Source organism: Sardina pilchardus, chromosome 18 (genome assembly GCF_963854185.1).
Source record: "Sardina pilchardus chromosome 18, fSarPil1.1, whole genome shotgun sequence".
Taxonomy (NCBI): Eukaryota; Metazoa; Chordata; class Actinopteri; order Clupeiformes; family Clupeidae; genus Sardina; species Sardina pilchardus.
In genome coordinates, this window is record NC_085011.1 from 5535749 (window position 1) to 5607837 (window position 72089).

At 40.3% G+C, this 72089-nt stretch overlaps 5 protein-coding genes across 5 annotated transcripts in view; 1 reads left to right on the forward strand and 4 right to left on the reverse strand.

Moving 5' to 3' along the window:
- Nucleotides 1–11976, reverse strand: part of LOC134064409 (interferon-induced protein with tetratricopeptide repeats 5-like) — a 12135-nt gene extending 159 nt beyond the window's left edge. The window contains exons 1-3 of the mRNA XM_062520326.1: nt 11927–11976; nt 10581–11274; nt 7418–7547 (exon numbers count right to left, since the gene is read on the reverse strand). Of these exons, the coding sequence (XP_062376310.1) occupies nt 7418–7547; nt 10581–11274; nt 11927–11931 (829 nt within the window). The 5' untranslated portion in view covers nt 11932–11976. The remainder of the gene's footprint in view (nt 1–7417; nt 7548–10580; nt 11275–11926) is intronic.
- Nucleotides 11977–20310: 8334 nt separating this feature from the next.
- On the reverse strand, nt 20311–23635 carry LOC134063998 (interferon-induced protein with tetratricopeptide repeats 2-like). Its single transcript, XM_062519771.1, has 3 exons — nt 23567–23635; nt 22319–22366; nt 20311–22030 (listed from the first exon to the last, which is right to left on the reverse strand). Exons 1-3 carry the CDS (start codon nt 23569–23571, stop codon nt 20719–20721), a joined length of 1365 nt encoding a protein of 454 aa, XP_062375755.1. The 5' UTR covers nt 23572–23635; the 3' UTR covers nt 20311–20718.
- Nucleotides 23636–33400: 9765 nt separating this feature from the next.
- LOC134064062 (uncharacterized) lies at nt 33401–34734 on the forward strand. The gene is made up of 2 exons (XM_062519859.1): nt 33401–33531; nt 33657–34734. The coding sequence occupies exons 1-2, from the start codon at nt 33508–33510 to the stop codon at nt 34620–34622; spliced, it is 990 nt and encodes a 329-aa protein (XP_062375843.1). The 5' UTR covers nt 33401–33507; the 3' UTR covers nt 34623–34734.
- Nucleotides 34735–44914: 10180 nt separating this feature from the next.
- On the reverse strand, nt 44915–47323 carry LOC134064410 (interferon-induced protein with tetratricopeptide repeats 1-like). Its single transcript, XM_062520327.1, has 4 exons — nt 47277–47323; nt 46495–46967; nt 45847–46077; nt 44915–44922 (listed from the first exon to the last, which is right to left on the reverse strand). The coding sequence occupies exons 1-4, from the start codon at nt 47279–47281 to the stop codon at nt 44915–44917; spliced, it is 717 nt and encodes a 238-aa protein (XP_062376311.1). The 5' UTR covers nt 47282–47323.
- A 6503-nt stretch (nt 47324–53826) lies between these two features.
- On the reverse strand, nt 53827–55608 carry LOC134064411 (interferon-induced protein with tetratricopeptide repeats 2-like). Its single transcript, XM_062520328.1, has 2 exons — nt 55604–55608; nt 53827–55123 (listed from the first exon to the last, which is right to left on the reverse strand). The coding sequence occupies exons 1-2, from the start codon at nt 55606–55608 to the stop codon at nt 53827–53829; spliced, it is 1302 nt and encodes a 433-aa protein (XP_062376312.1).
- Nucleotides 55609–72089: the final 16481 nt, after the last annotated feature.

A 72089-nucleotide genomic window follows, 5' to 3' on the forward strand; every position in this document is an offset into this window, starting at 1 on the left:
GAATTAGCTGAAGACCACCCCCTCGAAAAACTCACAAGACCAAGGCCAGTCTCAGCGCAATTAAACAGACGGCCGTAATGCAAACAATATCGACTACCCACCCACTACTTAGGATCAACTTGTAACTATGACAACTACATAAACAATTCCCTTAACAACACGAAGCTCTCATGCAACTACTCAGATATAAACTTACAGTACGTAGTGCAGACGCAGCTCCAGAAAAACCACGAGTAGAGATTAGTAAAGCAAGGTCACGAGTCTACTTCGTCCAGCTACACTTAAAAATACCACCCCCGCGAAAAACTCACAAGACCAAGGCCAGTCTCAGCGCAATTAAACAGACGGCCGTAATGCAAACAATATCGACTACCCACCCACTACTTAGGATCAACTTGTAACTATGACAACTACATAAACAATTCCCTTAACAACACGAAGCTCTCATGCAACTACTCAGATATAAACTTACAGTACGTAGTGCAGACGCAGCTCCAGAAAAACCACGAGTAGAGATTAGTAAAGCAAGGTCACGAGTCTACTTCGTCCAGCTACACTTAAAAATACCACCCCCGCGAAAAACTCACAAGACCAAGGCCAGTCTCAGCGCAATTAAACAGACGGCCGTAATGCAAACAATATCGACTACCCACCCACTACTTAGGATCAACTTGTAACTATGACAACTACATAAACAATTCCCTTAACAACACGAAGCTCTCATGCAACTACTCAGATATAAACTTACAGTACGTAGTGCAGACGCAGCTCCAGAAAAACCACGAGTAGAGATTAGTAAAGCAAGGTCACGAGTCTACTTCGTCCAGCTACACTTAAAAATACCACCCCCGCGAAAAACTCACAAGACCAAGGCCAGTCTCAGCGCAATTAAACAGACGGCCGTAATGCAAACAATATCGACTACCCACCCACTACTTAGGATCAACTTGTAACTATGACAACTACATAAACAATTCCCTTAACAACACGAAGCTCTCATGCAACTACTCAGATATAAACTTACAGTACGTAGTGCAGACGCAGCTCCAGAAAAACCACGAGTAGAGATTAGTAAAGCAAGGTCACGAGTCTACTTCGTCCAGCTACACTTAAAAATACCACCCCCGCGAAAAACTCACAAGACCAAGGCCAGTCTCAGCGCAATTAAACAGACGGCCGTAATGCAAACAATATCGACTACCCACCCACTACTTAGGATCAACTTGTAACTATGACAACTACATAAACAATTCCCTTAACAACACGAAGCTCTCATGCAACTACTCAGATATAAACTTACAGTACGTAGTGCAGACGCAGCTCCAGAAAAACCACGAGTAGAGATTAGTAAAGCAAGGTCACGAGTCTACTTCGTCCAGCTACACTTAAAAATACCACCCCCGCGAAAAACTCACAAGACCAAGGCCAGTCTCAGCGCAATTAAACAGACGGCCGTAATGCAAACAATATCGACTACCCACCCACTACTTAGGATCAACTTGTAACTATGACAACTACATAAACAATTCCCTTAACAACACGAAGCTCTCATGCAACTACTCAGATATAAACTTACAGTACGTAGTGCAGACGCAGCTCCAGAAAAACCACGAGTAGAGATTAGTAAAGCAAGGTCACGAGTCTACTTCGTCCAGCTACACTTAAAAATACCACCCCCGCGAAAAACTCACAAGACCAAGGCCAGTCTCAGCGCAATTAAACAGACGGCCGTAATGCAAACAATATCGACTACCCACCCACTACTTAGGATCAACTTGTAACTATGACAACTACATAAACAATTCCCTTAACAACACGAAGCTCTCATGCAACTACTCAGATATAAACTTACAGTACGTAGTGCAGACGCAGCTCCAGAAAAACCACGAGTAGAGATTAGTAAAGCAAGGTCACGAGTCTACTTCGTCCAGCTACACTTAAAAATACCACCCCCGCGAAAAACTCACAAGACCAAGGCCAGTCTCAGCGCAATTAAACAGACGGCCGTAATGCAAACAATATCGACTACCCACCCACTACTTAGGATCAACTTGTAACTATGACAACTACATAAACAATTCCCTTAACAACACGAAGCTCTCATGCAACTACTCAGATATAAACTTACAGTACGTAGTGCAGACGCAGCTCCAGAAAAACCACGAGTAGAGATTAGTAAAGCAAGGTCACGAGTCTACTTCGTCCAGCTACACTTAAAAATACCACCCCCGCGAAAAACTCACAAGACCAAGGCCAGTCTCAGCGCAATTAAACAGACGGCCGTAATGCAAACAATATCGACTACCCACCCACTACTTAGGATCAACTTGTAACTATGACAACTACATAAACAATTCCCTTAACAACACGAAGCTCTCATGCAACTACTCAGATATAAACTTACAGTACGTAGTGCAGACGCAGCTCCAGAAAAACCACGAGTAGAGATTAGTAAAGCAAGGTCACGAGTCTACTTCGTCCAGCTACACTTAAAAATACCACCCCCGCGAAAAACTCACAAGACCAAGGCCAGTCTCAGCGCAATTAAACAGACGGCCGTAATGCAAACAATATCGACTACCCACCCACTACTTAGGATCAACTTGTAACTATGACAACTACATAAACAATTCCCTTAACAACACGAAGCTCTCATGCAACTACTCAGATATAAACTTACAGTACGTAGTGCAGTCGCAGCTCCAGAAAAACCACGAGTAGAGATTAGTAAAGCAAGGTCACGAGTCTACTTCGTCCAGCTACACTTAAAAAAAAAATATATAGAATAATAATAATAAAATATATATATATTAATACATACATTTTATAGATAGGTATATTATTTTATTCCAAAAAAGTAAAGACTACTGTCACTACTCTGTGAACACCCCTTTAACCCTTAGATGCATAAGTGGGGTCAAAAATGACCCCAGAGGTTGTTTTCTTGCAGTAGGGTCATTCCACCTCAATTCAACAAATGCCTTCTGCTTGACCATCTCAGATTTCCTTCAAAATTTTACCACCTGAAGAGTAACCATTTAAACTGACTTAGCCAAAATATTAGATTGGTATACCTAATACATCCAGAGAAAAACGTTTTTGAACATGGTACCCCCCTTCTGATTTTTGGCACATTGGCGCCCTCATCTAAATCTGCAGCAACGTTCAGATGTCATTATCTCAAAAAGTGTTCAAGCTAAAGACTTCAAATTTTCTGGGAATAATGATTGCTACCTATAGATTCCACATATTCATTTGTAGGCCGTATGTATTGATACTGACTGTGTTTCAATCTTGTGAAATCAGAAGAAAAATGGCAGATTTTTTTTCAACCCCCACATTGGGTGCTCCATTACACAATTTGTAAACAAAATGTTTGACAAATGGTTATGTCTCTCTACAGAAGTGTTTAAGCTGTCTTTGAAAAAGTAATTAAGAGGTGTCTATATTGCTTTTTTGTTGGAAGTATTGTAACACAAAACTGAAAAATAATCAATTTGGATGATATTGTATCTCCCCATTACAGAGGTATGACACGCTATACCAATGAATTGAACACATCTCCAGAAAGAGTATGAAATGGGCTTTCAGACTGTGAAATTTCAAGATGGTATTATGGCTGCAGTTATTAAAAAACATTTTTTTAAATATTGGTCTATTACAACAATTAGCGTTGCTTTTTTGTGCTATTATTTAATGATTTCATATCCTTGTCTTATTCCTGAGTATCAGATGTTTATGTCTCATACTGTTAAACATTTATATTTTCATTTACTTGCTGAGTGATGAACTAATAAAATATTTCCTGTATTTCCGAAATAAACTGCTGCTGTCACTATTTAATGCCACTAGATGTCACTGTTCATGGATATCAGCAATGTGTTGTTATAGTAGACCAATATTTCAAAAATAACATTTCAATAACCATAGCCATAATACCATCTTGAAATTTCACAGTCTGAAAGCCCATTCCATACTCTTTCTGGAGATGTGTTCAATTCATTGGTATAGCTTGTCATACCTCTGTAATGGGGAGATACAATATTATCCAAATTGATTGTTTTTCAGTTTTGTGTTACAATACTTCCAACAAAAAGCAATATAGACACCTCTTCATTACTTTTTCAAAGACAGCTTAAACACTTCTGTAGAGAGACATAACCATTTGCCAAACATTTTGTTTACAAATGGTGTAATGGGGCACCCAATGTGGGGGTGTGAAAGAAATCTGCCATTTTTCTTCTGATTTCACAAGATTGAAACACAGTCAGTGTCAACACATACGACTTACGAATGAATATGTGGAATCTATAGGTAGCAATAATTATTCACAGAAAATTTGAAGTCTTTAGCTTGAACGCTGTTTGAGATAATGACATCTGAACTTTGCTGCAGATTTAGATGAGGGCGCCAATGTGCCAAAAATCAGAAGGGGGGTACCATGTTCAAAAATGTTTTTCTCTGGATGTATTAGGTATACCGATCTAATATTTTGGCTAAGTTAGTTTAAATGGTTACTCTTTAGATGGTAAAAGTTTGAAGCAAATCTGAGATGGTCAAGCAGAAATTTTCTCTAAAATCCGTTGAATTGAGGTGGAATGACCCAGTATCTTCTTCATTTTAATTTTTTTTCATTTAACCTTCTATGTATTCCTCAAATAGGTTGTCTTTGACATGAGGCCATTTGGATTTGTGTCTAACTGTTATATTTTTAAAGTAATTTAATGTTTTGTATCAGTACCACCGATCCGCATAGGTGGGGTCAAAAATGACCCCAAGCATTTTCTATGGAATTTCAAAAGTTAACCCTAGGATCTTTTGATTTTTATCAACTGTGGCAGTCAGGTATACATTTACTGTTGATTATCACATCTCATGTCAGCAGTTTCACCATCCTGAAGGCTATTTTTACACAACAACATAAATCTAAGTATCATCATATAATGTGGCGGCCAAGCATTCATAGCGACGTCGCTTTTTGATCCTTCGATGTCCGCTCTTCCTATAATTGTGAAGCAGAATTCACCAAGCGATATTTACAGAGGGATTTGTTGATATAGCGTTCTTGGCCTGATTTGTATGACTTTTTATGCCTAAAAATAGGGCAAAAATCAATTTTTTTTAAGCCAATTGGCAGTACCTTCTGATTTACTGGATAACAAAAGAAGATATTCATAATCACCTCTGTAAATGTTTTTTTATTTGATGTATTAACACTACAAAAAAAATATTTTCAACCTGGCTTTTTCCAATGGTCAGATTCTTTGCATCAAAACATATATGCAAATTAGCGCATATTTAATTAGGCATTACCTAATTAGCATATTTAAACATAAATACAGAAAACTTGCAATACGTTTTTTTCTCCTATTTATGTGAGTATTCAACTGGTAAAGTTTCATGAAGATATCTCTAAGTTAAACATTTTACCCTATTCACCTATGTTGAGATAATTTTAGGATGTTTACCTTTTTTGCCTATCTAAAAGCTGTTTTGTAATAAAATGTTAATAAAAAGTGATGCATCAATATGTCCAACATGAAATAAAAACATTTTAGACAAATATATAATAAAAATCATCATCTTTAACCAAAATGAGAGACATTATTTGAGTTTACAGCAAAAAACGCATGCATTCTAATTGGGGTCATTTTTGACCCCACTCATGGAAGAGTGTAGGTATTGGTAGCCTATGCATATAAAGGTTAAGAAAAGAGCAAAATGGTTCAGTCCACACAAAGTTTGCAATCTGCTTGCTGCTTGCGGTGACTTGGTGATGTTTTTTACCTCGATGGTGCGGTGGCCGAGAAGGGCCAAACGCCCTCAGTTAGAGAAAGCAGAAAGCAAAGACATTACTTTTCTTTGTTTATGTATGTTTATGTCTTTGTCTAACGACGGTGTTGTTTATCTCTCGTCATCCTCCTGTGTGCCTGCCTCTCCATGGCGCTGTCACGGTGAGGGTGTGTCCAGAAACCACTGTTAAGACATTTGTGGAGAAAGAGAACCCCTGTGTCATTTGAATATTACGCACTATAATCACATCCCAATGGAGCAGTAGCACTCCTACAAGAATGACGACGTCAGGTTAAGAATGCTGTTTATTGACTTTATTTACAGTAAGCATTCAACACCATCATCCCCTCCAAACAGATCACCGGTTATTGCTCTGTCAATCTTGTACAACAGACATGATGGCAAAATTGTAATGTCTACCTTTTTAGCAACAACGTTTTTGTTAGGAATGAACCGGGAACAATAAAACCCCTTTTTTTTTTTATTTAAATGTCAGAAAAAAATCACATCGATCCATACTGAAAGCTAATATTTGACTCTGAACAGCTCTGGTTCGAGCATATTTGCTGCACAACAAGTCCACACCAAGCTTCCCGACCAAAAATGTTAAATGTTGTTCTCCATTATTCGTGCAGCCAATGGTAGATCAAGCAGGACACAGATTTCATCACATCTTCATCATGTCTCCCAGATTTGACAATTGACTCAAGTCTTTGAAAAGACTTCTCTTTGTTGTCAGAGCTTACAGGGACCTGCACTGCTTTTATGTACATGTCTATTGCCTTAGAGGTCATTTTTCTCTCCCAGTTAAGATAGCCACCATATTCAAAGTACAGGAGTTGCTTCTCCACATCACTGAGATGTTCTTGATCTAAAAGGCTTTGGAAGATGTGATCTGCAGCTTTAGTATTGCCTACTTTTGCATGCATTACTGCAAGTCTGCAACTGCCCTTAACAGAATGCGGAGTGTTCACCTCCTCATAAAGGGCTATGGCCCTCATTGCCAAAGCTGTTCTCTCCTCAGTTTTCTTCCAAACCAAAAAGACCTTCCGTCTCAAGCTGTTAGCGAGGTGCCTCTTTGCTCTGGTTGAATCTGGAAATAATTCCAACATTTTCTCCGCAACCCTTATGGCTTTGCCATATTCATTGAAGTGAATCATGAGTAGATACAGGACATTGTTGAGACCATCAAGACACTTAGAGGCAATGAGTCTTTCCACCAGTTTGTTTGCTTCTACTCGAGCCCCCTCTTTCTCCCCACTGTTGGGAAGTGAATTAATCATATACATTGCTGCTATACATATGTCCTTTCCATACATCTGTTTTGCAACCCTGAGCTTTGTTACGATTTTACTTTGCAATTCTGGGGTGACTTCTGATCTTGTGTAACCCTTTTCCATGGCAAGAGCAAGGCCTTTGTGGAAGAGTCTTTTCTGGGGATTACCTACCAAGGCCATTTTGAAGCACTCTATTGCTTGTTTTTTGTGGCTTCTCTCAAACTTCAACAGACTCCAACCTTTCTGTGCACTAAACTCTGGATGAACTAGGGAACCAGATGGGACAGGTAGCGCTTCCTGAAGTCGAGTCACTTCTTCCAGATAAGATTGGCTCTCTGCTAGCTCACCCCTCAAGTAGTGCACCCAGGCGAGGTTTGCCTGGTTCACCAGCAGGAGGCAGTCTTTCTCTTCTTCCCCCTGCTCTCTGATCATCTTCTCTGCTTTCCTCAGGCAGGTCAAGGCCTCGTCACTGGAGCCCTGAACATGAAGGACGTATCCAAGAAGGTTGCGCAACTGGCCCATCCAGGTGCATCCAGTGTGAAGGCGATCCTGGAGATCTTGGTGGAGTTTCTCAAGCCTAGATCGGCTACAGTCTAACTGCCAGTTGAAATGGCACGCCAAGTTTTCCAAATGACCTTGCAGATCAAAGGCACTGAGGGAAGATAAAGAACTTAATTTTCAGCAAATGTGATATTATGAATGTTTGGAGTAAAATTTGCAAATTATCTACATAAAAGGTAAGCAAAACCTGACAGAAAAAAAAAAAAAAAAAACGATACACAACAGTTGTAACTAAAGTGTGATTTCATAATATGAAAGCATTTATTACTTCTCAAGATTTTAACCACATAATGCATTGCCTAGATTTTAACTACATAATGCCAATTTGGACAGCGATGGCTCCCCATGTTTTCCAAATTACCTTGCTGATGAAAGAGAAGAGGAGGTACAGAAGTTCCTTTTTGAATAAGTGTAGATTATTAATGTTATCATGGTCTTTTTCATGGTTGGAATTAATGAAGGATTTTGAAGCATATGCATCGATAGGCCTACCTGCTGATATTGTTTGTGATTTCATATTGTGAAAGATTTCTTACATTTTCAGATTGCCTGTTAAGTTTATCTATACCATATTATGTGCTAATACACATGCAGTTAGCACATACGAAGGGTGTATTCCCGCTCACTGTTGCAAGTGATTGATCTTGAGTGCAACCACAAGGCATGGTAGTGCAAATGTACTTTTCTGGTAGAATGTCCCATTTGCGGGGTAAACAAGCTAACTGATCCACACACACACACACACACACACACACACACACACACACACACACACACACACACACACACACACACACACAATGACCCTTATGTTTAAGTTCAAAGACCCGGGGGGTACCCCTTAAGGCATTATTTACAAAGATCATAGAACTTATGCCATGTTGACAAAGGTAGGAGAGTTTCTGTCCGTGGTGGCTCCAGATGTCTCTTCTAAGGGCCAATCCTATTACCGTAATTTCCCACCTATTAGCCGCGGCTTATACATTGATTTTGCAAAATTTCTTCAACTATGAGGTCAATACAGGGGGGCAGTTAATATGGTGTTAATATGGTTTTGTTTCTTTTAACTTGCATAAAACACTGTCCTGCGGTTTATACACAATGCGGCTTATATGCGGGAAATTACTGTATGGGAATTCAGACTTTATGCCATGCTGACAAAGGTAGAAAAGTTTCTGCCCATTGTAGCTCCTGCCATGTCTCTTTCTATTTCTATACAAGGTATGTATCATGTTTTAGGGCCACACCCATACAAGGACATCACAATGGAATAAAGTAATAGGTCAATAGAATGTTTGCCCTGATGATAAGATAAAGAAATGTATGTTCTTATTTAATGGTTATTGGATTTGGCAGATGCCTTCGTCTCAGTTTGTTCTCAGTGGCTCTTCTACCTGGTGCCACTTCTTGGTAAAACGAAACTGAACAAACACAAAGCTATGATGGGCATGTACACTATGCATCTAAAATATGTTTGTGTCGTGCATTCTAGGTATCCACCCCATGACTCAAAATAGAAACTAAATGACAATTCCTGACATAATCCATTAAAATATACAGGGCTGTGTGATTATGTATGTTCAATACATGCAGTTATATAAATCCACACTCAGATAGATAAATAGTTTATTTCTTCAATTATGAGTTTGGGCAGTAAGTTATATAAAATGTAAGAAATAAAATATAATAAATATAAATGTAATTTGACAGTTATATTGCAACTGTCTGGTGAAATGTTTTCTATGTATTAAGCAGAAATTACATTTTTATAAAATATTTCACCACCTTTTAACATCTTTGGCTTTACTGATGACCACTCTGGCAGCTTACTATATATGCTCTTTGATTAATTAGATGTACCCAAATGGGGAAAGTGGAACAGGGGACAGGTGTCCTGGACTTGTCTCCTAGGACCAGCCAGAGAGACAGTACTATGAGAGAGACAGTGCTTGGGAAAACTTGGATTTAATGGTCTACTGGCCTATAGATGTGGTGGGCCACTGGGATTTGTTGGCCATGTAATTCCTGATTGCCAATACGAGTGGAGAGGAGCAGAGTACACCGTCAGATATCATCAACTCACTCCAGTAGATGTACAGACACAAGGCATACAGACTACAACACAGGATGTAATGTTACAGTGACAAAACAGCAGGTCACTGGATTATAAATCTAATGATTTTTCTGTATGAATTTTAAGCATATTTTCAGTGTATAAGGATAGTAATGATGGTATTTTCAGTCAGGTTTGCATATTTTTTTATCCATATTTATTTATAGTCTCAAGAGGAGATATCTAAATATTAAATCATTACAACTATGGGAGAAGATCAGGAGCAATCAGGTCAATTCAATCTTTGACAGAAAGTCTCGGATTTCATTGCATCTTTGATGGGTGCAACGATTAACAATTGTCCTGAGAATTTGAATGCTCTTCTCCCTCTCCCGAGATTGTTTAGGGATTTCTGCAGCCTTTTTGTGGTAATCAATGGATTCAGAGAATGATATTTTACAACATTTAAGATGTTGTCCATACCTGTTGTATAACAACTGTCGAGCTCCAAGCTCCATTTTGTCTGTCTTACTGAGAAGATCCATATAGATTTCATCTGCTCTCTTCACATTTCCAGATTTGGCATATATTCCTGCAAGGTCTATTTTCCCTCTAAGATAGTGTGGGTAAAGCCTGGTGACCTCTTCATAGATATCTATGCCTCTTCTCATCAGCGCACTTAGATCCGAGCTGTTTTGCATATCAAAAATCTTCCATTTATAACAAAGAGCAAGCTGCTTTTTGGCCTCTCTTTCAAAGGGATGTTTCTGCACTATCTCCTCACCAACTTGTAAGGCTGAATCCAGTGAATCGTGGAGTCGTAAGAAGTGAAGAATGACTCCAAGGCCATCAAGATCTGGATTCAGCTGCTGAGCTAGCTCATGAACCTCTCTCACAGTCTCCTCTGTCTTTTTCCCAACATCCGCCAATGCATTCCAGTACATAGCTAACATACGCAGGTTATCTGGATCTTTAGTCTTTGCAATTTTAATTTGCTCAATGATTTCTCCTCTCAACTCTTCATTCCCTTCATTAAAATAAACTTTATACTTGGCTAAAGCAAGGCCTACGTGCCACTCTTTCCTATCTGTCTCTCCTCTCAGAGCCATTTCAAAGTTAGCTACAGCTAGTTTCTGAAAATCATGCTCAAACTTCACCAGAGTCCAGCCTTTCTCCCCATAAACCTCTGGATGCAGTTCACATCCTGGAGGAGCAGGGAATTCCTCCTGGAGCCGGGTCACTTCCTCCAGATAAGACTGGCACTCTGGCAGCTCCCCCAAGTGGTAGTGCACCCAGGCCAGGTTAGCCTGGTTGACCAGCAGACGTGGTCCTCTCCCCTCCGGTTCTTGCTCTTTGAGCACCACCTCAGCCTGTCGCAGGTGTAGCAGTGCCTCCTCTGCAGAGTCTTGGATGTGGTAGACGACGTAACCCAGCAGGTTATACAGATGGCCCTCCCAAGTACAGCCATGTCGACTGCGGTCCTCCAGACGCTCCTGCTGCCGGTGAAGAATGCTAACGTTGCAACTAAGGTTCCAGGTGAAGTGGCACTCAACACTGTCCAGCTGTCTCTGCAGATCAGTCTGTATTGAGCTACAGAGTGAGAAAGAAAAGGAGTGAGTGAGAGAGAGAGAGAGAGAGAGAGAAAGAGATAGGGCAAGAGATGATAGATAGACAGAGAGAGAAGGAGGGGCGGGGGACAGTGGAAAGACAGTGGAAGTATGTAGATAGAGAGAGAGGGGGGTGAGAGATAGAGTGACAGGTAGAGGGACAGATCAGCATTTATTATATAGAGAAAGGGTGGGGGGTTGCATATGAATAAAATGTCTAGGTATATGAAACTGATTCATTCTGTGAAAACCCAATTTGATCAAGTTATTTCAATGAAATTGATCACATTTTTAAAGCATTTATGTAGTTTCAGCGTAATTGTGTTATACAGGCGGTACAGAAAGTAGGCATTCAGATCTACTTAGTATAGGAACATCAATGTTAAAGCACAACTTTGAATATTTTGTGCCACAGTATTAAGAAGCATTCATTGAAGTTGGAAACATGTGCTATGGAATCACTGATACTTTGTGCATACATTCAAATGTGCTATCAAAATATACTGTTTGCAAGATTGTAAAAAAAACGTTTGCATTTAATACAGCTGAAAATGCTCCCTTTTGTATAAAGATGATTAAAGTTAAGACAAAGCATTACTCTAGAGATCATAAAAACTTAAAGATCATATACTTACGCCATGTTGAGAAAGTAGGAGAGTTTCTGGTCTGTAGTAGTTCTCTCTGGTGTCTCTTCCAAGCTGTGCCAGGTGTATAGAATATGGGACCTTTATAATGTAGGGTGTTTTTGTCATTGCAAGGGAAACACCCAGTGCTTAATTTGAGCCGGAACAAGCCGGAACAAGATCCGGAACCTCCGACGTTGGATCCGGCAGCTATTCAAGGCTTAATTTGAGATCCGGGACCTGGCCTTACTTTCCTTCTCAAACTATGTTGAAATCGCATCTTTCACAGCCCAATTTTAAAATTTTCCCGGGGGAAAAACCCCCGGACCCCCGAGAAATGGAAGGGTCAGCCGAGGTATAGCCCCTTACCTTTAGAACACCTATAGCGACGCGCCTGGTGCTGTCGCATTTGTAGAACATTAGAATTTGTGGTTGCAAAGGACAGGCTATGAAACGTCTTGCCCTCAACCGTACACCGCGCTAATGACGTAGGCTATTTAGCAGTCAAAATCCAAAACATGTATAGCAGGGAGAAATCGTTGGACATTCTTCATTATTTTGTTATTCAGCACCCTTGGTCAAAAAGAGGTTTCCGCGCGCCTGGTTCGTTCGGACCTTTCGGCCGCGGTCAACACTGTCCCCATCTCAAGTGCATGAGCGGGGTTTTTCGCAGATTAACTTGATTTGCGCAGCAAATAGAGCATCTCTTTCCCCCTCTACCATCTCCTCAAAACTCTCTATTGGCCTTGTCGGCCCACTGCTTAAGCTACCCGGTTCAATCCCATTCCCTACGTGAAATCATGGATTGCCAAAGGACATATCTGCACGGGATCTGAGGAGTGGGGAAATAGAGGCAGGCAGGCAGGTGTCTATCTATGGATACTGTATGGGCTGTTTTGGACAAATAAGATATATGTGTAAGTAAAATGAAGTCTTAATTATTCTCTGCTGGTACTCTCAATATATTGTGTTGCGTTAACGTGTGTTTGGAGAGTTAATGGGCGAACTTTGAGTGAGTAGGCCTATTGTGTGCTTGTTTGGAGTTCATCCTTTTACTCTGAGCGTTGTCCGTTGTGGTTAAAATAACCTTGGCTAGCTTACTTTCTTGCAGTGTTGGCGAAATAAAGCCTTAAATATGCGAATCTGCACTCTGTCTCCGCACTCGGTAACTGGTTTAATTGTAGGCTAGTGCACACAGAATCCTTGTGCGTCGTCGTCCCGCGTAGGCTACCCTTTATTTATTTAGTTATTTATTTATTAATTTATTAATTTATTTATTTTTGAGTCGCCGGATCCACCCATCATCTGCGTTCCGGCACCTCCCACTTTACAAATTAAGCACTGGAAACACCCATAAAGGGAAATCTGAATTCGTGCCATGATGCCGAAGGAAGGAGAGTTTCTGTTTGTGATTGTTTTACCCAATCTCTCTTTCAGATTATTTTTGGCTCTAGGGGTACGTGTAATTCAAGATAAATATAACGTAAGGTGTTAAACTCAAATTTTCATTTTATAAAAGCATCAAACCAACAACTAATACAGACACATATTTTATCATAAATCAATCAATTTATAAAGAATAAAAATAAAAAAAAACCTCAAATGAAACAGACATTGATGTTGAATTGTATATTCGTGGAGGGTGCTGTGGCACAGCTGGCTATACCACTGAAGTTCGGCCACAAAAAAAGCTACCATCTTTGCCCAAATTAGGAGATCTAGTATTTTGACATTTTTTTTATGTGAAAGTAATTTTGAATTGTTAAACTCTTGTGGGGACGAAGAAATTGGAAATGCTGACATTTGGCTCTACACAATTTTGTCCTCTACCTTCAAATGGATACTGTGATCCTCAGTATGTGAACACAGTTCAATGCACATGCATCATGAAAATATATCACTTGTTTTTGTGTACAGATCTCGCAGTCTAGGCTGCCTACAGTGACATGTCGTTTTGATGGCCCGCTTATGTTCATATTGCTTTATCAAATCTCTCTTTCCAAATCGTTAAGGCTCTAGGTGTATCTAATACAAGATAATCATACCCACATTCATTTGCTAATTCATACATACATGTGCTTATATTTGCAATACTTTTGGAGTTTATATATTTCATCATTCAGTAGTCCAGGTATAAATTGAATATCTTGTTTCTGATTATTGAAAATCATGTTTTTTTTTTTTATCTTTTCCGCATTAACTTGACCGTATTCATTTATTATGCTTTTTCATACATGGCTGTGTATTTCTTTACTATAGCTATTGAAAATAATGTATAATTGAATATTACAGTTATTCAGTAAATATCTTTTTGATTATACTTCAAATACAAACATAATTTTTCTTATTAAACCAAGTGTACAGACATACTGTATGTCAAATGTGACTCCCTCTTCTGATTAGAAAAAAACAACATAGTTGAAATACGTGAAATACAGATATTTAATCTATCAGTATGTCACTTTGTCACACACAGCATCACTGATAACCAATCACAGTATTGAACTATAGACCTTTTCAAATACAACACTCACTGTTTTTGTTTTTCTTGTTGAAAGGGTCTTTCTCTGTAGTATAGTGAACTGAATGTGTCCTAATAGATTACAGCTAATAAAGTAGAAACACATAGGTACAATATAAAGGGCCATTTCAGTACTACGTGACATGCAAAATACCATTGTTTTCCATTGTACACAATTAGGCCTTTGGTAACACAGCTTCCAAATTTTAGTTGCGGTGAAACTCGACTTCACTTGTCCTTCCTCTCCGATGCCCTTTTGTGGCTTTGTTTGGTTTCCTTTTTCCACATAATTCAATTGTAAGTAATGAGTAAATATCAACATCCCCCTTCAGCCCTGAACTTTCAAAGACTGAACTGCCATCAGGCCAAACATGAAGTTGATTCATTCTGTTTTTCAGGTTTCATAGCTTAGAGGGTATTGGGATTCAGCCAGTATGTGTTTGGAATAAGGAAGTGACCTCCACACTGCTCTTCCTGTGTGGCATGACAAGCGTCTTGTCCAGCTTATTATCACGGTACTGTGCAGTGTTAATATGGGCACGAAAGGTTGTAACATCGTCCCCTTAGAATTATAAGGGGACAGTGTCTAGTATTGGACAAGAGCACTAACACATAGGCCATCTCTATCTCTGCTTTGCAGTGTTAGTATTGGCACGAAAGGTTGTAACATCGTCCCCTTAGAATTATAAGGGGACAGTGTCTAGTATTGGACAAGAGCACTAACACATAGGCCATCTCTATCTCTGCTTTGCAGTGTTAGTATTGGCACGAAAGGTTGTAACATCGTCCCCTTAGAATTATAAGGGGACAGCGTCTAGTATTGGACAAGAGCACTAAGACATGGGCCATCTCTATCTCTGCTTTCATTCGTATAGGTGCTATGCAGAGAGCATGAAGATGGTTCATAGTTCCCTGGTCCAGAGTGCTGCATGTTGCCACCCATAATGCAACACCCTTTTAACTGATCAACATCTTGATTTTATGGGTGGATTAATGGTAGATGTTCAAAATGGAGCTACTGTAGGCAAAGTGAATATAACACATATGAAGAAGTGCATGCATGAAGGGCATGTCTGACCTCCAGAGCCATATGGACATGAACAGATGTGGGACGAAGAAACCATAGTCACAAGATGATATCAGACAGGATGGCCAAACGAAAAGGAAGCGATCTGACCAGCTACCAATGACACCAAAAGAAAGCAATGGTTGCAAGCAGTGCATTTGTGTGTGGCATATAAGACATGAAATATCAAGTGATGTGGTACCCTTGTGATTTGTAATGATTACCTATTCCCACTTTTAGTTATTTGTGATTTTAATGTGTGACAAATTGAGACTTATTACTGTAACACAGGCTTACCATTATAATATGGTGAACACAAGTGCTTAATAAAACTGGCGGTTTTGTGACCTTTGACTGGTCTTGTCTGGCAAGTAAAACAAGTTGTGTGATACATCACTGACTTGTCTTTTTGTTTCTAGAGAAACAGAAACAGAACTAGAAGAGCTGTAGAAACAGAAACAAATATTTATCTTGAAATAGAGAGAGACATCAACAGTATAATGTCATAACATGATGATGCAAGGGTTTATTTAAGTACTTGTATGACTACAATACCATAAGTGCTCTCTGATTGCATTGTCCATGTTACAGGCCCATCTGCTAAGAGGAGATGGAGTCCAGTTGATTATAATGCAATCAAGTACAATTGCTGACTGCACCTTTAAAGGAACCGTATGTAAGAAATGTATTTCAATTAATCATAAAATGGCCCTGATATGTCTCTAGACATTAAGAAATCATGCTCATTTCAAATACTGATATCACTGACAACACAGTCTGGCCAGGATATTGTCATTTAAAAAGTGGAGTTGCAGCCCTCAACTGATGTTGATGTTTACATATTGTGTGTTTTGGTCTGATGCGCCACCCTCCACCTATCTACTGATCACAAAGTCAGTAGTGTTTCAGCATCCGGGTTGCCAACTTCAACTCAGGGGGGAGGGGGAGGGGATACACCCCTCTACAGTATTTTGAAAGTGATTGCAGTATCAGTTTTGGCCAGAATCCTACATACGGTTCCTTTAATATGTTTCCACCATGATGGCGGTGGCTAAAACTAGGCTTGGTTACTTGTTTTAGGAGTTGTTTCTCAGCAGCAGTGTGATATTGATAAGACTTTACTATAATTGTGATCCACAGTGGCAACAACTCAACACTGTCTGCTGCATCATCACTCAAAAGTGTTTGTATACTTTAAAAGTGCTAACCCTGAGAGGGAGATCCAGTATTGTATAATGATAATGTCATCAGGATTGTTTTGTTTTCAATTGAAGTAGCCTCCTGGACATATTTGGCTATCACCGTTTGCATTGTAGTCTATCAATGCATGTTGTAGATTAATACATATTTCCAATGCAAATCTCAGGATGAACTGAAGAAACAGGTGGGACTGTTTTGGGTGCCCGGAATGAGTTCTGGAGCCAAGAAATAAGTCAGGCTAATTTTGTCTGTTTCACCAGCAGGTGGCGCTTTTGCTCTTTTTCCTGCTCTTTGATGACCTATTGAGCACACGTTGATGAGGGCAGCACAGTTACTGTCTGTGGTGGGTCGATCTGGTTTCTTCCATATCATGACAATTTTCCATCTGTCTATCATATGAAATGAGAAGTATCAATTACCCTTGTGAGCATTACAGAGGCTCACTCTTTGCTTGACAGGTGCTTCATTCCAACTCATCACAACAAATAGATCTGTACAAAATAAAGGTTACCACCCCCGCAAGCCTACTTCAGTCCATCAGCTCGACCATCACACCAGCTATCCCACATGTGATCAATGCTTCACTAACCTCAGTCTGGAACATTTCCAACAATGTTCAAAACGGTCCAGATGCGATTCCTACAAGAATTGAGTATAACGACGTCAGGTTAAGAATGCTGTTCATTGACTTTATTTAAGCATTCAACACCATCATCCCCTCCAAACAGATCACCGGTTATTGCTCTGTCAATCTTGTACAACAGACATGATGGCAAAGTTGTAATGTCTACCTTTTAGCAACAGCATTTGTTAGGAATAAACCGGGAAGAATAAAAAACGTTTTATTTAAATGTCAGAAAATAAACAAGCCACAACAAGTCCACACCAAGCTTCCCGACCAAAAATGTTAAATGTTGTTCTCCGTTATTCTTGCAGCCAATGGTAGATCAAGCAGGACACAGATCTCATCACATCTGCCATGTCTCCCAGATTTGACAATTGACTCAAGTCTTTGAAAAGACTTCTCTTTGTTGTCAGAGCTTACAGGGATTTGCACTGCTTTTATGTACATGTCTATTGCCTTAGAGGTCATTTTTCTCTCCCAGTTAAGATACTCACCATATTCAAAGTACAGGAGTTGCTTCTCCACATCACTGAGATGTTCTTGATCTAAACGGCTTTGGAAGATGTGATCTGCAGCATCAGTATTGCCTACTTTTGCCTGCATTACTGCAAGTCTGCAACTGCTCTTAATAGAATGCTGAGTGTCCACCTCCTCATAAAGGACAATGGCCCTCATTGCCAAAGCTGTTCTCTCCTCAGTTTCCTCACAAATCAAAAAGACCTTCCGTCTCAAGCTGTTAGCGAGGTGTCTCTTTGCTCTGGTTGAATCTGGAAATAATTCCAACATTTTCTCCGCAACTCTTATGGCTTTGGTATATTCAATGAAGCGATATATAAGTAGATACAGGACATTGTTGAGACCATCAAGACACTTAGAGGCAATGAGTCTTTTCACCAGTTTGTTTGCTTCTACTCGAGCCCCCTCATTCTCCCCACTGTTGGAAAGTGAATTAATCATATACAATGCTGCTATACATATGTCCTTTCCATACATCTGTTTTGCAACCCTGAGGTTTTTTACGATTATACTTTGCACTTCTGGGGTGACTTCTGATCTTGTGTAACCCTTTTCCATGGCAAGAGCAAGGCCTTTGTGGAAGAGTCTATTCCGGGGATTACCTATCAAGGCCATTTTGAAGCACTCTATTGCTTGTTTTTTGTGGCTTCTCTCAAACTTCAACAGACTCCAACCTTTTTGTGCACTAAACTCTGGATGAACTAGGGAACCAGATGGGACAGGGGGCGCTTCCTGAAGTCGAGTCACTTCTTCCAGATAAGCTTGGCTCTCTGCTGGCTCACCCCTCAAGTAGTGCACCCAGGCGAGGTTTGCCTGGTTCACCAGCAGGAGGCAGTCTTTCTCTTCATCCCCCTTCTCTCTGATCATCTTCTCTGCTTTCCTCAGGCAGGTCAAGGCCTCGTCACTGGAGCCCTGAACATGAAGGACGTATCCAAGGAGGTTGTGCAACTGGCACATCCAGGTGCATCCAGTGTGAAGGCGATCCTTGAGATCTTGGTGGAGTTGCTTAAGCCTAGATCGGCTACAGTCTAACTGCCAGTTGAAATGGCACGCCAAGTTTTCCAAATGACCTTGCAGATCGTAGGCACTGAGGGAGGAGGAAGAAGTGCCTCTCTGAATAAGGAAGATTATGAATGTTCGGAGTAACATTTCACCAATTTCTTGCCATTTCTTTTCCTAACATCCTTGCAAAATATGATAAAGATTCCCTCACATGACCATATGTGCTATTGAAATACATTTAAAAACCAGATGTACTGTATATAAAACACAATTACATTAAGGTGATTGATCTCAAGTCCTTAAGTCGAAGGCATTACAAAGAAGACGTGTATGTGCTGAAAACTAGAGTTCTTCTCTCTGATGTTATTGTATCAGATATATCGCTGAGCTTATTCTAGCAGGAGATGACATGAAAAACAACATTTAACAATGATATAATATATTTTAATACTTACTCCATGATGGCTTGCAGTAGTGTTGTAGTGAATTGGAATCGGAAAATTCTCTCAAGAGCTCAGAGTCTTCAACCTCCAATATGCCTAGATAAGGCCTCGCCTTGTTTATAAAGTAATAAAAGTGCCTCTTTGATTGGGTAGTGGAAGGCAATAAATGAGCAGGATGTTAAGTTGCGATTCAGTAAAACTGAAAAGTACTGTATATCAAAGTGAGCAATAATTCCTTTCACACTTATGATAAAGATAAAAGAGATCAAAGGGTTTGGGGGGGGGGGGGGGGGGCATGATCACTGAGAGTGGGGTGCCTCACCTCACTTATAGTTATTTTACCCATGTAATAAAGAACACCATTAGAGCCTTTTGGATGACTGTGGCGGCCTGCTGGCCTGTCCTGCTTCTGTGTCTGTCTTGTTCCATAGCGGTAGAGAAAACAGTGTGCTCCCAGTCGAGATCTTCCATCCATAGGCTCTGACATGGACTGGTTTTCATTGTTTTTTTGTATCTACTGACAGTTCCCCTTTGTGTTGCACCTGGATGGTGAGTCCGGCTTTTTGGAAATTACCGTGCTGTATTGTCAAGCTTTATTGTCAAGCAGAAGTGGTTAATGCTAGAAACTTTTTTTGACTAAGACCAAGGAGAGAGAGCAGGTTCTGTTTATTACAAAGCTCTAAATGGCATAGCACCTTCATACATCTCTGAGCTTGTGTATCCTATCAATCATAAAGGAACCTTAGATCTTCCAATGCTATGCTATTGTGTCCAAAGTGGTCCACAAGACAGCGGAGAAGCTGCTTTTATCCATTATGCACTGAAGCTAACATCCTCTGTATATCAAACAGGCTAATTCTGTAAACAGCTTTATACAAAAAAACAACATTGAACAATTCAACGGTTAAAGCAGGGGAAGGAAATGGTTCCTTTAGACTGTTTTCTGATTTGACAAGCAGTCATGGCCAGTTCAAATAAATCTATATCTGAATATTGAATCACTTCTCACACCTTAAGCTCAACCATTTTGCAAACATATATTTTATTCAACTCCATCTGAAAACAGTACAAATATCTCCAGCATGTCAGGATAAACCCTCATGGTAGTAATAATAAAAATCTCCATATGTTATGATAAGTGAAAATGGAGCATGCACAGAACAGCTCAATAGGATGACAAGCAAGTTCACTTTTAAAAAAAAAAACGACAACAAAAAACCAACAACAGTTGAACAGAAGCGTATAGAGATGAAAACAGCCTGAAGAGATGACTCACTGATCTACAGTATGGTGGCAAACTGAAGGAAAATATCAACACTTTACTGGTGTTTTATCCCATTTTAAATATCAGAAAGTGACCAGTAGCTTTGAAAGATATTTAGAAAAATATTTTAAACTATTATGGAAAACCTATGCTAGACCATGTGATGATCAGTTCTTCAGAAATATTGTTCCATTATGCTGGCAGTCAACACAGAGCAGATTGACCAGAAAGGCTTCATCATCTCCGGCATCCTGCCCTTTTCTGACATTTGACACAAGGTTTTTAATGCATAAATCTCTGTTGTCAGAAGCTTTAGGGATCTGCACTGCCTTTTTGTACATATCCATTGACTCAGAGATACGATTGGACTTGTAAAGACAGTGACCATACCGTGTGTACAGGATTTGCTTCTCCTCATCATTGAGGTGTTCTTCTTTACCTATAAGGCTTTGGTAGATGTGATTTGCAGCATCCATGTTACCAACATTTTTGTACAATTCTGCAAGATTCATATTCGTTTTGACAGAATGTGGAGTGTTTACATCCTCATAGAGGGCAATGGCCTTTTTGCCCAAAGCTATTTTAGCCTCCCAAAATGCATTGAACTTCCACCTCAAGCTGGTAGCGAGATTCTTTTTTGCTCGGGTTGAATTTGGAAATTTTTTCAACATTCTCTCTGCAACATCTACAGCTTTGTCATATTCTTTGAAGTGGAACATAAGTAGATACAGGACATTATTGAGACCATCAAGACACTTAGAGGCAGTGAGTTTTTCTGCCAGATTTTTCGCCTCTTCCCACTTACTCTCTTTTCCACTTCTGTCCTTGTGAAGTAAATTAATCATATACAAGGCTGCCACACATATGTCTTTTTTATTCCTCTGTTTAGCAACACTGAGCTTTTCTATGATTTGCCCTTGCAATTCTGGGGTGACTTCTGATCTTTCGTAACCCTTTTCCATGGCAAGAGCAAGGCCTTTGTGAAAGAGTCTTTTCTGGGGATTACCAATCAAGGCCATTTCAAAGCACTCTATTGCTGCTTTTTTGTGGCTCCTCTCAAACTTCAACAGACTCCACCCTTTTTGCGCACTTAACTCTGGGTGAATCTGGCAACCAGGTGGGGCAGGTAAAGCCTCCTGAAGTCGAGTCACTTCTTCCAGATAAGCTTGTCTCTCTGCTGGCTCACCCTTCAAGTAGTGCACCCAGGCGAGGTTTGCCTGGTTGACCAGCAGGAGGCAGTCTTTCTCTTCATCCCTCTTCTGCTCTTTGATCATCTCCTCTGCCTCTCTTAGGCAGATCAATGCCTTATCAGTGGAACCCAGAGAATGAAGGACGTACCCAAGGAGGTTCTTCAACTGGCACATCCAGGTACATCCTATCTTAAGGCGATCCTGGAGATCTTGGTGGAGGTTCTCAAGTGTAGCTTGGCTACAGTCCAACTGCCAGTTGAAATGGCACTCCATGTTTTTCATCAGGTCACTGAGGGAGAGAAAGACACTCCTTTCTGAGTTCCTGTCTTTACAAAATAACTTAGTGTAGTCTCAGCAGGCCAACTAGACTATTCTTCAACATAGGCTATTTATTGTGTCAGGCACTGTCTACCTCATAATAAAATCAATACAATACTGAGGTATCATGGAGTTGGCTCAGGAATATTGTGCAGATTCGTGTCAAAAGTAATTGATCTCAGTTTTAAAGGGCAAATATGTTAATGAACTGTGGCATAGTGTAAAAGCTCATGAATTATAGCAGTATAGAGTACCATACCTCTGGTTTGTTTTCGCCAAAATATTTTCTGAATGATCTTGCAGGTCACTGCGGGAGGGGAAGAGGTTCCTTTGTTAATGATTAGATGGTTAATGTGTTGAATAAATATGGCAAATTATCTACCTAAATGGCATACAAAACTTAGCAAATGAACAATGTTAAACAACACTATAGTTGTAACCAATAAGGGTGATTTATTTTGAAAGCATGTCTTACATTTTCAAGGTCTTATCTATCTAATATATTGACTGGGTTGCTACATCACAGTTGTTTTAGCCTTACATGATCATATATGCTATACAAATATATTTGAAGATTGTGACAAAACCATGTGCATTTAAAACAAATGAAAATGCTCTCTTTTGCATTAAGAGTTAAAGTTAAGTCCTGTGACAAAGCATTTATCAACAGAAATCATAAAACTTACGCCATGTTGAGAAAGGTATGAGAGTTTTTGGTCAGCTTGACCTCTTTGCAAAGCTGAGACACAGCAGTTTCAGTTGAGACCATCAGAATAACTGTGTGATGTCCTGACACTACAGGGACTACAGAGGCTAGAATATAGTTTTTTTTCTTCCTGCTGGATTGCAAGCATCTCTGAACTGACCACCATTCAGCCATCTAAGTTCATATCAAGCAACCTAGAAACACAACTGAGCCCTAGCACCAGGTCTTGTGAAGCTGTGTGCAAACGTAGATCAATATAGCATGACATGTGGGTACTTTAGACCATTATTTACCAAGGTATGCTCATGTGTTTTTAAAATGCCCCATGCCCTTTGCATTATTTTTGCATTATTTTTGCATTATTTTCCAGCTCCAGTCTCGACAGCACGTCCACTTCCTCCATACGCATCTCAGTTTTCTCGCTCTCTCTCTCTCTCCATCCCTGCACAGGGCTACAGGGGCCTCATCATTTGACCACATTAGGTTATAGGCTACCCTCAAACATCTACATTTTCATATTAGACTGTTTTGTCAAAGCCTATACGCTTCCCGCAACAGTGATCAATCCATGAAATGCAGTAAAGTGACTGAGAAACACTGTAATCAATACATTTTCAGGTGACAGTTCTGTTCATTTATCCTTCACATGATAATAATGTGCTATTAACATATATTTGAAGATTATAGCCTACCAAAACCAGGTGCTTATAAAATTAGAAACATGCATTCTTAATGTTGCATTAAGGTAATTGATCTTAAGTTCTCAAATTCAAGGCAATATTCTACAAATATCATACTTACGACATGTTGACAATAGTAGGCGAGTTTCTATCTGTGGTGGCTCTAGTTGATGTCTCTTCTTAGCTCTAGGCATACAATACAGGCTCTTTATAAAGTAGGGTGTTTTTGTCATTGTAAGGGCCACACCCATAGCCTGACTACGTCATCCTCACAATTCTGGTCAGAATATGAGTTTGAAACTAATCCATTCAGCTGTGATCATGGGGTGTGTTTCAACTGATACAGGGCATACAAACATGCAATGAACAGCTGGGGAAGGGTGTCATTAACCCAACGAGCAAACAGACAACATGCTGTTTTACCTTGGTGAAAGTGAAACCTAAGTTTTCCCACATATCCTGAACTATCTGTAGGGCTTTCCTCTTAGTGTGGGTTGTATACAGTTCCACCAACTGCCTCTGGGGGTTCAGTATCATTTTACTGGCCATATTTATAATTTTTGTGAGCTAACTCTTGCTCCTAACCCCCAAATTCCCATACCAGCATGTGATGTTGTATGAGATTACACTTTCTAGCAGACTGGTGTAGACCATCCCCAGGACTTCTTTACTGACGTCAAAGCTGTTAAGTTTCCTTAAGAGAAACAATCTTTGGGTTGCCTTCTTAAAAATATGATCTGTGTGTTCAATAAAATGTCGGTTATGGTCTGGAATAGTACCTAGATATTGAAAGCTGCAGACAACCTCAACATGTTGGCCCCCAATTAAAACTGGTTGACATGTAGTTTGTCCATCCCTTGTGTTGACAACAAGTTCTTTGGTCTTTGTGGGGTTTAGGACAAGGGCACTTTCCTCACACCAAGCCACAAGGCGGTGGATGTAATAAAGGTAGGTAGGTCCTCTCCAAATTCACATTCCCCCTGACCATTTAGCCCAACCATTGCCATATCATCGGCATATTTAAATAGGCTAAAATTACCACCACAGATCTGCATTTCATTGATGTACATGGAGAATAACACAGGAGATAGAACAGCCTTGAGGCACACCAGTGTTTAAAACAACCTTATCAGACATGGTACCCTGTACAGAGACTCTTTGAGGACGGTCAGTTAAAAAGTCCTTAATCCATAATACAAGGTGCCCATTTGTCTCCAGTTTTGATAATCGTTTTAAAAGGATGTCAGTCTTGATCGTATTAAAAGCTGAACTAAAATCAATAAAAGAAATTCTATAGGCCTCTGGGAGTTGGATGTGCTTGCTAACCATGTGAATGAGAGTTAGAGTGGCATCCTCAGTACCTCTTTGTGCCTCATATGCAAACTGTAGATTGTCTAGCAGATGGGAGTTTGCTAGCCGACCCAGTACTACCCTTTTCATACATTTGCATAGAATGCTGGTGAGAGCAATTGGTCTGAAGTCGTTGACCTATACATGTATAAATATACACGCTAAAGCTGTCGGGGAAGCTCTGCAGAGAAAATGCAAGCATAAAACGAGCGAAAATGAAAAACGAAACCGAAACCAGAGATGAAATCGCCAATCCTGCATAGTTCCTCTTTAAGACGATCTGGGCCCGGTGCTTTAAAAGGTTAACCCTGGGAAGACAGCCTGCTATCTCCTGCTCAGAGTTCCACCAACTGCCTCTAGGGTTTCAGTATAATTTTACTGGCCATATTTATAATTTTTGAAGTCATGTGTTCATAGCCATAGCATTTCTGTTGCAATCAAAATCAACCAAAGCATGAACGTCACTGTTGTTCATCTGTCCATTATTGCGTAAAGCCCGCCCTGACAATTGCATTGGTGAGGTCAGCTCTAGGTCGGACATAGTTCTGCCCCAGTGCCCATGGAGGTATTATAAGAACTGGAGAAAGTGAACAAGTCCCGCCCCCATTCATTTCAATGGGAATGCTAGGCTAGTGAAAATTGCCAAAATTGAAAGATTTTTTCAGGCTTCAACATGGCGTTTCAAGGGGCTTGTTTCCGGTGCCGTTTTACTTAGCCAATTAAGTGCCAGGTTACTGATTGACGTAAGGTACAGAAGGAGAGCTCGTGCCCACACTAAGCTTGTGCATGAGCTGAGAGTGGAACAGCCACCAATCAGCTTGCGGAAAACGGCACCGGACATGATGTATTTCTGGAAAATGGCGACGAGGAAGTGCCTTGCTAATCGGCGAAGCTAATCAGTCAAATCCTGACCCCCTGCCAGTGCCAGACTGAACTTCCCGCTGGAAAATTATGTAGGCGGGGCTAAAGTTCGACTGCACCCAGTCCCAGGCTACCACTAGCCTGGCTAGCACCTACCACTTCTCAAATGAGACATGGTCTGGCAACCAGACATTCATTTTCTCATATTTGAAAAAATGCCTACTGTAGTTCTGTTCATTGGGCGCCACAGATGTCTATCAAATGCGTCTGTGCATAGCTCATCATGGTCTTGCTTTCTTCCCTGTTCTGTGATTGGTCCCCTATCTCAAGTTAAAAATGAAATCATCGTGCAAAGCTGTATGGGAACACCCAGGCTATCACACCCATAAAGGGAAATCAGAATTTATGCAGGACAATTTTGGCCCCTGTCTCTTTTTGAGTCATACAAGGCAGTAACAGGAATGTGACACCATGCAAATAAAAAATGTGCGTAATGAACATAGACATGCAAATAGAACATTTGCCCTGATGACAGGATAGGAACATGTTTGTTCGTGTGGCTCTTGTACCTGGTAAAGGCACAATGAAATCGAACAATCAAAACATTATGACAAGCAGCCTGAAGTCACTAAATCTAAAATATGTTTTTCTTGCATTGAAACTATCCACTTCATGACACTATAAGATAGACCCTTGAGATAATCTAGGGTTGTGATTATTGTGTGTTCAATAAATTCAGTGAAAATAAAATCACCCGGAGGACACACACTGAGGAAAGGGTTTGAGGACTTTAATTTGTTCAATAATAGGTTTGGGCAGTAAGTTACATGTATGGATTATGCGCACTGAGAGCCCATGGGCCCATCCCCATCCTATCCCTACACATTACCCTTACTTTGAGCTTTCAACCAATCTGGCATGTCATGCACACTTATACTTGTCAAAAGCAGGGACCAGCTATGCTTGTAGTTCAACCACTGTTAGCCTGGCCATACTGCAGAGGGCTGAGCAGTGTGGCAGGCAGTCTGGAGGCCTGGATGAGGAAGATTCTGACGGGCTGTGTATGCTGTAAAGAGTGCAGTGTTAAGCCAAGAAGGAGTGATCTTGGAATGAAGACTGGCAATCACCTGAGAAACTTTTTGAACTGATCTTTTAAGCACTGTTGACCTTTTTGCGCTTCAAACTGTGTTACGCATTAAAGGGGAGGGTAATGTGACGACGCCGACCCATCTTTGATTTCATTGAACGCTTTTTGCACATGTACCTGGCTATTAGCTGAGTAATTGTTAGTCTGTGTGGATAATGAGTTAATTGGGCTACAACCATTGTGGTGCTCTTTAAAAGGACCAGGGTGTTGGTTTTGGGAGAGTCTCTGATTGGTATGCAAGTTATTGAGTGTTGTCCATTTGTTAAAAACTTTTCCATAAATTAAAGAAAGGTGTTTTCTTCTGAAAAATATCCTGTTTTATCTTTAAAAAAAAAAGATGATGGACACTATTTTCACAGGCCCAATTCAGATATCAGGGGTGGAGAACTTTGTAGTGACTTCACGTATGAGTTTGGCCCCCATGCAGGAGTCCTCGGTTCGAGGCCACGTGGGGAGACTGCTCTCTCCCTTCGCCACGACGTACAGTATGGTGTCAGAAGTGGGATGGCTTGCTGTAAGGTCATCTGAAAAGTGTCCAATGTGTTAGCCATAATGAGGAACCCCCAGGATAGGTTGACCCCTGTCTGAGGGCCCTCAGAGATGGGTGAAGCACTAGTGTGGGGCACCCTGGATGTAGACCCTGTACACAGCGCAGATTGCCTGGCTTTCACCAATGTCTATCCAGGTTTGCCTTTCTCGCTATCTCGTATTCATTTATAAAAGAGATTTTTTTCATTTGTGCTAACTTGGCTGTCTGCTTGTTGTGTATCCTACTGTGTTCTGTAATAGTTACTAAGTGTGAATAGGAGGCAACTTTAGTTTAGGGAACACATAGGGGTTAAGTGCCAAATTCATTGTGAATTAAATGTAAACAAGGATCCAACTTTAGAATAGGGAACATATTTAGTATTACAAAGACTTAAGTGTAACTGCACCCCATAACTCCACCCTCTTCACATTTCTGAAAAAGGCTTTCAAAATGGGCGGGACGTTCTGAAATTGGGAAGGGAGAGTGCAGCCACTGCTGCAGCCAATCAACCATGGCGATTTCGTGTCAATCTGGGAATGAGTGCTGCAGACATGCTGGTTTATCACAGTTAATCATGGCAGCAGGTGTCTATCTCCGATACAAAATCATACAAAATGTTACTTTTCAATATTAACCCTGGTAATAGTGTAGTTCACCACTTATGAGTAATTTCAATCAATCAACAGCTCAAAAACTTTTTAGGGTGCACTTTATTAATGAGTTATTTGTACACTATTAGCCCTTGTGGTTTAGTGTCTAGATTCATTTGAATAGACCATCTTTGATAAGTATTAGGCCCATTATGGATGAATAAGTTCTTGTGGTATACCACCTTAAGCCCCATACTGAGCCATGTATTTAGGTCATAATTCATATGCAACAACTTATTGAATAACTATGAATAAAGGGTAATTAGGAGCTTACATAGCGGGAATTCTTAATTAAGGGTCTAGTAAGGGTAGGAGGTCTTGCAGAATAAGGTATTAATTAGTGACTTAATGACTATTAAATGCAGGGATGTGCACAGGGGGGTTGCTCAGGTTGCCCGGGCAACTGCCCATATGCCCTACTCGACTCATTGAGTGACAAATAATAATAAATAAATCATACAATGGATGCAGAATAACATTGGCCTAGATAAAAAAAAAAATCGCAATGTAAACATATGAAGAGTTTGATTCCAAAACGCTATATCCATTTTTAAAAACATTAAAAAGTCATGTTATTTATTTGTGTATTTCAGGTAGGCTAATATCAATAAAAATGCAGTTGTTTTGTTTTGATTGAGTAAAGATAAATCAACTAAACATTAACCAATACAGTTCCACTGTAAGTACTTGCAAAACATAATGTATGAAAAAATATTTATGAAAATTCATTAAAATGGTGGATATAGCGTTTTGGAACCAAACTCTTCATATAGCCCCATTCACTTCCATTCGGGTACCGAGAGTGAAAGTCAGTAGGGGGAGGGCATTCCATAGATATGTATATATGTCTATGGGGCATAGGCTACTCTGTTTACGCAGCTGCTGCACTGCATGCAAGAGAGACCTGAGCTGAGCCTGTAGCTATGACAGCCTATTGCGGCCTTAGACCAAAGAGATTGTCGCTGTTGTCTGGAGAGATGACTGCCTCCTCAATGTTGTCGGCAGCAGAGATTCTGTCTGTGGTGGTTATACTTGTTGTCTTCTCTATTATGACACCTTATCTAATCTACCATATGAAATGACAAGAATTCAGAAAATTGCTTGACATCGCATCAGATGCAGCACAGCTTCTTTTAAAATCATAGGCTCCTCATTCCAACTCATTACACATGCAATGGCTGGGGGCATGCGGTCTGATCAGATGTGCACGGTTATGCGTTTTGTGGGATGGGGGGGACGGGGGAGGTGGGAATGCTGGGAGTGGATGGCGGAGGGGAGGGCTATGTTGCGGCATTGTATTTGGATTGGGCTCGCGGTCCGAGCCTTCTTGGGGTGGTGTTTCTAGAGTGGAAGTCCAATGTTTTTAACGATTTTAATTACATTACTCCAATGTCCAATGATTTTAACGATTTTAACTACACTACATCGCCTCCCTACGCCTCCCAACCCTGTCAACAGGATGACAGGATGACACGTCCAAAGACATGAAGCATTCTGGACTTTTGCTCTGGGGGCGCTGCTTCCGGGGGGCCTGGGCGGCGGGTCGGATCAGATTGTGTGTCCTGGTCGGGCCGTTGGTGTGTGTTCGTGCGGTGTTGTGGATGGGGTGGGGCTGGCGCGGGCCCCGTTCTCTTTGCTCGCGGATGGTGGTGGGGGGTTATTTGTGGATGGGTGGCGCCGCCTGTGGGCGGACTCTGGCTGGCCATGCTCGGCCATGCTGCTTGGGCGCGTGGTTCAGGTGTGGTGTGTGGGTTCACCTGGGGGGGGGGGGCATTGGGGGGGGGGGGGGGGGTGGGGCATTGTGGGTGGGTGGATGTTGCGTGCGTGGTGGGTGGGTGGATGTTTGCATGCGTGGTGGACGATGTGCGGGATTCTCTCTTCGGGTTTAACTGGGTAACCTATTCCTACGCACCTGTCCCCAAAAAAGAGGTGTGTAAAAGCGTTTTGTAAACCCTCTATAGTATAATCATTTATTTCACCATTGATACACTTATTAATACCAACCATCATGACTTACAGTAATACTAACACACTCTATTTCTCTTCCCTTTCCCTATACCTCACCTGTGAGGTAAACCATTACCAGCCATCAACCATCTCTGTGCCTGTCCCTCATCACACCTGAAGTCACATCCCTCTGACTGCCCTACCATCGCCATTGCCTTCGCCATCCCATCCTTATGACTGCCCTACCATCGCCTGCTGTGGTTCCCTGCCCGAATCTTTGGCCCACGCATCCCAGCGACCCATCACTTTCCGAAATAACTAATGGATTACTAATGGACAATTTATTCCCTACACTGGACTATTTGAACTTTCGTTGTCATTGTAACTTTCAAACTACAAATGACTGTACTGTAACTGACCCAAGGCAGATGGGTTGGGCCCTTGAGTCGTGGATCTGTCTGAGGTTTCTTCCTATATGTATCTCCAATTCTAGGGAGTTTTTCCTTGCCCCTGTTACTCATGGGCTCTCTTTGAATGTCTAACACACATGAGACATGTGTAATGTATTGGCGCTCTATAAGCAAAATTAAATTGAAAATTCAATGAAGGTAGAACAATTATTTTTATTTAAACCCATTTGAAAGCAACATAGGCCTAAATATATTGTTAAAACATCTCAGGCATGTCAGCATTTCCTCATTAGTTACCTTTTCATAGAGTTATAAGTTATAAGTTATATCAACTGTTATAAACAGTAATAAACACAAAACATCTCCAAATGTTTTAAAGTGAAAATGGAACTTGCACACAATGGGCTAATGGGATAGGAAGCAAGATTATTAATTTGTTTATTTTAAAAGCACAGTTGAACAGATGATTGAAGAGATAGGATATAATCAAGAGACAACTATTGAAATATGGTAGCAAACTGAACACTGCAAAATGGGATGTGTCAAAATGATACATTATGAGTGAGTTCAGGGACTAGATAGATAGATAAATAGATACTTTATTGATCCCCAAGGGGAAATTCAAGAAATTCAACTACACGATTTTGTGTAATTTTGTGTTAATTTTGTGCAGCAAGAAAAACAACAAAAACAAGCAAACATTCAACCTTTTTGCATATACACATTTTGGTTATTTCAGATAGTTGAACTCTGTTTTTCACCCAGCCAGCCACACAATAGCTATGTTGAAACTGACACAAAATGTGTAGTCCCTGACACATCCCTTTTTGCTGGGGAACACATCAATGGAACAGCTGTATTTGATTTCATCCCATATAAATGTATACATGAAACTTCAAATTTGTATATTCTGTTCGAGCAGAAAGGCACGGATTTCTTCACATTTTATTTCTGCAGATTTCCTTGCGATATTTAATGCACTGTTTTCTGTCCTTAGACTGAATTTGAAGCTGCACTGCTTGTTTGTACATGTCTATTGCTTCATACACCATACGTTTGACCCTGAAAAGATGAAAACCATATCTTCTGTACAGGAGTTGCTTCTCCACATCACTGAGGTTTTCTTCTTTACCTAAAAGGCTCCTGTAGATCTGATCTGCTGCTTCAACATCGCCTACTATTGCATGCAAGTCTGCAAGAGTGATATTCTTATAAGAATGTGGAGTGATCACCTCCTTGTATAGGGGAATGGCCTTTCTGGCCAAAGATCTTTGCTCAGTTTTGTCTATTGTCGATAAGATCTTTTTTTTTTTAATTATTTTTATTATTTTGGGCTTTTTATGCCTTTAATTGGACAGGACAGTAGAGACTCACTGAAAATGTACACACAATTGACACAGTTAAAATGAAATAAATCTGTGAACTATCGTTCACACAGGCACAACAATGGGGCAAGCAAAAGCAAGACAACTAGCAGGCGATAGATAGATAGATAGATAGATAGATAGAAGAGTTTGACTTCTTTTAAGACGTCTTAATGCCCAAACATGGCATGTGTTTTTCAAGCTCAAGTTTGAACAAAATCTGAGACAGTGCAGCAAAAAGTCAAGTCAAGTCAAGTCAGTTTTATTGTCAATACTTCACATGTGTTATACATACAAAGGAATCGAAATTACGTTCCCCGCTATCCCATACGTAGACATACATCCAGACAAGACAGAACATGACACCACCAGGGCAGACAGGACAGGACAACAGTAAAGTGCAGAGACATACAATAAAGTGCAGAGAGGGGGGGGGGGGGGGGGGTCAGATCCCTAGACTCCAGCCAGTCTGAGGTTTCTGGTGGCTGGGGCTGGGGCTGAGGCTGAGGAAGTGAGAGAGTTCAGCAGTCTCACAGCCTGATAGTTGAAGCTGTTGGCGAGTCTGGCTGTGCGGGAGGGGAGGCTCCTGTACCTCCTACCAGAGGGCAGGAGATTGAACAGGTTGTGTGAGGGGTGATTTGCATCACTCACAATTGTGAGTGCCTTGCGGGTGAGGCGGGTTGTGTAGATGTGTAGATGTCCTGAAGGGAGGGGAGGGTTTCCCCTATGATTTTTCCAGCTGCATTTGCTATGCGCTGGAGTGACTTTTTGTTGTAGTCAGTGCAGCTTCCACCCCACACAGTAATGCAGCTGGTGAGAATGCTCTCAATTGTGCCCCTGTAGAATGTTATCATGATGGGTGGAGGGGCCCCTGCCCGCTTCAGTTTCCGCAAGAAGTAGAGGCGCTGCTGGGCTTTCTTCGCCAGTGCTGTGGTGTTGGTGGTCCAGGAGAGGTCCTCACTGATGTGCACCCCCAGGAATTTGGTGCTGCTCACCCTCTCTACAGCAGCACCGTCGATGGTCAGTGGGGGGTGTTGGGTCTGACCTCTCTGGAAGCTGACAACAACCTCCTTTGTCTCGCTGACATTCAGCAAGAGGTTGTTGCTTTTGCACCATGAGGTCAGGAGGTCTACCTCTCTCCTGTATTGCGTCTCATCTCCCTGGGTGATGAGCCCCACCAGAGTTGTGTCATCCGCAAACTTCACCAGGTGGTTTGAGCTGTAGGTTGGTTCACAGTCATGTGTCAGCAGTGTGAAGAGCAGAGGACTGAGCACGCAGCCTTGTGGGGCCCCTGTGCTCAGAATGATTCTGCTGGAGGTGTTGTTGCCGACACGCACTCGCTACTGGACACGCAGGAAGTCCAGTAGCCAGTTGCAGGGGGAGGTGTTGAGGCCCAGCTTGTCAAGTTTGCAGATGAGTTGTTGTGGTATTATGGTATTAAATGCTGAACCAAAGTCTATGAACAGCATTCTCACATATGAGTCTTTCTTGTCCAGGTGAGTGAGGGCTGGGTGGAGGGCAGAGCAGATTGCATCCTCTGTGGATCTTTTAGCTCTATATGCAAACTGGAAGGAAACCTTATCTGGAAACCTTATCTGATTTGACACGGAATGACTCATATACTTGTGGGACCTGTTCTGTTCGGTGTATATAAAGGCCATACACTGAACCATGGGCACATCCCACTGTAACCGAGATTTCACACCATTAACACTCCGCTTTGAAGACTGAGAGATTTCACTCCGTACAGATTCCGCTTTGAAGACTGAGAGATTTCAACAGCTGTGCGTGTAGAATCCTGAAGATGGATGCTCTACCAGAATTCCAGGTAGGACATCTCATTGTTATTACACAGCAACAGGATTAAATTAATCTTTATTACATAATGAATAAGATTAAAGGATTAAATGGAATTAAAAAAAAGAAACTCATAACAAATACTTGTCTCAACAGACTACAAGCCACGTAGGACCGAATGGGAGAGTGGTGAAAGAATACTATGTTAAAGGGCTCCACATGAGTTTAGATGATGTGAAGAAGAAACACAGGAACCAGTACACAGATAAAGATGTGGTTCAGCCCGGTGGTGAGGCAACAAACTACAGTACCCAGGTGCCACATTACCCTCGACCTGTAGAGTTCCGTGTGACTACAGTGGCTCACGTTACTGTTGAAAAAGGCCTGCACGGTATTATGGGTAACGATGGGTTTCAGATAGGGGAGAGTGGCCTCCTCTGGTGGGGGCTTGTGATTGGTGAAAAGGAGATCTCTGCTGCGGAGCAGAGGTATGTGGAGAAACTCTTCCCTGATCGGAACCCAGAAGATCAAGAGCCTTTCCTGCAGAAGTTCGCCACCTCTCCTGTGTTCAAAGATGGGTCTCGCTATGGAAACTTCAAGTTCACTTTCTCACTGGCTGATGTTCTGCTGAAGTACAGCACACAGTTCTGTGGAGGAAAGGATCCCGTCTTCAGAGTTTATAAGACTGCAGTCTACAGTCAGGAGGTCATGTACACTTTGCTGATTCATAGTCCTGATGTTCATGATTATGATGTTTACCCAGAGCTGGTTAATAATGATGAGGCTGTGTGTGCCTACAGGGATGGTGAGATCATCTGGCGTGCTCAAGCCATCTCTGAAACACACAAGTTTAAACTGGTGGAGAACAGGGAGGAGAAACTAGTGCGTGCAGAACAAAGTTTGAATGTGTTTTATGTGTGGGACCATGTGACCCTGGCCTTTCATATTCCAAAAGATGAAACTCTCTCCATCCCTCATGAGGAGCTAGTGGAGGCTCTCACCTCCTGTGATGAAAATTATCCTCCAGTGAACGGTCCTCTAATGGGTAAATCAGATGCAGAGGAGAGAGTTCAGAAATATAAGAATTTAGAGAATAGAGAGACTTCTAACATGGAGTTCTAGAATATCTTCACAGCTCCAATTTAACAGCCTGTCAATGTATTCTCTCACAACCACTGCTGAAATGTATGTTTGCAATCTCCAGTAATATCATAAATAACACTTTTAACACCAACATGTGTGTTGGGTTCAACTTTGGGTTTCAAACTGAAAATGAAATAGAAACAGTCACAGTACATTATCATTGCCTAAATTACTCTGCTCCCCTCTCCCTCCAATCCAACAGCCTTAACCTGCTTGACGCACCCCGCACCGCCTTAATACCTGTGGCAATATGTTTGCTGTTGCAGCACCCAAGCTATGGAATGCACTACCAATGGAGGTTAGGTCTGTGGGCAGTATTGACCTTTTTAAAGGGAGGTTAAAATCCCACCTTTTTAGGATGGCCTTTTTAAACCTGTGACATTAGCTTTTTAGTTCCCTTTCATTACTGCCTTTTCTTTCATTTTATTTTTTCTTCTCTTCTTTATTTATTCTCTTTTAAAGTTTGAGGGTTGACTGTTTTTAGGCTACCTCTGGGGACTCTGGTTTTGTTGTGGGTATATTATGTTTGGCTTTTTTATTCTTGTTATATGTATTTCATTATGTACTGGAAAGCACTTTGTGATTTTATCTGCGAAAAGCGCTATACAAATAAAATACTTACTTACTAAATTCTATCTCTATCTTTCTTTGTCTACCTGAGAACAGAATGTGAATTATTATGATAAACATGGCTGTTCCATTAACTGCTTAGAAAATAGTTGTGAATAACCTGGTAGGCTAATACTGAAGAAAATGCATGGTCATAACTTGAATGGATTGAATTAATAATAGATGGATCATTGTGTAATTACTTGGAAAGTAGTTGCTACCAAGGTGAGAATAATCCAGACTTTCTTTTCCAGTCTAGTTTCATCTTACTTACTTAGAAAATAGTTGTGAGTAACCTGGTAACATTGCTGAAAATACATGATGACAACTAGACTGGTTGGAATTTAAACAATCAATCTTTGTGTAATTAGTTAGAAAGAAGCTGTTAATAACATGGAAACAATTCATACCTTCTTTTCCAGTCTAGTTTCATCTCATTTACTCAGACAATAGTTCAGTTTAACCTGGTAATATTGCAGAATATATACATGGTACCCTAGGTTGGAGTTAAAAAGAAATGTCTTTGTATAATTATTTGGTAAGTGGTTGTTAGTAACATGGTTACATCTTATTTACCTGGATATCAGTTCAGTTTAATCAGGTAATATTGCATAAAATGCACGGCGGAAAATGCATGGTGACAATTGGGTGTGGACATCAATGGAAACAACCATGTATTTACCAAGTACATTTTAATCAGTAGGCCTATGTAGGCTACAATGACCCAGTAATAAGGAAGATGGACTCTGATGTCATGAGGTAAGTAGGCTACTGAATAAACGGCCGAACAACACCCGTGGGAATATCCAGCAACAACCCACTCCCACTCGTGCTATATTGCTTAAGTAACCACATAATTACATAATAGGGAACTGAATGGTTGAAATATTTAAGCAATATAGCACGAGTGGGAGTGGGTTGTTGCTGGATATTCCCACGGGTGTTGTTCGGCCGTAGCCAGCAACAACCCACGACCACGAGTGCTATTGCTTTTATGCAACAATTCTACCACTTGTTTTTTGCGCTAATTTCCCATTATAATGTAAACGTTTAGATCGCTAAAACTGTCTTGTTTGTAGAACTACTTCTCTCCGCCACAAATTTCTATTACTTGCAGGACAAACTGCCGTTACTAGTTCTAAATGGATGGTTGCTATGGCCAAAGGCCAGTCGTTAGTTCTAAAAGCAAGTTGCTATGGCCAAAAGCCAGTCGTTAGTTCTATCCAAAGATTCTAGAACAGAGCTCTGTTCTAGAATCTTTGGTTCTATCTCTCCCGTTGTCAAGCAATAAACGTTAGCTCGCATTGCGTCTGGTTAGGACATGTTTTTAGCTTTGAAACATCACTATTTTACTTAGCCTACATGCCATCCAACTAGCTAATATCCACCTCCGTCATATTCTACGTTCTGAGCGTCTGTATTTCAGCTTGGATGCAACGTTACAGTTCGTTTTACACTTCACAACTTGACATTGTATCGCGGAGTGATTTATTATTAGCTGTGAAAAGTCCGAGTGGATTATCGTGGGATATTTCAACTCATGGAACGTCTCTCGGCCAATCAGAAACAAAGAAACAGCTTCTTAGAACCCAATTGTTGTATAATTAAGCAATATAGCACGAGTGGGAGTGGGTTGTTGCTGGATATTCCCACGGGTGTTGTTCGGCCGTAGCCTCGAGGCCGGAGGCCGAGTGGCGCAGGCAACAACACCCGTGGGAATATCCAGCAACAACCCACGACCACGAGTGCTATATTGCTTTTATACAACAATTCTACCACTTGTTTTTTGCACTAATTTCCCATTATAATGTAAACGTTTAAATCGCTAAAACTGTCTTGTTTGTAGAACTACTTCTCTCCGCCACAAATTTCGATTAGGCCTACTTGCAGGACAAACTGCCGTTACTAGTTCTAAATGGATGGTTGCTATGGCCAAAGGCCAGTCGTTAGTTCTAAAAGCACGTTGCTATGGCCAAAAGCCAGTCGTTTGTTCTATCAAAGATCCTTAAATACTCCGCTTTAACCCTCTCTGGTTCTATCTCTCCCGTTGTCAAGCAATGCAGCCTAATAAACGTTAGCTCGCATTGCGTCTGGTTAGGACATGCTTAGCTTTTAAACGTCTATTTTGCTTAGCCTACATGCCATCCAACTAGCTAATATCCACCTCCGTCATATTCTACGTTCTGAGCGTCTGTATTTCAGCTTGGATGCAACGTGACAGTTCGTTTTACACTTCACAACTTGACATTGTATCGCGGAGTGATTTATTATTAGCTGTGAAAAGTCCGAGTGGATTATCGTGGGATATTTCAACTCATGGAACGTCTCTCGGCCAATCAGAAACAAAGAAACAGCTTCTTAGAACCCAATTGTTGTATAATGAATGATATTACTAAGGAACATGGCCATAATTTATTTCTTTTAATGTAGTTATTGTGTCATAATTATTCTGTAGTTACATTCTCAGAAGCAACTAGAAATGCAATTCCAAGGAATTACCAGTGCATGAAAATGCAAAAAAAGGTATATATGGTTACTAAGGTGTAGCTAGGGTAAACATGGTGGTTGCATCGGTTACAGAGAGTTGATAGTGTGAAGGTAGACAGTTTAAAGCTGAAACATTCCAGTTCTAACTTAACTAATGATTTCTATTCATGTTAAAATGTTGATTAGCTAACTTAGCTAATGATTTCTAGCAGTTGTGCTAAAAATGCTAATTATGTTAGCAATGCTAACTTTATTAACAATGCTAACCAGGTTGATTAGCTAACTTAACCGATGATTTCTAACAGTAATGCTAAAAATGCTAACTATGCTAACAATGCTAGATTTGCTAACAATGCTAACCAGGTTGATTAGCTAACTTAGTTGATGATTTTTTGCAGTTATGCTAAAAATGCTAGCTATGCTAACAAAGCTAACCATGCTAACTAGATAACTTGCTAGTGAGGACTTTTATTTTGAAACATTTGTTGCTAGGGTATCCATGGTGGCCACTATCAGGAAACAAGAAGTTTCTGCAGTATAATCATGTTGGTTGCTATGGAAACGGTCATAAGCGCTTAATTTTAATGGTTGCTATGTTGGTTGCTAGGTACATGGAGGTTTCATGTTGTTGACTGGAGGCATAGTTGATGATAACTGACAGTTGGAATGGTTGAACAGTTAAATAGTTGAGTAGTTTCAATGGTCAAATGATTTAATAGTGTATTATTGCAGTGAGGACTTTTATTTTGAAACAGTTGTGGACAGAGGAAACAGTTAACAGGATCTGTAGTCTTAATGAGATTGTATGCTTAAAGCCTGAGACAGAAGGTGCCTCTCATATAGCGTTTACGCGTCCTCTCTCGCTCCTCACTGATCTACATAAAGAATGATGGAGCGGCAACAATGGGATAGTCTAGCCCTTCTTCTATCTTTCTTTATGTAGATCATTGAGGATCGAGGAGCCAGGGAGGACATATAAACGCTGCTTGAGAGGGACCCACAGTAAATACTTTAAAAGTTGTATGTAGATAGTCTAATTATTGTTGATAGACAGAATGTTTAATGGATGTTGATAGGCAGATTGTTTAATAGATATTGATTGACAGTTTAATGGTGGATGAGTGAATGGTCTGAAGAAGATGAATGGATAGAAGGTTGGATGGAATGTGCCTTATATTCTTGTTAAGAGAGACACTGATACAGCTCTCTGAGAGTAGTTGACACAGGTGTAATCAATTTAACTGGCTAGTCTTAAGAGAGCCAGAGTGTACTCTTAAAGCCTGAGACAGAGTAAATAATTAAAAAGTTGAATGTAGATAGTCTAATTAATGTTGATAGACAGAGAGTTTAATGGATGTTGATAGACAGATTGTTTAATAGATGTTGATAGACAGTTTAATGGGTGGATGAGTGAATGGTCTGAAGAAGATGAATGGATAGAATGTTGGATGGAATGTGCCTTATATTCTTGTAGAATGGAGAGACACAGCTCTCTACTGAGAGTAGTGGATACAGATACAGGTGTAATCAATTTAACTGGCTAGTCTTAAGAGAGCCAGCCTGAGACAGAGTAGATTGTTTAAAAGTTGAATGTAGAACGTCTAATTGATGTTGATAGGCAGACTGTTTAGAATGGGTGGATGAGTGAATGGTTTGAAGAAGATGAATGGATATAAAGTTGGATGGAATTAGGAGGACTTATTTTGATACTGTTGTGCACAGAGGATACAGGGGAACAGAATATGTAGTCTTCAGAGAGATTGCCTGAGAGAAACTGACAGTTGGTGCCCAGGTGGCTGACCAGCTGGAGTAAGATTCTAATTGCTGCCGTGATGTCATAATGAGCAATGTTAAGTCTATGGGGGAAATTGTAATAGTTTTTGACTAATAGTTTAAAAAGTATAAAAGTTACAAAGTTGAAAAATACAAAGCCCACATCGCGTAAGTAAGACCTACGCGTCAAAATTTGAATGGAGTTTCTACGTTAAGCGGTTGAAGCTGAATTGCGTGCGTTAGAAGAAGAATAACTAGAAACGCAATTCCAAGGAATTACCAGTGCATGAAAATGCAAAAAAAAAATGTATAGATAGATTATGTAGATATGGTTACTAAGGTGTAGCTAGGGTAAACATGGTGGTTGCATAGTTTAAAGAGAGTTGATAGTGTTAAGGTAGACATTTAAAAGCTTAGACATTCCTGTTCTAACTTAACTAATGATTTCTCACAGGTATTCTAAAATGTTAACTATGCTAACAATGATAAACCAGGTTGATTGGTTTACTTGGCTAATGATTTCTAACAGTTATTGTAAAAATGCTAGCTATGTTAACAATGCTAACCAGGTTGATAAACTAACTTAGCTGATGATTTCTAGCAGTAATGCTAAAAATGCTAACTATGCTAACAATGCCAACCAAGTTGATTAACTAACTTAGCTAATCATTTTTAGCAGTTATGCTAAAAATACTAACTATGCTAACAATGTTAACTATGGTAACAATGCTAACCAGGTTGATTAGCTAACTTAGCTAATCATTTTTAGCAGTAATGCTAAAAATGCTAACTATGCTAACAATGCTAACTAGGTTGATTAGCTAACTTAGCTAATCATTTCTAGCAGCTATGCTAAAAATGCTAACTATGCTAACTAGCTAACTTGCTAGTGAGACTTTTATTTTGAAACATTTGTTGCTAGGGTATCCATGGTGGCCACTATCAGGAAACAAGAAGTTACTGCAGTATAATCATGTTGGTTGCTATGGAAACGGTCATAAACACTTAATTTTAATGGTTGCTATGTTGGTTGCTAGGTACATGGAGGTTTCATGTAGTTGACTGGAGGCATAGTGGATGATAACTGACAGTTGGAATGGTTGAACAGTTCAATAGTTGAGTAGTTTCAATGGTTGAATGATTTAATGGTGTATTATTGCACTGAGGACTTTTATTTTGAAACAGTTGTGGACAGAGGAAACAGTGAACAGGATATGTAGTCTTCTGAGAGACTGTATGCTTAAAGCCAGAGAAACTGACAGTTGGTGCCCAGGTGGCCGGCCACCTGGCGTAAGATTCTAATTGCTGCCATGATGTCATAATGAGCAATGTTAAGTCTATGGGGGAAATTGTAATAGTTTTTAACTAATAGTTTAAAAAGTATAAAAGTTACAAAGTTGAAAAGTCATAGCACACATGTCCTAAGTAAGACCTACGTAACGCAGTTTGAATGAAGTTTCTACGTTAAACGGTTCTAGCTGATTTGCGTGCGTTAGAAGAATAATAAGAAGAAGCCTAGGAAGAACAGTATAGTGCATTTTCATGCACTATAATAAGAAGAAGACCGAGGAAGAACAGTACAGTGCATTTTCATGCACTGTAATTAAACATTAATTCAGAATAGTTTCTTTGTAATAGTCAAGAAATGTCTATGTAATTGTTTTAATATTTACTCTAGTTACCCTCATTTTACCTAGTTACCACATAATTACACAATATTACCATGTTGTTACCTGGTAAATACCTAGTAATTAGGGGACTGTAAAAGGAAGTGCTAATTCCATTCAAAAAGTGAAACTTGTATAATGTAGACATTCATTCCACACAGACTGATATATTTCAAGTGTTTAGCTTTTGATTTTGATGATTATAACCGACAACTAATGAAAACCCCAAATTCAGTATCTCAGAAAACTAGAATATTGTGAAAATGTTCAATATTGAAGACACCTGGTGCCACACTCGAATCAGCCAATTAACTCAAAACAATAAATGGTCTAATTCTAATTTTCTGAGATACTGAATTTGGGATTTTCATTAATTGGCAGTAATAATCATCCAAATGAAAATAAATGAACATTTGAAATATATCCGGTCCGTGTATGCTTCGTTCATTTGATATTCAATTGAGAATCAAAAATAAAAAAATAAAAAAATGACTTGTCATTTCATTATGTGTTTATGAATGTGATACGAAGAAGCAATTAACGCTTTGTTTGTCAGACTTTCGATTTCGTGGTCAGATCAAAAGTAGAACATTTGAAAAAATGACTTAGGGACTAAATTGATTTTGATATTTATTTTTTTCCGATTGCTGTGACCCCGGAAATTATTTATTGACTTCCAATTGCCAGCTGCGACTTCTGTCAGACCAGTCCGAATATAACTTTACCATAGGCTATACACAATTTAACCTAAAGACTATGGTTAGCCTGGGCTATAGGCTATTTAAACGTCCCCTCAGCTGACAATCTAGGTTTTTCTAATTTGAATTGTTTGCTCTGCTTGTGATTGAAGTTGTGGTCCACTTTTTGCTAAAATAGCCCATATTTCACATGTCTTTCGTCCGAGTGGTTGTAGTGTAGTGATGACACCGAAAACTCCTGCAGCTGTTGTGAGCAACGCGAGCATGCGCAAAGAAACCAGTAGTTGGGGAAAAGCAGACATATCAAACATAACACTGGGGCAATGCTAGCTACAGCGGACTTAAACTGCCACCTCGTGGCGATAAGTTGTAATACAATTCAATGTGCGTGAATTAAGTGGCCACTTCTAGGGAATTCCAATGTGCAAAAGAACCGCACTCACTAGTTCGTTATCTTTTTATTTTTTTAATGTAGCACCATGCCTAAAAAACAAACGCGTTTCGGCGTCAAGCCGTCAGTGTGTCAACCCACTGATGCAATAACATGACCTGATAGCCTAAGCTACTACAGACTAATCATTAGGCTACTTCTACAATCATGGAGCAACGATTTGGGCGAATGCAATGTTCAAGAAAACAGGCATGAGAAGGGAGATGATTTTCTGACGATTCAACAATGACACTGAGTTGCGCAAAGTCGCGCAGATTCTGGTTTGCCAGACAATATTTTCTGTCGCTAAAATTGCCAAAAGTCGCTAAAGCTAGGAACAAATAAGTCACTAAATTGGCACCACTGAGCACTGAAAGACCAAGAAAGTGACGTTGAATTGACTTCCAGGTCACAGCAATCGGAAAAAAATAAATATCAAAATCAGTTAGCCCTGAGTCCGTTTTTTAAATGTTCGACTTTTCATCTGACCACGAAATCAAAAGTCTGAAAAACAAAGCGTTATTTTCTTCTTCGTATCACATTCATAAACAAATAATGAAATAACAAGTCATTTTTTTTATTTTTTGATTTTTGGTTCTTAATTGAATATCAAATGAACAAAGCATACACGGACCATATCCATCTGTCTGTGTGTAATGAATGAATATAATACAAGTTTCACTTTTTGAATGGATTTACTGACATAAATCAACTTTTTCATGATATTCTAATTATATTGATAAAAACGTATCAATACCCATCCCTATGGCCACATCACTATCTCGCTCCGTCCAGCATCTATCGTCTTGTGTCATGTTGTTATTTTGGAAATTTGTTTGTTCATGTCTTGTTGTCACGGGTACACTGGTGACTACGCCGCTCCATACGGCATGGTCTCTGTCTTGTGTGTGAAGCGCTTTGGGTTGCAATCTGCACTCTACAAATAAAAATGACTTACTGACTATCTGTGTCTGTCAGTTCAACCACATTATGTGTATCTGTGTTTGGATAGGAAACAGAACGTGTGCATTATACCAGGTGTGCTAATCTTTATGCTAATCAGGTAAATATTGTATTCTGTTCCCAAATAGCAGTGGAGATGTGATTGCTGTTGCACTCTTGTAAGGGTACACTTACCTAACAAGGGTTAAAGAGAAACTATGCAGGATTGGCGATTTCATCTCCAGTTTCAGTTTCGCTTTTCGTTTCCGCTCGTTTTATGCTTGCATATTTCTCTTCAGAGCTTCCCTTACAGCTTTAGCGTGTATATTTATACATATATAGGCTATATATATATTTATAAATTGCAAGCGTGGTTCTTGTTGTTCCTTACGCGTCTCAGACTTCCAGATGTAAACAAGGAGCGATCGCCTGCTGCAGAAACTGCAAGGTTGCAATAGCGGATAGGGACACTGGGGGCGGGAGTAAATATTACTGTTTTCGAAGAAACTGGTCAGTCAAGCAAAACGACGATTTCTAAGCGATTTTATGACTATGAAAAAGTTGCATAGGGTCTCTTTAAAGAAAAAAAGAACAGTTTGGGTTCAATTTTGGGCTTCAAACTGAAAATGAAAAAAAAAATGAAATGAGAACAATCACTTTTCTGTTTTTCTTTGTCTGCCTGAGAACAGAATGTTCAACACTAGTAGATAGTTAATGAACAACCTAAATGAGTGATCATTGTATGGGTTTATAGTAAACTGGATGAACCCAGCCTGATCTGCCAGCAATTGGATTTCGCCCTGCAGCTCAGGCTGGAAACCTGCACAGTTATCTCTCCTGCTTTCTGTCTACATTTGCTGGAACCAATCAAAAACTGGCTCATCCATCAGGCGCACCCGGATTGTTGGTCTGATTGGTTGAAAGACTTTCCAAATGCGTACAAGACAGTTCTGGCCTATAGGACACAAAATCGTTGATGACAGGGCCATGCCAGAGAATGTCTAATAAGGGGAGAAGGACCACTAGCGAAATACTTCCGCATGGTACTGCAACTAGAGGGCGATCGCGAGCAAGTGATGAATGAATGGGTGGCAATGGAGCTGAACCCCCCCAGTACCACATTTGTCTTTATATAATTTTTTCTCCTGAAATTGCATTAATGCATGCGATGCAGGATAACTTGACTTGACAATTAGCTGACCAATGCAATTTTCTATATGTGTTGTTATTCCTAAAAACCCTTTCAAAGTTTTCATGTCACGTGACACAAGCGAACCACTTTACGGCCATAGACCTAAAAGAAGGTTCAGCTTCACGACGGTCGTAATCGGTCGCGATTGTCGCGAGCATCGATGAGCTAAATGCTAGCATGTTACAGGTAAAACGGCCCATCCTATGAAAAGCAGAAAGGACATGAGTGACTTTTTATTTAATTTCCAGTGGAAAACCCATAATCAGGTAGCTACTACGACAAAGTACATTAAGAAATGAAGTTGTCAACTGTGAAAAAAACGAGTTCTAGCCGCTTAGCCCCATAGACCACAATTCATTTATCACTTGCTCGGCAACGCCCCTAGCGGAATTTCAACAGATTGCAGGAACAATCCGGTACAATGGAGTTAATAGGAAGTGGACCGGCTCTCCCTAAAGGGGCTCTGGCCATGCTCATTCTCCTGAGAGTTCAGGAGACTGACAATTACAGAGTCATCTGCAAATTTCGGAATGTGCCTGCTGTCATACTGGCTACAGCAGTCATTAGTGTACACTACAGTATGTATAACAGGGGGGAGAGGACACACCCCTGAGGTGAGCCTGTGGATGATGTTAGGCTGCTGGACAGCACTTTGTTTACCCTCACTCGCAAATGACAAGAACTGATTATCCTTGTGTGCATTACTGGGACAGGCCACCACACAAATTGCTTGACATCGCATCAGGTGCAGCACAGCTTCTTTTAAAGGCATACTGTAGGTGCCTCATTCAGACGCATTACACATGCAATGAAGGTAGAGCAATTTTGATTTAAACCCATTTGAAACATAAACATATCATTAAAACATCTCAGGCATGTCAGTATTTCCTCATTAGTTACCTTTTCAATAGAGTTCACAAACTGTTATAAACAGTAATAAACACAAAACATCTGCATATGTTTTAAAGTGAAAATGGAACTTGCACACAATGCCCTAATGGGATAGGAAGCAAGATTATTCATTTGCTTATTTTAAAAGTTGAACACAGTTGAACACAGTTGAACAGGTGATTTAAGAGATAGGATATAATCTGAAGAGACAACTATTGAAATACACAATAGCTATGTTGAAATTGACACAACATGTGTAGTCCCTGACACATCCCTTTTTGCTGGGGAACACATCAAAGGAACAGCTGTATTTGATTTCATCCCATATAAATGTATACATGAAACTTCAAATTTGTATATTCTGTTCGAGCAGAAAGGCATGGATTTCTTCACATCTGCGATTTTCATTTTTTCTGCAGATTTTCTTGAGGTATGTAATGCAGTTTTCTATCATTAGACTGAATTTGAATCTGCACTGCTTGTTTGTACATGTGTATTGCTTCATACACCATACGTTTGACCCTGAAAAGATGAAAACCATATCTTCTGTACAGGAGTTGCTTCTCCACACCACTGAGGTTTTCTTCTTTACCTAAAAGGCTCCTGTAGATCTGATCTGCTGCTTCAACATCGCCTACTATTGCGTGCAAGTCTGCAAGAATGATATTCTTATAAGAATGTGGAGTGATCACCTCCTTGTAAAGGGGAATGGCCTTTTTGGCCAAAGATCTTTGCTCAGTTTTGTCTATTGTCAATAAGATCTTTGACTTCAAGCTGAAAGCAAGATTGTTTTTTGCTCGGATTGAATTTGGAAATAATTCCAACATTCTATCTGCAACCTCTATGGCTCTGACATGTTCTTTGAAGTGATACAGAAATAGAATCAGGACATTGTTTTGACCATCAAGACACTTAGAGACAATGGATTCCTCTGCCAGATTTTTTGCCTCTTCCCATGCACTCTCTTTTTCTATACTGTTGTTGTGAAGTGAATTAATCATATACAATGCTGCCACACATATGTCATTTTTATCATTTTGTTTAGCAACCCTGAGCTTTTTTATGATTTCCATTCTAAAATCTGGGGTGACTTCTGACTTTGTGTAACACTTTTCCATGGCAAGAGCAAGGCCTTTGTGAAAGACTCTTTTCTGGGGATTACCAATCAAGGCGATTTCAAAGCACTCTATTGCTGCTTTTTTGTGGCTCCTCTCAAACTTCAACAGACTCCACCCTTTCTGCCCGCTTAACTCTGGGTGAATCTGGCAACCAGGTGGGGCAGGAAAAGCTTCCTGAAGTCGAGTCACTTCTTTCAGGTAAGCTTGGCTCTCTTCTAGCTCACCCCTCAAGTAGTGCACCCAGGCGAGGTTTGCCTGGTTGACCAGCAGGAGGCAGTGTCTCTCTGCATCCCTCTTCTGCTCTTTGATCATCTTCTCTGCTTCCCTCAGGCAGGTCAAGGCCTCAGCACTGGAGCCCAGAGAATGAAGGACGTACCCAAGGAGGTTCTTCAACTGGCACATCCAGGTGCATCCAGTGTGAAGGCGATCCTGGAGATCTTGGTGGACGTTTTCAAGTCTAGATCGGCTACAGTCCAACTGCCAGTTGAAATGGCACTCCATGTTTTTCATCAGGTCACTGAGGGAGAGAAAGAAGTGTCTCTACATGATGCAGGCCAACTAGACCTTATTGTGTCAGACACTGTCTACCTCATAATAAAATCAATACAACACTGAATACTGAGGTGTCTTGGTAACGGCCATAGTTGGCTCAGGAATATCGTGCAATTTTGTGTCAAAAGTAATTGATCTCAATTTTAAAGGCCAGATATGTTAATGAACTGTGGCATATAGTGTAAAAGTTATGCATGAATTATAATCTTTTGCATTAAGAGTTAAAGTTAAGTCCTGTGACAAAGCATTACTCAACAAAAATCATAAAACTTACGCCATGTTGAGAAAGGTATGAGAGTTTTTGGTCTGTGGTGGTATCCAGTCTCTTCCGAACTGTACCAGCTGTATAGAATTTGGGACCTTTATAGTGTTGGATGTTTTTGTTTTTGTAAGGGCCACACCCATAAAGGAAGACCAAAACTTGTGTCATGGTGACGAAGGAAGGAGAGAAGAAGAGAGTTTATCTTCATAGTTGCTTTACCTAATCTCTCTTTCAGAGTCTTTCAGACTCTAACTTAGTTAAATGTCTTAACAAACAGTAAAGAGTATGCCTATACCTATATAGTGCAGTAGTTTGGTGTTCAAACAAATAGGCTGATGTTCCAAGATGTGTTGAAGTGTTTACAAGAAACTGTAAGTGAACAACATAAAATGAAAGCAAAAGAAGCATTGGATGGAAATGTAAACTTAACATTCTTTCAGCAATGGGCACAATCACCAACAAAAACCTTTAGAGGATTCTATTAGGTAGAGGTTTCTAAAAATATGATGCTTGGCCTTTGAAAGTCCAACCCACTTGCAAACCTCACACAGTGTATAACTTTGTCATTACCTGTCACACTACACGTGCAAGGTTGGTTGAGGTCATGCATCCAATGCATATTATGCAACCAGACTTTTGTCTGAAATAGTTTTCATTTACGGGAAACCTGCAGTGCTGATGATATACAGTCTTCAGTTGGATGGAAATGTAAACTTAACATTCTTGGTACAATCGGAGACAGATAATCAGTAAATGATACCTTGATGTGATTGAACAGGATGACCGAAGAATTCAAGTGCACCCCAAATCCCGCGAACAATTTCTTTGATTCATCATAATCTATCATAAGGATCACTCATAGTGCTGACATTCCAAAATGTGTTGAAGTGTTTACAAGAAACTGTAAGTGAACAACATAAAATGAAAGCAAAAGTTCTTATTTATTGGAAATGGTATGCTGATGATTCCACCATTGGATGGACATGTAAACTTAGCATTCTTTCAGCAATGGCACAATCACCAACAAACAGGCTGCTCTAAAACTTACTGCAGTCCTAAATAAAGTATCAGATTGGCTAACTAGTAGCTGTCTGACTCTCAATGTTAGTAAAACAGTTGCTATGTATTTCTCTAGAAAGATAAATGCACAGCAACAACCTGACATACTGGTCAAAGGAGAGGTGATTAAAATAGTTGACCATTTCAAATACCTGGGCATAATTATTGATTCTAATCTAAATTTTAAAAAGCATATTAAGAAGATATCCAGAAATGTCAGAGTGAGTTTGATTACTTTTAGACATACAGTATAAGACATCAATTACCCTTGCATGCTGCTAAACTGTTTATGCATTCAATGATTTTCTGCCATTTGTCTTATTGTGCTACAAGTTGGTCTCAGGCAGGGGTGACCACTCTGAAACCCTTGTACTCTCTATACAAACAGGCTGTGAAAGTGTTTGATAAGAAACCAAGAAAGTATCACCACTGTACTATCATAAAAAAACATAGCCTGTTAACATTTGACAGTTTTATTTGTTTCTCTGACATGTGTCTGATGTACAAATTAACCCATGATCTTGCACCACCACCCCTTAAGCAATGTGTGTCATTCTGTAGAGACAATGTTAGGGTATCTAGGGCTGCAATGAGAGGTGACTGTTACACTACATTCAAAAAGACCACTTTTGGCCAATCAGCATTTTCATATCAAGCAACTAGAAAATGGAACTCAATCCCACTCCATATCAGAGACTCTTCAAGTTTTAGGGGTTTTAAAAAGTCTTTGAAGACATGGCTCAAAGACAATCAAGCTTGTGATCATTGACCTTTGTTTTTCATTTAGCTTTTCTTTTACTTGTAATGTTAATTCTATTGTCTTTTCATCTGTCTGTGTTTTTACTGTGCTTGAACATCCTGCCCAGGGACTACAGGTGCAAATTAGCTATTTAGCTAACCCTGGCATAGAAGTTATTCTATGCATGGTCCCTGTCAAACAAAATCAATAAACTAAACTAAATAACCACACCTTTAGGGGATTCTATTAAGAAGAGGTTTCTACAAATATGATGCAATCACACAGTGAATAACTTTGTCTTCACCTGTCACACCCTGGCACTCAAATTTGTTTGCTGACATTCCAAACGTGTGTTTGAGCACATCAGGCTCAATCACCAACAGACATCCACACCTTTAGAGGATTCTAGGTAGAGGTTTCTAAAAATAGGATGCTTGGTCTTAGAAAGGCCAACATTGCAATCATCACACAGTGAATAACTTGTCATCACCTCTAACACCACAAGCGTACGTTTGATTGAGATCTTGCACCAATGGCAACCATTCCGAAAAAACATTTTTTTTTTATGTATCACGTATTTTATGATATGCCTGTATGAGTGCTTGTTTTGTGCAATCCATTCAGGACAGGTTTTTGGAGGAATACATTGTGAAATAATATGGTTTATAAGATATCAAACAGCACTCTTCACACAGGATGTTCCGTAATTGTTTGGGGGCTAACTGTGTCCAGCCCAAAAGAGGCATTTGAATTTACTTATAACTTTGGAAATATGTGACATACATGTACAGTATATAATAAATTCTGTTTCTTCAGCACTGCAGAACACATATTTTGGAATGCCTACACATGTTTTTAGTGGCATGTCGGAATGGTGGCAATGGATGCAAGATCTCAATCAAATGTACCCATGCAGTGTAGCCTACAGCTAGGTGATGACGAGTTATTCACTGATTGCAAGGTTGCCTTTCAAAGCCTCAAGCATAATAAAATAGTAAAAAAAAAATACCCTAACTAATAGAGTCCTTTAAAGGTGCGGTTATCTGCTGGCTATGGTGCCCAGTGCCGCACTAATGTTACGTTTACAATTCCATCCAATCGTGGAAATGTTTGGTTGTACATCATCAGCATAGCAGATTTCTTGCAATTGAAAACTGTTGCTTTATTTAATAAAGTTCACTTACAGTTTCATGTAAACACTCATACGCTCATTTTGTAATGTCAGCAAACAAGTTTGAATGGCAAGTCAGAATGGTTATAATGGTTGCAAGACCTCAATCAAACTTACACATGTGATGGGAAGTCTGACATGTTTGGCATGTGTTACATGATGACAAAGTTATTCATTGTGTGAAGTTTGCAAGTGGGTTGGCCTTTGAAAGGCCAAACATCATATATTTTTTAAGAAACCTCCACCCACTTAATTCACACTACTCTTCACATGACCCGCCGGCGGGTCAGTCCCCCCTATCCACCACCTCCCCCCACCATTCAAAGTCAAATTTGAGGGTTATAACAATGTTACAACCCATAATGTCATACATTTTCTGAAAGATTGGACTCTTGGGAATCCAAAACTGACCATTTTTTGTATGTACTATCTGTTTAGTGCTTTACATGGTCAGATTAATCATACTATGTCTTAATCAAATTTAATAAAAAATGCCCTCTTCCCCCTCCTCCGCTTTTGGTGCCACCCTGACATCTGGCTGCAGTGTAGCTGCACTACAACAAGTAAATGCCACATATTGGGTACTGACATATTCACAAGAATCCATAGAAATTGAATCTTCATGTTGTTTTATCCAATATTAGTTGTCCATATGTATAGTCTAGCTAATATTCAACCATTGATCCAACAAAGTAAATGCAAAAATAGAGACTTTTGTGCAATTAGTCCATATTTTGTGTAGTTACTCTATATCCGAACACCTGACAAAAAGTCTACAAGAAACCCCAGAGTGTTACCTTTAATTTGAGACCAAGATTATGCTTCTACACAAAGGGGTTCATTTGCAGTAAGCATTTGATTGTCAGTATGCATTTTGGATTGCCAAAAGTCCTATGGGGAGTTTACATAGGGGATTTTTAAAAACGCATGGACATATCTTGGCAAATAATGGTCTCTACAGCACTCATATTTCATGTTATATTGATCTACTTTTGCACCCAACCTAACAAGACCTAGTGCTGGGGCTCAATTTTGTTTCTAGGTTAGTATATATGACTTAAAGGGCTGATTTATGGTCAGCTTGCAATCCGCCTGGAAGAAAAAACTATATTCTAGCCTCTGTGGCCCTGTGTCAGTACATCACACAGTTATCCTGATGGTCTCTACTGAACCTGTTGTGTCTTAGCTTTCCAGAGAGGTCAAGCTTTTGATTTTTGATTGAGGCAAATCTAGGTGGGAACAGTGGCCTCTAAAGCAGGCATTTTAGGCAAACCTTAAAGGAACACTTCACCGTTTTTTCATATTAAACTGTGTTATTCCCTTAATTAAGACGAGTTGATACATACCTCTCACGTTTCAACATTGGGAGCACTTAGACTCTGCGCAGTAACATCCTCACTCCAAAGTGAAACTGAAAGTGCAAGAGTGAGGATATTACTGCGCCACAAAATATACAGTAGTTATCCCTTTTACCTGCTTAGAAATGCAAATTTTATTTTGTCTCACCAAACTTGGTCGTGTGACTACTCGTGTAACTGTATTTTAATAGGGAAAACATGGAGATGTTTGGTCGCTTCTAACTTCATCTCTGTTTGGATCCTAATGAATGCATTGGGCTAGCTAAGTGCTATCACAGTTGCGCCGTACACCAGAGCCAGTGAGTGCACGCATTGAAACGTGAGAGGTATGTATCAACTCATCTTAATGAAGGGAATAACATAGTTTAATATGAAAAAACAGTGAAGTGTTCCTTTAAAAAACTATACTGTGCATTATGTGGTTTTAATAGAATCCTCTAAAGGTGTGGTTATTGGTAGGTGATTGTGCCCATTGCTGAAAGAATGTCAACTTTACATTTCCATCCAATGGAATTGCCCCCAAACAGCTCATTTCATTCATAACATTGTGTACACAGGGCTACATGTTATTGTTCTGGAATGTGAACTGTTAAAACATCATGAAATAAATATGCACATGAATTGATATGTCTTCATCTTTGTAAGGCTTTGTCTATACACTAATCCAGCGAAACACGGAAGTAACACAGCGCCGCCATTACTGCGTGGCTGGCTGCTAAGAAATTAGCCCGTTGGTTCCATAGGCAGCTGTTGCAGAGGTTAGCTGTCATTAATACACGTCTTAATACCTTATGTTGTTAATAAATTACCTTCATCGGTAAGTTTTGGCACAGTCTGACATCATTGATCCAATGTTCCCTTTCACCTGACATTTTCTTTCATGAGCAGGATATCTTGTTAGACATTCTCTGACAGGATGCTTTCATTGAAAAGCACAGGCAAGTGTCACTCATCACAATCGCAGGCACGCAGTAATGGCGATATTCAAGATGGCAGCGCCCATAAAGTTCGCGCTGGATTAGTGTATACTCACAATCTTGCACCTCCATTGCATTCAATCAAATCAAACTCTTTCCCCCATGTTGAGGTTTTATCCACAAATTTGGGTACAGTAACCACAATTATGAATATGACTACATATCTAGTAGCTTATATTCAAACCCATTCGAAAACGGCACAAATATATTAAATCTCTTGCATGTCACAATTTCCTGATTTATTAACCTTATTAACATCAATGGACTTCAAACTGTGAGAAACTGTGATAAACACCCAGTGGTAAACAACACGCCGACAAGGCCGATGGGATAGGAGACAAATTCACTTTAAATAACTATAATAATAAAAAAAGTGGAGCAAATGTATAGGCTAAATGTACAATATGTAAATGTAATGCAAATGTATGTAATAGCAGTGTTGCGGACATTATATCATTTTTATTGAAGAGATAATACAGCCTGAAGATTTACTGACACAAGTAAAATGTGACATCATTACAACTATAGGCCTATATACGAAAATATCATGTCTGACAGAAAATCTTGGATTTCTTTGTATCTTCGATGGGAACCACGATTAGCTTATTGTCCTGAGATATTTAATGCTCTTTTCCCTCTCTGGAGTTTGGTTAGGGATTTCTGCAGCCTTTTTGTAGCCTAGTAATCAATGGATTCAGAGAAGGATTTTTTTTATACCAATGGAGATGACATCCATACCTATTGTATAACAACTGTAGAGCTGCAGGCTCCATGTCTTCTGATTTACTGAGGAGATCCATATTTCCCTCTAAGATAGTGTGGGTAAAGCCTGATAAAGTCTTCATAGATCTCTACGCCTCTTCTCATCAGCTCACGTACTGTAGATCCGAGTTATCGTGCATTTGAAAAATCTTCCATTCATAACCGTCCATTTACAGACACAACAAGGCATACAGATGACAGCACTGACTGGATCAATATTACAGTGAGCACTATACAGTACAGACTCCAACACAGGATCAATTAGTCAATCAGTTACAGCAGGTCCAGGATGCCCTGCCACAGTTTAAACACTAAACTATGAATCAAATTATTTTTCTGTGTGAATTTCAGATTTTTGCGCATATTTGCCATGATCTTTGTGAGTGTGTAGACGTTATTTACAGTCAGGTTTGCATCATTTCTTCACATTTGTGCGCTGATATCAGCATGTATCTAAATATTACATCATTAACTATCTATGTGAAAAGACCAGCAGTCAGGTCAGTTCAATGTCTGACAGAAAGTGGCGAATTTCATTGCATCTTGAATGATTGGGACGATAACCAATTGTCCTGAGAATTTGAATGCTCTTCTCCCTCTCCCGAGATTGTTTAGGGATTTCTGCAGCCTTTTTGTGGTAATCAATGGATTCAGAGGAGAGCCTTTTATACCAATTAAGATGGCAAGCGTACCTATTATATAACAACTGTAGAGCTCCAGGCTCCATGTCTTCTGTCTTACTGAGAAGATCCATGTAGATTTGATCTGCTTTCTCCACATTTCCAGACTTGCCATATATTCCTGCAAGATCTATTTTCCCTCTGAGATAGTATGGGTAAAGACTGGTGACCTCTTCATAGATACTGATGCCTCGTCTCATCAGCTCACTTAGATCCGAGCTGTTTTGCATATCAAAAATCTTCCATTTATAACAAAGAGCTAGCTCCTTTTTGGCTTCTCTTTCAGAGGGATATCTCCTCACTATCTCTTCTGCAACTTGTAAAGCTGAATCCAGTGAATCGTGGAGACGTAAGAAGTGAAGAATATCTCCAAGACCATCAAGATCTGGATTCAGCTGCTGAGCTAGCTCATGAACCTCTCTCACAGTCTTCTCTGTCTTTCTGCCAACTTTTGCCAATGCATTACAGTAGATAACTAATATGCGCAGGTTCTCTGGATCTTTTGTCTTTGCAATTTTAATTTGCTCAATGATTTCTTCTGTCAAGTCTTTATTAGCTTCATAAAGTTTATACTTGGCCAGTGTGAGGCCTATGTGCCACTCTTTCCTATCTGGATCTCCTCTCAAAGCCATTTGAAAGTTATCTACGGCTTGCTTCTTGAAATCATACCCAAACTTCACCTGAGTCCAGCCTTTCTCCCCATAAACCTCTGGATGCAGTTCACACCCAGGAGGTGCAGGGAATTCCTCCTGGAGCCGGGCCACTTCCTCCAGATAAGCCTGGCACTCTGGCAGCTCCCCCAAGTGGTAGTGCACCCAGGCCAGGTTAGCCTGGTTGACCAGCAGACGTGGTCCTCTCCCCTCCGGTTCTTGCTCTTTGAGCACCGCCTCAGCCTGTCGCAGGTGTAGCAGTGCCTCCTCTGCAGAGTCTTGGATGTGATAGACAACGTAACCCAGCAGGTTGTACAGATGGCCCTCCCAAGTACAGCCGTGTCGACTGCGGTCCTCCAGACGCTCCTGCTGCTGGTGAAGAAGGCTAACGTTGCAACTAAGGTTCCAGGTGAAGTGGCACTCAACACCGTCCAGCTCTCTCCTCAGAGGAGTCTGTAATGAGCTACAGTAGAGAGAGGGATAAAGACAATGGCACAGAGCGAGAAAGAGATTTAAAGGGCAAGAGTGATTTAAAGAGCGAGAGAAGTAGGGGCAGGGGCAGTGAAAATAAAGGAGATAGAGAGAAAGAGAGAGACAGAGTCAGGCAGAAATACAATTTTACAAAATTGTAAACTCATACACAGAGCTTAATCCAGCAGGAGAGTGTAATATTCACATAGAATATCATAGGATTTAGGTTTGAATCTCATTAAGTCCTGCTTTCTATGTTGGCCAATCAGTACACTTCATTTGTATAAGATGCGCATTGCGCATGCTCAGTGTATGTGAATGTAGTCAACTGAATGAACAGACACGTAAACCAAGTTGCTTCGGTTATATTAATAAATACAAGTTATAACACGTCAGTGTGTTCTTATACTTTGAATACGGAATTTGACAGAGAGGACACATGAAAAATAACATGTAATGATAATTTACTTACTCCATGATGGCTTGCAATAGTGTGGTAATGAATTGGAAGATGCTGTGTTCTCCAAGTAGCTTCTCTCAAGAGCTACGAGCCTTCTACAAGCATCCAATATATAGGCCCAGAGAGGCCCTCGACTTATCTGTGAAGTAATAAAAGCTGCCACGTTGATTAGGAAACGACAGGAAACATGAGCAGGACGTTAAGTTGCAATTTAGTGAAACTGAAACATACTTCCAAGTAGGTTGTGCCAGAACAGTATTATACAATCAATAAGATTTAGTCACTTGTGAAGATATTACCATAGGTATGTTTTTTTTTATCATTATTTTTATTATTATTATTATTATTATACAACATTAAGATGACAACATACAGCATGCAGTGAACCAAAATAACAAACCCAATTCAGTATTTTTGTTATTTTTTCAGTTGGGTCTCTGGCATTTCTGGCTCATGGTCTGTGATGGTCTATTACTTTGTTACAAATGTCCTGAATGAGATTGATGATTATGATATTACATGATATTTCCTATTGACCAGTCTACAAATGATAATATAACACATGCACTTATTAACATCGGCTGTTTTGAGACCTTTAACTGGCCTTTCCAAATAATAAAACAGGTCATGTGCCACATCTCCGGCATGGCTTTCTGTTTCTGCAGAAATGGAACTAGAAGAACTGGGTGTAGTTGCAATTACGTAGATTTATGACTACAGTTACCATCCACGCCCTCTTAACTACCTTCAAAACATGCCTTGATTAACCATGCCGTCTATGTTTAGATTACTTATCTTTATATGTCTCCACCAGATGTCAGTAACTGGGCATGGACATCGCATCAGGTGCATCACAGATGCAGTTTTAAAGGCATACAGTAGGTGCCTCATTTCAACTCATTACACATGCAATGAGGATAGAATTTTTTTTTTTATTCAAACCCATTTGAAAACAGCACAACTAAATCATGAACTAAATCTCCAGCATGTCAGGATTTCCTCATTCATTAACCTTTCAATAGAGTTAATCAAACCATGGTAAACAGTAATAAATGCTCAGTACCCTATATGGCTCTTGGGGTAGCAATATTCAAATTCCCCGTGACGTAACAATAGGGGACAAATCTGACTAACTTACAGAAGTGCATGGTCTCTGACATCAACAACATCTCTCAACTAACTCACAAAAACTCGATGCACTGTTTTGTTTTGCCCTTTGAGTGGTAGAAGCATCAGAGGCCCAAATGGAAGTACTAAAGCACAGAAAAAGTGAGTTTTGTGGAATATGGCCCCTTTAATATAAAGTAGCCAGCAACCAGACCAACGGATACCCTGTCTCTGCTGAATCACTGAAGCTAAGCAGGTGTGGTCTTGGTTACTAGTACCTGGATGTGAAACCATTGGAAAACTAAGTTGCTGCTGGAAATTATATTGTCCAGTAGGTGGCTCCCTTCCCTCTGACCAAAGAACATTGATCCTTATGTCCCAGTGTGAAGGGGACACTGTACTGCAGGAGATGCTGTCCTTCAGATGAGACACTAAACAGAGGTCCTGACTCACTGGGCACCTCTCTTTTATCTTTATATACAGTATATCCTCACTTCCTTCCTCGGTCCTCGTTCCTCGTTCCCACTGATCTAGATAAAGAATAATGCGGCGGCAACAATGGGATAGTCTATCCAGTGTTAGTTATAGATCAGTGGGAACGAGCCTGGAGGATCGAGGAGAGTGGCAGAGAATGGGCCGGTGTGGTCATTAATGATCTCATGGCACTTATTGTAAAGGGTAGAGGGTTTCCAGTGTCCTGGTCCCAATCTCATTGGCTCATTATTCTGGCCCCCTAATCATCACCTAATGTAACTGGCTCATTCTTCTGGCCCCCTAACCATCCCCTAATGTAATTGGCTCATTCTTCTGGCCCCACAATCATTCCCTAATGTAACTGGCTCATTCTTCTGGCCCCCTAATCATCCCCTAATGTAATTGGCTCATTTTTATTAATTCCCTCACTCTCCACCTCAAGCTGGTGCGTGGTTAGCCTGGCACGCCCTCCCAGTGACGTAACACCTTCGGCGTTGCTGTCGCTGGTCTGGCCAACTGCTGATCAGGCAGGATTTCTGAATTCCGCAAAACTGCGGAACTGCCCCCTTTGGTCGAGAACCAATCCACTTTGAGCAGCTCCAACGGCTCTGGGTAGAGGCGTGTTCAAGGCAGTGACGCAGCAGAACTGCAACCATAACACATGGATTGAACGGAAGCGCTTCATTCATTTTCAGAGGAAAGAGTGTTGTGATTGGTTTAAACGCGGCAAAACGCATTCTGGCACATAATGGCTGCCATGCATCACCCAGGTAGGTGCTACACATTGGTGGTGGCTAGTGAGGTGTGTGTCCCCCCCCCATCACTGTGAAGTGCTTTTGTTGCCTTGATAATAGTAATAATAATGATAATACAAATAATAATAATAATAACTAGATGCACCGCATAGCGGTACACAATATGACCGCCGCTCAGTTCTGCACATTCTCTCCACAAAAATAAATTGACACTTGTAAACTTTTCCTGTAACTCCTATTTGTGCAATTTATATGCATACATCCCCTACTCTTACAGCTCATGTGTATATAAATGAGTGCTCGCATGTGTTTATTTGCTTTTGTGTGACCGTGTCTGTGCGTGTGTCCGTGCAACCCTTCGCTCAATAGCACCATCTGCAGGCCGATAGATGTACAGTAAATGTACACATAAATACTGTACATTTATTTTATAGCCCCCCATGGATGGACATTTCATCTGAAGATAGGAGCGATTGAAACAAATATCATATTGCATTTTCATTTTTTACCATAGGCGTGCAAATCACAAATGACTGGTTATAAGCTAAGTTGATGCGGGCTCTTGAGACCAACATACCATAAACATAACGTCATCCTCGGTGCCACAGTTCATGTAGTTATTTAGGAAAAACTGAATTTTTTTTTTTTTTTTTGTTTTCTTTTGACTTTATTTGCCTTTCATGAATACAATGTTGTTATAGTTTAATAAATAAAATGAATTATACCTGTCATTGTACAGGTATATTAAAGCAGTCTGGTGAAATGTTTCATGCATTAAACAAAAAATACATTTAATAATAAACAGGCAGAAACAGGGCTTGTGAAAACTTAGTACACATTTTGTCACCTGGCCCATAGAGGTTGCGGTCATGTATTCATGACAAAAATGGCTAATGTTTGCATGTGCATAGCTACACAAAGTAACATCTGTTCTATTGTAGCCTATCATGAAGTCCTCATCTGAATGTAGACCCTGCCTGCCGGTGAATGACAGCTTGATACGTTTTTTTTTTTTTTTTAAACAAAAATCCCATAATCTCATTTTATCTCCTCTGTAATTAGTGCATCCAATTGCCCAAAACTACCTGACATGTAGTTTTTTTTTTCAGATAAAAATAACAACTTTCGTATAGTAGAACTAGTGGTGTCCTGGCAAGATACGTGAGGGGTTTACTGGGTTTGCTGTAGAATGATGCTCTTGCCTGCCAGCCAATAGTTGTGACGTCACGTGCAAAGTCTGACTTCCCAAAGACCAATGAATACACCATTGGCATGAGTGGAGTAGAGTGCACCGTCAGCTCACCCTTACAGTGCGGCCGGGCCATTTACGGACACAACAATTAGGCATACAGATGACCGCACTGACTGGATCGATATTACAGTGAGCAGAGCACTATACAGACTTCAACACAGGATCAATGTTACAGTGGGCATTGCAGCAGGTCCAGGATGCCCTGCCACAGTTTAACACACTGAAGTATGAATCGAATTATTTTTCTGTGTGAATTTCTGATTTTTGTGCATATTTTCCATGATCTTTGTGAGTGTAGATGTTTTTTTACAGTCAGGTTTGCATACATTCTTCACATTTGTGCGCTGATATCAGCATGTATCTACATATTACATCATTAACTGTCTACATGAAAAGACCAGCAGCAGTCAGTTCAGTTCAATGTCTGACAGAAAGTGGCGGATTTCATTGCATCTTGAATTGGTGCAACGATTAACAATTCTCCTGAGAATTTGAATGCTCTTCTGCCTCTCTACAGATTGTTTAGGGATTTCTGCAGCCTTTATGTGGTAATCAATGGATTCAGAGGAGAAGCTTTTAAACCAATTAAGATGTTGTCCATACCTATTGTATAACAACTGTAGAGCTCCAGGCTCCATGTCTTCTGTCTTACTGAGAAGATCCATGTAGATTTGATCTGCTTTCTCCACATTTCCAGACTTGGCATATACTCCTGCAAGATCTATTTTCCCTCTGAGATAGTGTGGGTAAAGCCTGGTGACCTCTTCATAGATACTGATGCCTCTTCTCATCAGCGCACTTAGATCCGAGCTGTTTTGCATATCAAAAATCTTCCATTTATAACAAAGAGCTAGCTGCTTTTTGGCCTCTCTTTCAAAGGGATGTTTCTGCACTATCTCCTCACCAACTTGTAAAGCTGAATCCAGTGAATCGTGGAGACGTAAGAAGTGAAGAATGACTCCAAGGCCATCAAGATCTGGATTCAGCCGCTGAGCTAGCTCATGAACCTCTCTCACAGTCTCCTCTGTCTTTTCCCCAACATCCGCCAATGCATTACAGTACATAGCTAACATACGCAGGTTATCTGGATCTTTAGTCTTTGCAATTTTAATTTGCTCAATGATTTCTTCTGGCAACTCTTTTTTGACTACATAAAGTTTATACTTGGCCAGTGCGAGGCCTACATGCCACTCTTTCCTATCTGTCTCTCCTCTCAAAGCCATTTCAAAGTTATCTACGGCTTGCTTCTTGAAATCATTACCAAACTTCACCTGAGTCCAGCCTTTCTCCCCATACACCTCTGGATGCAGGTCACATCCTGGAGGAGCAGAGAATTCCTCCTGGAGCCGGGTCACTTCCTCCAGATAAGACTGGCACTCTGGCAGCTCCCCCAAGTGGTAGTGCACCCAGGCCAGGTTAGCCTGGTTGACCAGCAGACGTGGTCCTCTCCCCTCCGGTTCTTGCTCTTTGAGCACCGCCTCAGCCTGTCGCAGGTGTAGCAGTGCCTCCTCTGCAGAGTGTTGGATGTGATAGACGACGTAACCCAGCAGGTTGTACAGATGGCCCTCCCAAGTACAGCCGTGTCGACTGCGGTCCTCCAGACGCTCCTGCTGCTGGTGAAGAAGGCTGACGTTGAAACGAAGGTTCCAGGTGAAGTGGCACTCAACACTGTCCAGCTGCCTCCTCAGAGGAGTCTGAAATGAGCTACAGTAGAGAGAGGGATAAAGACAATGGCACAGAGCGAGAAAGAGATTTAAAGGGCAAGAGTGATAGAGAGAGAGAAGTAGGGGCGGGGGCAGTGAAAATAAAGGAGATAGAGAGAAAGAGAGAGAGAGAGAGAGAGAGAGACAGAGTCAGGCAGAAATACAATTTTACAAAATTGTAAACTCATACACAGAGCTTAATCCAGCAGGAGAGTGTAATATTCACATAGAATATCATAGGATTTAGGTTTGAATCTCATTAAGTCCTGCTTTCTATGTTGGCCAATCAGTACACTTCATTTGTATAAGATGCGCATTGCGCATGCTCAGTGTATGTGAATGTAGTCAACTGAATGAACAGACACGTAAACCAAGTTGCTTCGGTTATATTAATAAATACAAGTTATAACACGTCAGTGTGTTCTTATACTTTGAATACGGAATTTGACAGAGAGGACACATGAAAAATAACATGTAATGATAATTTACTTACTCCATGATGGCTTGCAATAGTGTGGTAATGAATTGGAAGATGCTGTGTTCTCCAAGTAGCTTCTCTCAAGAGCTACGAGCCTTCTACAAGCATCCAATATATAGGCCCAGAGAGGCCCTCGACTTATCTGTGAAGTAATAAAAGCTGCCACGTTGATTAGGAAACGACAGGAAACATGAGCAGGACGTTAAGTTGCAATTTAGTGAAACTGAAACATACTTCCAAGTAGGTTGTGCCAGAACAGTATTATACAATCAATAAGATTTAGTCACTTGTGAAGATATTACTATAGGTATGTTTTTTTTTATCATTATTTTTATTATTATTATTATTATTATTATTATTATACAACATTAAGATGACAACATACAGCATGCAGTGAACCAAAATAACAAACCCAATTCAGTATCTTTGTTATTTTTTCAGTTGGGTCTCTGGCATTTCTGGCTCATGGTCTGTGATGGTCTATTACTTTGTTACAAATGTCCTGAATGAGACGATGATTATGATATTACATGATATTTCCTATTGACCAGTCTACAAATGATAATATAACACATGCACTTATTAACATCGGCTGTTTTGGGACCTTTAACTGGCCTTTCCAGCTAATAAAACAGGTCATGTGCCACATCTCCGGCATGGCTTTCTGTTTCTGCAGAAATGGAACTAGAAGAACTGGGTGTAGTTGCAATTACGTAGATTTATGACTACAGTTACCATCCACGCCCTCTTAACTACCTTCAAAACATGCCTTGATTAACCATGCCGTCTATGTTTAGATTACTTATCTTTATATGTCTCCACCAGATGTCAGTAACTGGGCATGGACATCGCATCAGGTGCATCACAGATGCAGTTTTAAAGGCATACAGTATGCCTCATTTCAACTCATTACACATGCAATGAGGATAGAATGTTTTTTTTTTTATTCAAAACCATTTGAAAACAACACAACTAAATTCAAAATCATGATCTAAATCTCCAGCATGTCAGGATTTCCTCATTTATTACCCTTTCAATAGAGTTCATCAAACCATGGTAAACAGTAATAAATGCTCAGTGATAAACGATAAACATCTAAGTGTTTGATGAGTGAAGATGGAGCATGTACACAACAGCCTGATAAAGTTGGTGGCAAGTTCACTTTGAAAATGAAAAAACAAATTCCCCCTACTGTGACGTTAGAATAGGCGACAAATCGGACCAGCTTACAGAAGTGCATGGTCTCTGATAAACACCATCTCTCAACTAACTCACAAAAACTTGATGCACTGTTTTGTTTTGCCCTTTGAGTGGTTGTAGAAGCATCAGAGACCCCAATGGAAGTACTAAAGCACAGAAAAAGTGAATTTTGTGGAATATGGCCCCTTTAATATAAAGTAGCCGGCAACCAGACCAACGGATACCCTGTCTCGGTCTTTGGTATTATTTGCCCTTGACGGTGCCTTCAAGGCACTACTCCCCTCAGTTTAGGGGTAGGATGAGGGTTGAGGGGGTTAGGGTTAGGAATAGGGTAAAGATAGTGCCTTTTAGGCTGTGTTGCCTGGAAGGTGCTGTTGGGGGCAAAAAACACCATTGAGCACCCTGTCTCTTTAGCAAACTAAGTTGCTGGAAATGATGTTGTCCAGTAGGTGGCTCCCTTCCCTCTGGCCAAAGAAAATTGATCCTAATGTCCCAGTGTGAAGGGGACACTGTACTGCAGGAGATGCTGTCCTTCAGATGAGACACTAAACAGAGGTCCTGACTCACTGTGGTCATTAATGATCTCATGGCACTTACAGGGGAGCTACACCAGGTGCGTACCTGAAGCGTTCCGACAGTGACACTTACTGTATATTGCAGAAGTTGATAATCACTAATCAATGGAAGAAGCTGCACCAGACGCAACAGTGGGGCGTACATTAGAAAAAAATAGACCAGTCTGCTAAAATGGATTTTATGCATCGCGAACGAAACGCTTCAGTTACACGCCTGGTGTACAGTAGCTCCCCTGTTACAGTACAGTAAAGAGTAGGGGGTTCCCAGTGTTCCCCTGTTACAGTACCGTAAAGAGTAGGGGGTTCCCAGTGTTCCCCTGTTACAGTATCGTAAAGAGTAGGGGGTTCCCAGTGTTCCCCTGTTACAGTACCGTAAAGAGTAGGGGGTTCCCAGTGTTCCCCTGTTACAGTATTGTAAAGAGTAGGGGGTTCCCAGTGTTCCCCTGTTACAGTACCGTAAAGAGTAGGGGGTTCTCAGTGTTCCCCTGTTACAGTATCGTAAAGAGTAGGGGGTTCCCAGTGTTCCCCTGTTACAGTATTGTAAAGAGTAGGGGGTTCCCAGTGTTCCCCTGTTACAGTACAGTAAAGAGTAGGGGGTTCCCAGTGTTCCCCTGTTACAGTACCGTAAAGAGTAGGGGGTTCCCAGTGTTCCCCTGTTACAGTACCGTAAAGAGTAGGGGGTTCCCAGTGTTCCCCTGTTACAGTACAGTAAAGAGTAGGGGGTTCCCAGTGTTCCCCTGTCACAGTATTGTAAAGAGTAGGAGGTTCCCAGTGTTCCCCTGTTACAGTACCGTAAAGAGTAGGGGGTTCCCAGTGTTCCCCTGTTACAGTACCGTAAAGAGTAGGGGGTTCCCAGTGTTCCCCTGTTACAGTACCGTAAAGAGTAGGGGGTTCCCAGTGATCTGGGAAAAATCCCAACCTGGTTCATTCTTCTGCCCCCCTAATAGCTGCCATGCATCACTCAGGTGGGTCTTGATAATAGTAATGTTACCACCACTACTACTACTACTACTACTACTACTACTACTACTACTACTACTAATAATAATGATAATAACAATAATAACAGTGTATGCATTTTTAAAAAATGTCCTCTTTCAGCTATAATTATTTATTTATTTTTTACTTTATTTGCCTTTTATTTGCCTTTCATCAATTCAATGTTGTTATATTTTACTAAATAGAATAACTGTGTCATTGTGCCTATATTAAGGCAGTCTGGTGAAATTTTCCCCAAGAATTACATTTAATAGTGAACAGCCAGAGAGAATATTATAATTCTATAAAATATATCACCACATTCTTTCTTTGGCTTTCCTGGTGCTCACTCTGGCAGCTTATTATATGTGCATGTGTGCTGTTTGATTAATGAGATGTCCCCAAAAGGGTGAAAGTGAAAGGGTTTCTTGGAAAACAAATTTGGCCCTGGACTTGTCTAGCACCAGCCAGAGAGCCAATACTATGAGAGAAACAGAGCTTGTGAAAGCTTAGTACCTATTTGATCCATTACAGTGGGGGCAGCCGTGGTGTACTGGTTAGGGCTTCGGGCTTGTAACCGGAGGGTTGCCGGTTCGATCCCTGACCAGTCCACCACGGCTGAGGTGCCCTTGAGCAAGACTAACCCCACACTGTTCCCCGAGCGCTGGTTGGGCAGGCAGCTCACTGCGCTGGGTTAGTGTGTGATTCACCTCACTGTGTGTGTGTCGTGTGTTCACTAATTCGGTTAAATGCAGAGCAACGAATTTCCCTCACGGGATCAAAAAGGTATATATTCTATTCCACTCTCTATTCAGTGTGGCCAGACAATTTAAGATAAGATAAGATAATCCTTTAATTGTCTCCTAAAGGAGAAATTTGCAATTTACAGACGCAACAAGGCATACAGATGACAGCACTGACTGGATCGATATTACAGTGAGCACTATACAGACTCCAACACAGGATCAAAGTTACAGCAGGTCCAGGATGCCCTACCACAGTTTAAACACTAAAGTATGAATCAACTGATTTTCTGATTTATGTGCATATTTTCTATGAACTGTGTGTGAGTGTGTAAGACATTACATTATTTTCAGTCAAGTTTGCAGAATTTCTTCTCTGTATCTTTATCCTGATATCAGCATGTATCCAGACATGGGCAGTATTTCAATTATATTTATTTCAAATACGTATTTAATACTTTAGTGTATTTTGTAATTTGTATTTTGCAGGATTGGGAAAAATTAAATGTACTTTGTAACAAAATACTTTGAGGGGATGTATTTAGAGTATTTCAAATACTTAAATACTTAACAAAAAATCTGTAATTTCCCCCCTCAAATTAGCCACAAATTCATCACACAGTTAAATATAGCCTCTTACCTGTACCATGACAATATGCTATGCTTCTCATAGTCTGGGAGCCAAAGGTCAGAATCTTTAGGACATGAACCCCATTGACATGAGGATTTATGTAAAGAGTGGGGTTATACTTGCTGTTAGACCAAGCATAAGCTTATGCGCCGACCTGCTGTTCCCTGTGTACAGACTCGGTGCAGCATTACGCACCCAACTGGAGGTCTTCACTAGGGGGAGACTATGGGAGACTATAGTAGCCTAACATCAGATGTGGAAATTAAAAGCCGGGTCTGACATTGCCTCAAGTGATCACATGCTCATGTAAACAAACAACATGGAGACACTGGATCGCCATGATCGCCCCCTACTTTCTTGTCAGTAGCCTATTGCATCTCGCGGATGCGTCATGTTCACCTGCGACGACGTGCACAACCGACGCACCAAAGAACCGCAAAATACGCAAGGCAGCCATGATGCGAACATGAACGCGTTGTCTGCAGCAAGTATAACCCCACTCTTAGGGATCAACCAAGGCGTCCTGATCTGCAGAAATAATGGAGGAGACTGAGGCAAAAACCTCCCCAATGCGAAACAGTCTCGAGTTTTCACCACCCAGTTAATCAATTCTGTATATTGAGACACCTTACAGGATGTTACTTTATTTGTCCCCCGTGTTGCCAGTCATGCATGAAGGCAAAAGGCATGCATTTATAGCACAAAAAGGGAAATGCATTTCAATTTGAAAAGGCTATCATGTACTACTTTCATTGAATACGGAAAATGATGGGGGTAGTTTGCTTCGTCAGAGTTGATTCCACTGTTGCAAAGCCTGCTTGTTGTCAGTTCAATCGTTTATATTGATATGGGATGCTGATTAAAATTTTTTACTAGATCTACTTCATAGGTAGCCTGGCTCCGCCTTCCTACGTACTTCCGTTCAGTTTTCATTTCCCTTCACTACGTAGTCTGGGTCTGCGGTATATTTACAGGTTTTCTCAAGACAAAAATGTGAAGGTCCAATCAGCGAACAGAGGGAGTAGCTGAGAACGATGATGTTGAGGTCGCTAGTTTGAGCATGTCAAGTCACGACCAAACGTATAGCGATTGGTTATTGCAGATCTGAGTGGCTCTGGGCAGATCCAATTGTTTTAAGCATCAAAAGAATATCCACATTCAAGGAAATTCATGCTTGGCCAAAGTGGCCAGACTCTCTGTACATTATGAATGTACGAGAGTATGGTAGGACCAGGCTACTTCAGCTCAAAGTAAAGAATTTAGGCCTCTGTCAGCCAATAAAAAACTAGTATTTCTTGTAGTTTATTTTAAAAGTTGGTATACCATGATTATCGTGGGGGTATTTTTGTATTTTCTAATTACTAATTACTTGTATTTTAATTAAATACATTTTTTCACATCAGTATTTTGTATTTTATTTTGCTACATTTTCTACGCCAGTATTTGTATTTTGTAACAAAATAGTTTTTGATGTATTTGTGCCCACCTCTGCATGTATCTAAATATTGTATTAACTATTTACATGAAAAGACCAGCAGCAGTTTAGTTCAGTTCAATGTCTGACAGAAAGTGGATGATTCCATTACAGTGAGTACATTGGACAACATTGGACAACAGTGGTCATTGAGGGATGCTCTTCCAATTACTATCATTAGTGTTGATTTAATTATTTTGTGATTTTGTAATTAAAATGTGTTTTGGGAGAATAGCAATGACAACAATGTCAACTCAATTAATGAAAGTAAACAATGAAAATAAAGGAGAATAGCAAATAAACAACAATGTCCGTTCAATAAATCATATAATAACAACAACAATGACATAAAGCTACAAGAAAAGCAATAATAAATAACAATGTCTATTCAATCAACAACCAAATTAAAATAAAAAATGATATTGTACAAACCATAACCCATAAGAAGCGCTTAATAAACGAAGTGAATGTTGAACAGATATGCAGATTTAGACATTTATTCACTAAATTTAGGATGTATTTGCATATCGCATCATTACAAGTATCTGTATTCATCAGTTTAGAAGGTTGGAATTCTTCAGATCTTTGATAGTTGTTTTGATTAGACCAAGCAACATGCTGACAATTACATCACTACAACATGTCTATATGACAAGACAGACTCAACTCAGTCTAAGGTGTGACAGAAAGTCTCGGATTTCACCATCTTGATCTGCGATGACTTGACTGGAGAATTCTAGTACTTTTTTGCCTCTCCTTAGAATCTATTTGGATTTCTACGACCTTTTTGTGGTAATCTCTGGATTCCTCAGGCATTTTTTTTACAAAATGAAGGTGCTGTGCATATCTAGAGTATACCAGCTGTAGAGTCTTTGGTTCATGGTCTTTCTCCCTACTGAGAAGATCCTTATACATCTGATCTGCTTTCTGTATGTTCCCAGATTGGGCGTATAATCCAGCGACATTCATTCTAAAGTCTGCTCTGTAAGAGTAGAGGCTCATGACCTCTTCATAAATATGAATGGCTTTTGTTATCAACTTCTTATCTACGTTCCCCCGTGATTGCAAAATTTTCCTTCTATAACAATGTGCCTGTTGCTTTTTGGCTTCTCTTTCAGATGGGTATTTTTTCACTACCTCCTCTGCTAATCGTATAGCTTTATCCAGTGACTCATACATACGGAAGAAATGGAAAAGGTCGCTCAAGCCATCACAGCCTGGTCTTATCTTTTGGAGTAGACGTTCTGCTTCTCTCGTGGTCTCCTCTCGTGTCTTCCGCCCAACCGCTGCCAATGCAACCAAGTAGAGCGTTGACATGCGAAGATTATCTGGATCCATTGTCTTTGCACGTTGCAATTGCTCTATGATTTCTTCTTTCAACTTAGCATCCCCTATATCAAAATAAACTTTATACTTGGCAAATGCAAGGCCTACGTGCCACTCTTTCCTATCTGGCTCTCCTCTCAGAGCCATTTCAAAGTTAGCTACAGCTTGCTTCTTCAAATCATAACCAAACTTCATCTGAGTAAAGGCTTTCTCCCCACAAACATCCGGATGCAGTTCACATCCTGGAGGAGCAGGGAATTCCTCCTGGAGCCGGGTCACTTCCTCCAGATAAGCCTGGCACTCTGGCAGCTCCCCCAAGTGGTAGTGCACCCAGGCCAGGTTAGCCTGGTTGACCAGCAGACGAGGTCCTCTCCCCTCCGGTTCTTGCTCTTTGAGCACCACCTCAGCCTGTCGCAGGTGTACCAGTGCCTCCTCTGCAGAGTCTTGGATGTGGTAGACAAAGTAACCCAGGAGGTTGCACAGGTGACCCTCCCAAAGACAGCCACCACTTTCACGAACTCCCTCCAAATACTCCCTCAGACTTTCAACACGTTGCCGGTTGTTACTGAGGTTCCAGGTGAAGTGGCACTCCAGGCTGTCCAACCGTTTCCTCAGCGGAGTCTGAAATGAGCTAGAGAGAGAGAGAGAGAGAGAGAGAGAGAGAGAGAGAGAGAGAGAGAGAGGTGTTATTGTACCAGCCATTTGAGCCCTACATGGATTAGACTAATGTTGACTTCAGTGGTTGTAATAAGATAGTGTTATAAAATACTTACTCCATGATGGCTTTCAGTATCTGTGCTATAGTTTGTTGAATGATGATGTGTTGTGCTCTCCAAAACAGCTTCTTTAGAGTTATATATTGGCCTTCACCTTATCTAGTATGGTCTAAAGTCTACCACTTATCAAAGTGATCACCTGGGCCTCATAAAGCAAGACATTAACTTTCAATTCAGTGAAATAGAAATTACACCAAAGCAGACTATATTAGAGGACACACACACACACACACATACACACACACACACACACACACACACGTACATGCACATGCACACACACAAGTAAACAAGTCCATTAAGGTGAAATTATATGGGCATATAAAATGAGCACTTGCCCTCAGAGCACCAGCTTTGGTTATGCAATGTGATAGTCTGCAATAGATGTAAACACACATTAACTGATGCATAATTAGATGCTTTACTGTGATTTACCCTTTTCCTCAAATTTGAAATATGTTACTACATATGTTATACAATATGTATAATTGGCAGCACCTGTAATGGAAATTTGGGACACTTTTTGGTAGATCACAAATAAAACAATTTAGAATGATAAACAGGGTGAAAGTGAATATCACATCATATGAGTCTTAGCAACATTTCTGTGCAGAAAATATGCTGCCAATTATAATGTCTTTTAATATATTACATAACCTTCAAAGACCACAAGATACCATACCTCGTTCCAAGAAAGTGTTCAGGTAAAATGGGACAATCAGTTGTAGAATAGAAGAATGTGCAACAAATTGTAGAATAATGATAATGGTTTTTTTTTAACCATTAAATGATACTGTAGACCAATCAAAATAAGTTTATTGTGTAAAGGACATGTGCAGTAACAATACAATGACATGTTTTCTGATTGGCAGCTAATATTTAAACAGATAAGGGCCTAAAACCGAATTCGTCCCATTTTACCTGATGTCCCATTTACCTTACTTGACTATATACAGTATATATACATACTGCATACAGTATATGGTGAAGTAATATATATATATATATTACTTACACGCATGCACGCATGCACACACACACACACACACACACACACACACACACACACACACACGCAGTGGTTGTTACAGTAAGATGGCAAGGGTTTGGTGACTGTTGCTACCTCATTGATATTGATAGAGTACGAACACGGTTAGCCAATAACTATTGTTCTTTTAAAAATAAATTACACAATAATAGCTTCTATGGAATAATCGGTCATGTATGTGTTAAAAAAAACAAACAATGACCTTTTTCCAACATTAAAGCAGGTTTATTCCTTTGAAGAGTGCCTTGGCATCCCTTATTTTTTCTCTTGTTTTTTTCAACATAATTTCATTTTGTTAATATTATTCTCCCTTCCATGCCTGAGGTGGCCTTGACCGTGGCCCCTAACCCTCAACTCTTCACTAACCAGGGCAAATGCAGAGACGCAATTCCCTCAAGATCATTGACAGTATCTACAATCCCATTTCTACATTTAGTTATGTTGAAAAATGTAAATAAAAACAGTTGCTCTGAAAAATGTAAATAAAAATAGAATGTAATGTCTTAAACCCATAATTTGTTGCAAAAAGAACATATCAAATGTTGATGTTGAAATTGACTGAGTAGTGTATTTCATGAAAATACTGTATGCTAATTTTTAATCTGATACACATCTAAAAAAGATAAATAAATAAGGACTGGGGTATAGTTGTGTGCACGTATGTGGCAGAAAACACAGATTTAAAAGCAGTGTTGGAGGTTGCATTGCTTTATGTGCCAGCTGATTCCACAAGCGTAGAGCAGAGACCTCGAAGGACCTGTCGCCTGTTCACCTGAGCCTAAATAGGGATGTGGAGGAGACCTTTACTGCAAGATGTAAGAGATCTGGGGGCTGAGTGGGGTGTATGCAGCCTGCAGGGGTATAGTATAGTGGTAAAATAAGAGGTGCGTGAACTATGGATTCTGTGATCACAGAAAGGTGGACTGCGCCATGCCGTATCTGATTTGTAAAAAGGCATTCAGAACATACTGTATTTGATGATGGTGGAGGTTATTGTGCAATGTTTATGTGTACATATTGTGAATGTAATAATAACACATGATTTTTGAATATCAAAAGTTGCAACTGGCAAATAAACTCTTTTTAAAGGTGGATAGACTATAAAGAGTAGTAGATAAACTCTAAATCTGACATTTCAGAGGTGGATAAACTATAGGCCTTCTTGTGGTAACCCTCTACTACAGCCCTCTACAGATATCTATCAGATCAGCATTTTCAAACTACAGAGATTTAGCTTAGAACGTGATAATTTCCATTCCTTATGTCAATAATGTGTTGGAAAACACACCATATTAACTTTACATCTTAGGGAGCCGATAAGCAAAGCAGATAGCACTGTAAGCTACAACGTTTTTTTGTAATGAAAGATGAGCAGTCTGTGAATAGCAAACCATCAACATGTGTGTGCGCATTGACTCATGATCGGATGTTAAACGCATCAACATTTTTACTAAGTATCGTCCTGGGTAACTTTACTCAACAGCTTTCAACGTTCTTTACTGATCCCTCCTCATCGGTCTCTCATCCATGCGTATTTGTAACCAGATTTATTCCGTCAGGTTGAGATCTCAATATCATTGTGAGAAACCCTGTATGTAGGCTACATCTGGTGATAACGTGTATTCCGATATCTGGCGACGGGAAATTTAGCCACTCTGGGTATGGCATACAACTTAACAACCTGCGCATTGATTTCTCATGCCCGGGACACGCCCAAACGTTGATGGGGCGCTACTGTTATTCGTGGAGGACATGGCAACATACTGAAATCACTTTGGAGCCCCATTTGCCCTTCATGAAACCATCAACCGGTTCCGAGCAAACATTGTTTTCAGGGGGAAACAGCTGTTTATTCTCCGGGGACGTCTAGTGCACGTCTGCTGGGTATGTCTACAAGAGGTAAGGGACACGCAACCGCAGCACATGCTATCCAAAGGAAGCCTAATATATTCCATGGCCCGTTTGAACAAAAAACTGC

Bases quoted from the DNA above. Each gene is read 5' to 3' on its own strand.
- LOC134064410 (XM_062520327.1), bottom strand. The intron at 46,078-46,494 runs GTAATCCCCAGA...TATTGACAATAG, and splicing joins CTTTGAAATCGCCTTGATTG to ACAAAACTGAGCAAAGATCT.
- LOC134064062 (XM_062519859.1), top strand. From the start codon at position 33,508: ATGGATGCTCTACCAGAATTCCAG. The intron at 33,532-33,656 runs GTAGGACATCTC...TTGTCTCAACAG, and splicing joins ATGCTCTACCAGAATTCCAG to ACTACAAGCCACGTAGGACC.
- LOC134063998 (XM_062519771.1), bottom strand. The intron at 22,031-22,318 runs GTATGGTACTCT...TCTCTCCCTCAG, and splicing joins TTGGCGAAAACAAACCAGAG to TGACCTGATGAAAAACATGG.